At 39.0% G+C, this 72,089-nt stretch overlaps 2 protein-coding genes and 2 pseudogenes across 2 annotated transcripts; 2 read left to right on the forward strand and 2 right to left on the reverse strand.

The window, feature by feature from the left end:
- The window catches only part of LOC127670643 (phospholipid phosphatase 2-like), a 9,222-nt pseudogene extending 7,441 nt beyond the window's left edge, over positions 1-1,781 (reverse strand).
- Positions 1,782-7,631: 5,850 nt separating this feature from the next.
- On the forward strand, positions 7,632-9,211 carry LOC127670767 (splicing factor 1-like; annotated as a pseudogene).
- A 283-nt stretch (positions 9,212-9,494) lies between these two features.
- Positions 9,495-26,857, forward strand: LOC127670644 (vomeronasal type-2 receptor 116-like). Its single transcript, XM_052165102.1, has 4 exons — positions 9,495-9,533; positions 10,505-10,732; positions 17,859-17,982; positions 25,926-26,857. Exons 1-4 carry the CDS (start codon positions 9,495-9,497, stop codon positions 26,855-26,857), a joined length of 1,323 nt encoding a protein of 440 aa, XP_052021062.1.
- A 25,171-nt stretch (positions 26,858-52,028) lies between these two features.
- Positions 52,029-53,759, reverse strand: LOC127670646 (zinc finger protein 883-like). Its single transcript, XM_052165103.1, is given in 1 exon segment — positions 52,029-53,759. A coding segment is annotated over 1 exon segment (1,731 nt).
- Between the last annotated feature and the right edge of the window lie 18,330 nt (positions 53,760-72,089).

Raw genomic sequence — 72,089 nt, forward strand, 5'->3', positions numbered from 1 at the left:
CTTCAAACTCAGAAATTCACCTGCCTCAGTCCGCCTTTAATCTGGGATTAAAGGCGTGCACCACCACTGCCAAGCTCAGACACACACACACACACACACACACACACACACACACACACACAAACTTAAAAGTAATAAAAATATATTGTCTTTAGGACTTATTTTTATTGCATGTGTATGGGTGTTTTGACACATATCTGTGTACCACGTGCATGCAATGCCTGCAGGAGTCAGAAGGAGGCATCAGATCCCCTAGAACTGAAGTTGCAAACTCTTGTGTGTGGACTACCTTGTGGGTTTTCAGAATCTAATACAGATCCCCTGGAGTAAAAATAAAAATTTAACCCGAGGAGAACTGGAGAGATGGTGTAACTGTTAAGAGCACTGGCTGCTCTTCCAAAGGACCTCAGTTCAATTTCCAGCAACCACACGGTGGCTCACAACCATCTGTAACTCCAGTTCTCAATACTGGCCTTGACGATTACAGGCCATGCATGTGGTAAACGGAAATATGCAGGCGAACCACCCGTACACATCAAATAAAACTAAAATTGAGAAACAACTTTTAACCTGAGGGAAGGCTTGCACACGGGACACTCCCTCAGGAGGCCCTGGAGCAACCGTCTCCCTCCTGACCCTCAGTTCACCAACTCCAACCCCTGCCTGCACCTCATGGTACCTTTTCCAAAATTGACCATGTAATTGGTCACAAAACAGACCTTAACAGATATAAGATGATCGAACTAATTCCATGCCTCCTATCAGTTCACTATGGAATATGGGTGGTCTTCAATAGCAACAAAAACAACAAAAAGTCCAAATACACACGGAAGCCAAAAAATTATCTACTCAATGATACCTTGGTCAAGGAAGAAATAATGAAAATCAAAGACTTTTTAGAATTTAATGAAAATGAAGGCACAACACACCCGAATTTATGGGACACAACGAAAGCAGTGCTAAGAGGAAAATTCATAGCTCTCAGTGCCTCCAAAAAGAAGCTGGGAGAGCATAAACTAGAAGTTTAACAACACACCTGAAAGTTCTTGAACAGAAAGAAGCTAATACTCCAAAAGTAGTAGAAGGCAGGAAATCATCAAACTAAGGGCTAAAATTAACCAAGTTGAAACAAAAAGAGCTATACAAAGAATCAACAAAAGTAGGAGCTGGTTCTTTGAGAAAATCAACACGATAGATAAACCTTTAGCCAGATTAACCAGACGGCACAGAGACAGTACCCAAATTAACAAAATCAGAAATGAAAAGGGTGAAATAACAACAGAAACTGAGGAAATCTAAAAAATTATCATATCCTACTACAAAAGGCTATAGTCAACACAACTGGAAAATCTGGATGAAATGGACAATTTCCTAGACAGATAACAACTACAAAAATTAATCAGGATCAGATACACCATCTAAATGGTCCCAAAACCCATGAAGAAATAGAAGTGGTCATTGAGAGTCTCCCAGGAATGTCAAAAAAAAAAAAAAAAAAAAAAGAAAAGCACAGGACCAGATGACTTTAGTGCAGAATTCTATTAGACATTCAATGGAGACCTAGTGCCAATACTCTTCAAACTATTCCACAAAATAGAAACAGAAAGAACATTACCCATCTCGTTCTATGGAGCCACAATTTCTCTGATACCAAAACCACAGAAAGATCCAGCAAAAAAGAAAACCTTAGGCCAATTTCCCATATGAATATCGATGCAAAAATACTCAATAAAATACTTGCCAACTGAATCCAAGAACGTGTCAAAATAATCCTTCACCATGATCAAGTAGGCTTCATCCCAGGGATGCAGGGATGATTTAATATATGGAAATCCATCAATGTAATCCACTACATAAACAAACTCAAAGAACAAAACCACATGGTCATTTCATTAGATGCTGAAAAAGCATTTAATAAAATTCTTCATCCTTTCATGTTAAAGGTCTTGGAAAGAACAGGAATTCAAGGCCCATACCTAAACATAATAAAAGCAATATACAGCAAACCAGTAGCCAACATCAAATTAAATGGAGAGAAACTTGAAGCAATCCCACTAAAATCAGGGACTAGAAAAGGCTGCCCTCTCTCTCCATATTTATTCAATATAGTACTTGAAGTTCTAGCTAGAGCAATTAGAAAACAAAAAGAGTTCAAAGGGATACAAATTAGAAAGGAAGAAGTCAAACTATCACTATTTGCAGGTGATATGATAGTATACTTAAGTGACCCAAAAAACTCCATCAGAGAACTACTACAGCTGATAAACAACTTCAGCAAAGTGGCTGTATATAAAATTAACTCAAGCAAATCAGTAGTCTTCCTATACTCAAAGGATAAACAGGATGAGAAAGAAATTAGGGAAATGACACCCTTCAAAATAGCCACAAACAATATAAAGTATCTTGATGTGACTCTAACCAAACAAGTGAAAGATCTGTGTGACAGGAACTTCAAGTCTTTGAAGAAAGAAATCGAAGAAGACCTCAGAAGATGGAAAAATCTTCCATGTTCATAGATTGGCAGGATTAATATAGTAAAAATGGCCATCTTGCCAAAAGCAATATACAGATTCATTGCAATTCCTATCAAAATCCCAACTCAATTCTTCATAGACTTAGAAAGAGCAATTCTCAAATTCATCTGGAATAACAAAAAACCCAGGATAGCTAAAACTATTCTCAACAGTAAAAGAACTTCTGGGGGAATCAATATCCCTGACCTCAAGCAGTATTACAGAGCAATTGTGTTAAAAACTGCATGGTATTTGTACAGTAACAAGGAAGTAGATCAATGGAATAGAATTGACGACACGGAAATGAACTCACAGAATTATGGTTACTTGATCTTTGATAAAGGAGCTACAATCATCCACTGGAAAAAAGATACCCTTTTCAACAAATGGTGCTGATTCCACTGGAGGTCAGTATGCAAAATAATGCAAATTGATTCATTCTTACGTCCTAGTACTAAGGTCAAGTCCAAGTAGATCAAGAACCTCCACATAAAGCCAGACACACTGAAACTAATAGAAAAGAAACTGGGGAAGACCCTTGAGGACATGGGCACAGTGGAAAATTTCCTCAACAGAATACCAATAGCTTATCCTCTAAGATCAAGAATTGACAAATGGGACCTCATAAAACTACAAATTTCTATAAGGAAAAGGGCATTGTCAAAAGGACAAAACGGTAACCAACAAATTGTGAAAATGTCTTTACCAATACTACATCTGACAAAGGGTTTCTATCCAAGATATACAAGGAACTCAAGAAGGTAAACTCCAGAGAGCCAAATTTCCCCCTTAAAAATTGGGTACAGAGCTAAACAAATAATTTTTACCTGAGTAATATCGAATGGCTGAGAAGCACCTAAAAAATGTTCAACATCCTTAGTCATGAGGAAAATGCAAATCAAAACAACCCTGAGATTTCATCTCACACCAGTCAAAATTGCTAAGATCAAAAACACAGGAGAAAAGAGGTGCTGGCCAGTATGTGGAGAAAGAGGAACACTCCTCCACTGCTGGTGGGGTTGCAAGCTGATACTTCCACTCTGGAAATCAGTCTGGTGGTTCCTCAGAAAACTGGGAATGATACTTCTGGAGGACCCCACTATACCACTCCTGGGCATATTCCTAGAGGATTCCCCAGCATGGAACCAGGATGCATGCTCCACTATGTTCACAGAAGCCCTATTTATAATTGCCAGAAGCTGGAAAGAAAACAGATGTCAGTCAATGGAGGAATCGATACAGAAAATGTGGTATATATACACAATGGAATAATATTCAGCCATTAGAAACAATAAATTCATGAAATTCTTAGACATATGGATGGAACTGGAGAACATCATCCTAAGTGAGGTAACCCAGTCTCAAAAGAACACTCATGGTATTCACTCACTGATAAAAGAATATTAGCCTAGAAGCTTTGAATACCCAAGACACAATTCACATATCAAATGATGCCCAAGAAAAAGGAAGGAGTGGCCCCTGGTCCTGGAAAGGCTCAGTGCAGCAGTGTAGGGGAATATCAGGATAGGGAAGCTGGAAGAAGTGGTTTGGAGAACAGGATGAGGGAAGAGGGCTTATGGGACTTTTGGGGAGGGTGGATTCAGAAAAGGGAAAAAATCACTTAAAATGTAAATAAAGAATATATCGAATAAAAAAAAGAAAAAAATGTATCTTAATGTGAATTGAATTATGTTCCCTGTTCATAACCAACTCTTGAGAGACATAAAAAAAGGTTATTCTACACATGATGAAAATAATGTGGCATTTAATGAAACAAATAAAGTGTCCTTGGATTAACAAGCTTTTTAGTTCCCCCCAGAAAGATTTTAAAAATTAACAATAATGAAGGCTTTCTTTTTGAACATTACATCATGAAAGTGTAATTGTTTGCCTCCATTTATGTGTAATTTTTGATTTCCAAAGTATAAGTTATTTTCTTCTCTAGAAGTCCTAGTTTTAAAAAGGAAGAGATACCAAAACATATAAAGTAATCACAGAATAAATGAGGAACTTAGGTTCAGATTCACGGAGCCCACATCACACTGGTAATGTCAGTGCCCAGTTATAGTAGAAGTACAAGAATTAGGGAAGATAATACTGAAAAATTCCTAGAAGCTTTCCTGGCATGAGTAGGAGTGACAACTAGACACATAATTTGAAGAAGGCTAAAAACAAGCCAGTCTGAGAATTTATCTTTCTCACTTTATATATAAGCATTGACATGTGTACTCCAAAATTATGTATATATTAACACAGCACAGACAAAAATCCTAACACATAGGATACACAAATGTAGTGTGTGATACTTATGCAAGTGTATGAAAGGCAACTGATTCAACAGATTGTCTGAATTCAATAAGTGAGATCTTTGATAGTAATGTATCTTAGGACATGTGTCACTTAATGGAGAAAGAATTGTTTTTCATGGTTTTTGTTCTGAGATGTCCTGAACAGAGGTCTTTTTGTTTGAGAAATTCCCACCTCATTCGTGGTTAGAATTATGTTATGTTTACACACCTGAAGTTCAGACAACTCAAGCTCCTTATGGTCTATAGTTGGTAAATATCCCACTTCCATATCTCACAAACAACAAATGTCATAGCACACCATTTTAATTGAATCCATCCATTTGTGGAAATAAAGGTGTGCAGTATGAAAGCACAAGCTTTCAAACTGTGTAGAGACCTTTGCACTAAAGTTTTAGATATGATAGTTATTAGTTCCCCCATCTGAAGCCTTTAATACTTCTTTGCAGGACGCATAAATATAACTACCAGCTTGGATTGGCCCTGTTATTTGCCATTGAGTTGATAAACAAAAACTCCCATATTTTACCAAACAATTCTCTGGGACTTGAAGTATATAATCTTGCACATTTTGAAAGGAATGTGATGAGGAGTGTATTCTACTGGCTCACAGGTTTGAACATCTTCCTCCCTAATTACAGCTGTTGAGAAGAGAGCACATCAGCTGCTGCACTCACTGGAATATTATGGAAAACATGTAAACTTATTGGGTCAGTGCTGCATCTTTACAAATTCCCTCAGGTGAGTGATGTGTAACCCTGTAGCTTTTCTCACATTTAGCTGTGTACAAAATAGAAGGGGAGATTTTAATTACTACAAAAGAGCAGCTACAGAGACAAAGACATGTTCATATATTGTATAGAATAACTTGAAACCTTGAGACATTTCAGCAATTTTGGGGAAATTCTCAGGAATTGAGATGTGAATTTAATAAGTGATGAATACTTTTTTATCTCTACTATTTCAATCTGTTGTTTAGGACTGTTTATTATTACAATTCTTCTCCGGTTTAAAATACTTGCACCTTTTGACCAGGTTCTGACTGAACTAAGCCAGTTCCCATCTCTATACCAGGTGGCTCCCAAAGATACATCTCTGAAGCATGACATTGTCTCTTTGATGCTTCATTTCCACTGGACCTGGGTGGGACTCTTCATCACAGATGACCACAGAGGTGCTCAGTTTCTGTCAGACATGAGAAAGGAGATGAACAGAAATATAATCTGCATAGCTTTTGTAGAAACAGTGTCTGTCATGGGAGAATCATTATATACTTTATCATTCACTAGTCAGCTGATAATTCTTGAATCATCAGCAAATGTAGTTGTGATTTACAGAGACATTGCTAGAATAGTAAAAGGCTGGAACAAGTATATAACAAGGAAAGTTTGGGTTATGTACTCAAAATGGAATGGCCGAGATTTTGATGAATATAACATGTTCCATGTTTCCCATGGCATTCTGACTTTTTCACCTCACCATGAGGATATTTTTGGTTTCACAAATTTTGTTCAGGAAGCCACCCATACCAAGTATCCAGAAGACTTTTACCTTCATCACTTGTGGAATTGGTTTTTCAATTGTTCAATTTTGGATTATGGTTGCAAAATCTATGAAAACTGCCTGCAAAATGCCTCTTTGGAATTGTTGCCAGGGAATATTTTTGATATGGTCATGAGTGAAGAGAGTTATAATGTATACAATGCTGTGCATGCAGTCGCCCAAAGTCTCCAGGAGATGACTCTCAGTGAAGTTCAAGTTGAAGCACGGGCAAATAAAATAGGGCTATGTTATTTCCCTGGCAGGTAAGATTTCTTTAACTGTATTATAACACCAGACGTGTGACACCAGATACTATAAATGCTCTCAAACTAGTTATTTTAGATTCTAGTTTTTATTTCAAGAAAGCATATGAGGTACTATATGTTTAAGAGCTTATATAGATCAATGCACCCTCAAGTCTAGGCAAATTATGAGTAGGCTATTGGAAGTTTTCATTTAAAATAATAATTCTGACTTTGGTTGTAGGAGCAGCAATATTTCTTTTGGTAATATCTCAGTATGAAAATCTAGATTTGTCTGCCTAGTAACAAGAAGTGTGCACTCTGACACCTCCTAGATGCCATTTAGTCGTCTGATCATTAGGTTTGATCAATCCCAATGTGTATCGAAAAGAAGTAGTCACAGCTGGGCGGTGGTGGCAGACACACGTAATCCCAGCACTTGGGAGGCAGAGGCAGGCAGATTTCTGAGTTTGAGGCCAGGCTGGTCTACAGAGTGAGTTCCAGGACAGCCAGGACTACACAGAGAAAGCCTGTCTCAAAATACACACACAAACACACACACACACACACACACACACACACACACACACACACACACACACACAAATAAAGAAACAAAAGGAAAGCGAAGGGAAGGGGAAATGGAAAAGGGGAAGAGGGGAAGGGGGAAGTGGGGAAGGGGAGAAAGGGGAGAAGGGGGAAAGGGGGAAAGGAAAGGAAAGGAAAGGAAAGGAAAGGAAAGGAAAGGAAAGGAAAGGAAAGGAAAGGAAAGGAAAGGAAAGGAAAGGAAAGGAAAGGAAAGGAAAGGGAAAAAATACTGGTGCTCTACCAATCCTAGACTTCACCTAGCCCACCCCCACAGCATCCTCTCTCTTCCATCTTTGTGTGTCTGGCTCTGCTGTCCACCACGTGAGGACAGGCTCCCCCGCTCTTACTCAGCTTAGTTGGGTCCCCTCCTTCTCAGACTCCTGGAAGTTTCCTGAACAGAAGCCACTCCAAGAACCACTAGTGCTAGTCCCCTGGGAGCCATGACGACTGGAGTGAAGGCCAAGCCTCTGGACTTCCCAAGTAAGAGGAAGAAGAGGATCTCACAGAACCAAGACAAAATGGAACAAAAGACTGATGCCAGGCATGCCTACAATTATCCCACCCTGTGGACTGACTCAGGATAAGAAAGTGTTTATATAGTGGGAACAACAGATAGAAGACCTGATTTGTAAACTGTGCCCAGGAGACCTGGGCATTCCCCCACTAACCCTGAGGACAGGTTCCCTTCCCCTGAACCAATCTACAACAGTGAAGGGAAGCAGCTTAGATTTCTGTACCTTCAATAAGCTTGAAGAGGAGCCGCACACCCTCAGTATGGAGATGGTTGCTCTCAACCCTACTTTAAACCACCTGCAGATTGCAAGCCTCCAGCAACATGTGTAAGCGATAAAGTAATGATCCAGCAAGACAAGTATCCAGAAATCAATTCTGTGGGGCTCCTAACTGGACCCAGAGAGATCACCCTGAAGAACATTGAGAAGGAATGCAAAACCAAGATCATGATACCCGGAAAAGGTTCAGTGAAAGAAGGGTAAGTTGGGCATAAAAATGTTCAGATGTTGCCAGGGGAAGATGAACCTCTTTGTGCTCCCTACAATCGCTGCCAATAAGATGGAGAATGTGAAAAAGGCAGTAGAGCACATCAGAAACATTCTGAAACAGGGTATTGAGACCCCAGAGGACCAGAATGACCATGGAAAATGCAGCTTCGAGAGCTCACTTGCTTGAATGGCACTCTACAGGAAGATGATAATAGGATCTTAAGACCCAGGCAAACATCAGAAACACACAGCATTACCCATACCACCGTGTGTACCAAGTGTGGATGGACTGGTCACATTGCTTCTGATTGCAAATTTCAGAGGCCTGGTGACCTTCAATCAGCTCAGGACAAAGCATGGATGGATAAAGAATATTTGTCCTCTCTGACTGAGCTAGGGAAAGCTCCTGTCCCTGCATCTGTGGGCACCACCTCTGGGTACCATACCCCTGGCCAGTGCACCAAGACCTGCTACCTCTGCCAGCAACCCACCCCCTCCATCTCTCATGTCTACAACTTAGATCATCCCACCCTGGATGAATTCTGGTCCTTTAGAGAATCAGCTCTATCAGGGCATGCGTGGTGGTGGTCCTGGTGGGCCCCACAGCTCCCCACACCCATTATCCAGCCTGACAGGTGGGCTTTCTGGACATCCTATGAAGCACAACCCAAATGGACCACTACCACCTTGGATGTAGCCACCACCACCACAACCATCACCACCACCACCAATGAACCAGAGCCCCACTCACCTGGGTACCATGGTCCTCCTCCAAAGGATCAGTACCTTGGATGTATGCCTGTTGGCTCTGGGGTCTATCTCCTGCATCAAGTAAAACGTGTGATGCATCTGTCTCCACCACCTCCCAGTGCAGACCCCGCCTTCTCCCTCTGGTCCCTTTCTCCATGGCAGCAGTAGCAGCAGCAGCCTCTGCTACCTCCTCTGCTCAGCAGCAGTATGGCTTCCAGTATCCCCTTGCCATGTTAGCAATGATCCCTCCCCATGGCAGTGATGGCTGAGCCTTGAGAGTGAGGCAGCACCCCTGGTAGACAGGATGGTTCAGCAAAGCAGGCTGAGTTATTTTGTGGACAGAACTGGGAACATGCTGCCTCCCTAATGTGAAATTTTTATTAATTTTAATCTTTTTCATTTGTTATTTCCTTATCTTTTCCTTTCTTCAGACTCCATCCAAGGAGATGCTCTCCCGCTCTTCTGCTGCAGATAGGATCCTTCCTCTTGTCTCCATTCCTCTCCTCCCAAGGGGAGAGGGGCAAATGGTTTAGGCACAGGCTTTGGCTATTAATGGCAGGCTTGGTGGTGGTGGTGGTGGTGGTGGTGGTGGTAGGTCCAAGGGTTCTAATTGTTGAAGGGCCCGGCCACAGTCAAAGAAAATATAGGTGGTTTATCTTTGACATATTTTAAAGTGTTTTGATAATTCTGACATTGTTCGATAGGGTTAATCTGGGAGTGCGAATTCACATCTTTCTGCACTCTTGCCAGCAGTACGAGGCAAAGCCCAAGCCACCATAGGCCATCCTGGAGCCTGTTCCATGCTCGGATCACCCAAGCTGCCTCAGAATCCACTTGCTTCTCCCCTTCCTGGAAAGCTTCCCTTTATGTTTCATTTTGACCCCAGCCGATCAGATGTTTTGCAGTGTCTGGGGCTTGTGCCCCCCATTCTTTGTTCTGCTTCTTTGCCCCTTCCCTGGTCATGGACTGATTACGTTGACAGTAAGGTGTGATGTGCGTTCTTTTCATTGGTTCATCTACAGAAATTTCTCTGGGCCTTTTTTCTGTGTTCGATTCACCACTCACTAAGAGAGGAGGGATGTTCCATTGAATAAAAGAGCAGTGTGGTTAAAAAAAAAGAAAATCCAGCTTTAACTGCTCATTTCTCACAAATAAAAGAGCAAAACTACATGCATAATTTCCATATACACTACTAGAATTGTTGTGGTCCCTAAACAACTCCTGACTATTTACAAAACTCAAGCAATCTTATGTTCCACACTAAGGCTCTGAAAAATTCATAAAATAGAATGAGACAGCTACCTTTGATAAGTTGAGATTTGTGTGCTGCATATCACTTGATCATTTGGTAATGCTTGGGTTAGTAAAGTCTCTAGAAACAGGCAATATAGAAACCAAATACTAGTTATTTCCTCCTGAGCTTTCTTTTGTTCAATACCATAGATACTTAATTTAAAACAGCATTAACATTCTAAATTCCATTCAGGAAATAACTTATTTGCAGTTCTGTTATTATACCTCTACGACTCCAACTTTATCACAGGATTTTACTTATCTTTTAGCTTAACCCTTTTCTGAAGAACTTTCAAGTGAAAAATTATGTTGGTGACCATGTGTTTCTGGATTGGGCAAAGAAGACAGATCCAGAATATGATATTAACAACTTTTGGAATTTCCCAAAATACCTTTCCCTATTTGTGAAAGTGGGAACTTTTTCTACAATTACTCCCAAGAGGCAACAATTGTTGATATCAGAAGATGTAATTCAATGGCCCATAGGATTTACAGAGGTGAGTGTGGTTCTATTTTAAAGATTCTAATGCATGTAAATAAGAAAGCTATGCTTCTGGATCTAATATCCATTGGCTGTTTATTTATTAGTCCCAATCAATGTACCCATAGCTATCAATATAAGGAATTTTACTGATTGTTTATTCTGGTGGATGTGTCTCTGAATATTCTCCAATTATCTATTTATTGCATTTAAAGGCAGAATATGAATTAATAGTTTGTCATAATATTGTCACAAACCATCTGACGGGATGTTTCTTTTGGCGTCCAGTGTTTTGGTTAAGTTTTCACTACTTGATATAAAGTAGAGTTACTGGGCAAGAAGAATCTCTATAAAAATATTTACAAATTATTTGAATAAAGGCAAACCTGTCAGGTAGAGTTCTAATAAAGGATTTACATGAAGGGATCCATAAAAATGATCCAAAAAAAGTGGTGAGAGGTGGTTCTTAGTTTTTCCGAAACAAAATGAGAAAGCAATAAACAATAAAAGTATGTAAGCCAAACAGCAGAAAAACCACATGTTCTCAATTTCAATTAATTTCTCAAGTTTTCCACTCTTAATTCCTCTCCTTACTTCCACTGATGATAAATGGAAATATATAAGATAAAATAGACCTTTCTGTGGATACATTGCTATTGGCATGATGTTTTATCACATAAAGGAAATTGTAAGACAGCACACTTAGTGACAATCTTCATGTGGCCTTTTGCTTTTAAGCTTACGCCAAACAAGACAGCAAAGTGTAAGACAGCACACTTAGTGACAATCTTCATGTGGCCTTTTGCTTTTAAGCTTACGCCAAACAAGACAGCAAAGTGGAATAGTGTCCATTTTTCACCTACCTTGTTGGTGGCTTGTTGCAATAATGTAGTTGACAAAATTAATGGAAACCAAGAAAGATTTCTGTCTTAACATCATAGTTAAATGCCCATAATATTATGGGAACATGACAGTATCAATTTTAGGAAACTAGGAACATTTCATCCATAATCAGGAAATCAAAAAAAGGCATGGTGGCTGCTACTGATCCAATTACCACTTCATTCAATTGCCAAAAATAATAGCAGTGATTTTGAGGTCATTAAAGCTTATCAAATGAAATGCAAAAAGCACATCTCAAAATGCCCAAATATTTGTTTTATGGAGACTGTGATGGTTTGAATATGCTTGGCTTGGAGAATTCACTATTAGTTAAGCGTGGAATTGTTGTAATTTGTAACCTTGCTGGAGGAAGTTTGTCATTGTGGGCATGGGCTTTAAGACCCTTCCTTGTTCTAGCTACCTGAAAGTCAGTCTTCTCCTAGTGGAATTCTGATGAAGATGAAGAACTGTCAGTTCCTCCTTCACTGTGCCTGCCTGGACACTGCCATGCCCCTACCTTGATGGTAATAGACTGAACTACTGAACCTATAGGCCAGTCCTAATTAAATGCTGTCCTTATAAGAGTTGTTTTGGTCATGGTGTCTGTTAACAGCAATAAATCCCTATCTTAGTGAATGGCATTAATTCATACCAGGCTTATAGTACAGATCACGGACATGATGACTTATAATACTCTTTTCTGTAGCCTTGAATCTCAAAGACAGGATGTGTCTATAGTCCCAACATGTACTCCTTAACCATTTGCCCAGTGACCTAACTTACCCCTTATTCATCCCACCTTTAAAATTTTCTATAAATCTAAAAGATTTTATAGTCTTAGGACCTAACTTAAGAAAGAATGAACTTTGTAGGTGCCACATGAAAATTTGGAGTAACAGAAAATACCTAGATTTCTGGTTTGCACTTTTCTTTCAGCTATAACATGTTGTACAATGTAATGTCAAAAATTTCTGTAAAAATATATGAAAGTAATGACATTCAATGTTCCTGAACTAAAAGAAAGCAATTATTAATCAGAAATTATTGAATGCATTTTGTAGGTGATGTTTCTTGTAAGAAATGTTTTTTTGTGTGTGTGTTCCTGTACAGAGCCATATTGGGGCAGTCTTGCACTTGGTCAGAGTTTGACTTTGGTCAAGGTTAACTTCTCCCAGAAAGCCAGGATCCTTCTCCACCTAGGGTGGAGCGCTCGAAGTAAAGGTTAAGTTCATTGTTCCTCCAGGTCTAGGAATTCCTGAATTAAGCAGGTGACCCACCCAGCTGCCGGAGCAGTCAAGACGAGGACCTCCAAGAGAAGCTAGACAACTTCCACCGGAACTCAGCCTAGAGTCTGGGGGGAAGGGTTTGCCCAAACTGTTAAAAGGTCTGGCACCATTAAAGTTTCCGGCTTTGATCAGTGAACATTGTCTTAGCCGCACTTCTTTTCGTCCCTCTTCCCTATAACCCCAAAATTCTCTCAACAGGTAACCCGGTTTACATGTGGCTGCTGGCAGCTACATAATTGGCGCCCAACGTGGGGCGACCTGGTACGGGAGAATTTCCTGAGGTAACCCTATCCAGCGAAGCTTCGCAAGAAAGGTGATAAATGGTATCCGCACGGTAAGCAACATAGAGGTCAAAACTAGCGCTAGTGAATTCGTGTCTATTGTTGTGAGTGCAGGAAGGATACGGTTTATCAAGCAAACTGTGCGGGCCCGGCACAGTGGCTGCTTGGGTTAAAAAGATAGGGAAATATGGGGAAGGAATTTGGTAGGCATTTGCCCAAAGCTCGTAAGAGCTGATTTCGGCGAAAAGAAAGGGGTTTTTAAAAAATAGGCATATGTCCACAGCCTCTAAGAGCTGTTTGAAGAGAAAAATGGATGTAATTGCTTAACAAGTGCGCTTAACTTTCTGTGTATCTTTCCGTGTTTGTCCCGGTGCACCGACTGTCTATGTGTATGTTTATGTCCTCTCTGTGTCTTTGTGTGAATGACTGTTTCATGTTAAAAAGGAAAATTGGTAAAGATTTCATCTGCTGGTAACCTCTTGAGCCAGCCACAGTTTGTGTGGGGATTGATTCAAAGCCACGCCGCGACAGCGCAGCTCACTCAAGAGGCAAGCATGGCTGGGGAAAAAACTGCTTTTAAAAGCCCAGAAACCTCAAGATTTGGGAAGACTTTCGTTTGGCTTGTGAAATTCATGTAGTCGCTTTATACTTGTTTCTAATTGGTTTTAATGATATAAGGCTTTACAATTCTTGACTAAAGAGTTATAAATTAATTGGTTATTATGTTAAAGATATAGTGTTCGTAAAAAAAGGTTAATTTAAAGCTGGTAGTTTAGGGTAGTTGCCATTTTTAAACAACACGTGGCATGGTTAAAGCTGGTAGTTTAGGGTAGTCGCCATTTTTAAACAACACGTGGCATGGTTAAAGCTGGTAGTTTAGGGTAGTCGCCATTTTTAAACAACACGTGGCATGGTTAAAGCTGGTAGTTTAGGGTAGTCGCCATTTTTAAACAACACATGGCATGGTTAAAGCTGGTAGTTTAGGGTAGTCGCCATTTTTAAACAACACGTGGCATGACGCAATCCAGGAAATACAGGCCTTTAAGACGCTCCTAAATTGGCATGGTGTTTCATGTGAATCTTGGCCTGGAGATTGGACTTAATGAAGATTAAGATTTAAAATATTGTCTCTTTAATAAGTTACACTGTTATACACTTGAACATAAGAACTGGCAGACAAACCTTATGCTGTAAATATGTGTTTGCCATTGATTTTAAACAAAATAGATTGTTTTAAAATTGGGATTTGCTTCCAAAATTACAATTGTGCTCTAATATTACAAGAAAACATTGAGTTACAATAAAAATCAGTGTGTCATTGGCTACAGATTTCAGTTTACAGGCTCATAATTCTTAACATTTTGTAATTATGATAATTTTGAGAGTGATACAGCTATGGGTTTTAGAGGCCCATTGCCACTTTTCCACAAGTTTATAGGCTACAATGGTAGGAGCAAAATTTAACCCTCAAAGATTAAAAAGGAGATCTCTGTGGAAATGTATTTGATATCAAGTAGGTTCCTTTGACCATAGAATTACAGGTTTCTTTTGTTTAATCCTCAAAACACAGGTTTGGGTCTGGTCTTAGATAAAAGGCTCAGATCTAGTCCTTGCCAAGGACTAAAGGTGGATCCTAGGGCAGATAAAAAAAATGTTTTGTCTCTGTTTCAATACTAGAAGTTAAGATCTTAAAATTTTCAGTGTATAATGTTCATAGAATGTTTGTTACAGGCCCTTGCTCCTAACTATGGACTTTTAGAATTTTTAGGTAAATGGCTTTCAAAGGTTGTTAAGATATATTAATTGGCTTTATCTTATTTACCTCATTTTAAGCTTGCCACAGAAGGTCTTAAACCTCTGTTTTCAAGGTAGGAAACGTTTGTTCCTTGCTTCAAGCAGCAATCAAATTTATTACTAATGGTTGATCTATTACATGACAAACATTTTTAGGCAAAATTAATAATTGTTATCCAAAAGATAATTTGTACTATCAGATCACATGTTTATTCCTTTAAGTTTCTCCCTGCTTCAACACAGATACCTGAATTGGGTGCTATAGCAGCTATTTTTAAGATGTTAAAAGTCAAGCTTTTAATAATAGTAGATATATATAGCTCATGGTTTATAATTGCTTAAAATTGGTCCATTTTTAATACTGCTAATTCTTAATATTTACAGTTTATACAAATGTGATTCAAATTTCTAAGAACAAAGGATATGTTCTCTAAATGACTGTCCTTTAGGTATTTGAAATAATTTTATATTTTGTGCACATCAAATTATAAAGATTTGTTCTTGATGTCCTCAATTTCTACCTCTACCACATAATGGTGTTAATCCTAGAGGACTTAGTTATTACAGATAAATGATATTCATATTTCTAATTTAGAAGATTAAAAAATATGTACATGTGACTAATGATTCATTTTTAGGCTGTCTAGTTGCAACTGCTCTAACAGAAAAAGCAACTATATTTTATATAATTACATAGTTATTGCCTATGTTATGGTTTATACTTTGTGTTCCAACTTAAATTAATAAAACAATATCTTCTTGGAAGAGAGAAGAGAGGGGAAATCGTGTCCCTGTGCATATCGTTTATATTATGCTTGCATGTTTTTAAAAAAAAATTTAAAATTTGGATGCCAAGAAACTCCTTGCTAAATGTATATGACATATTGTAATTAGGCATATTGATGTCTAGGTGAAATGAAGGAATTCACTTATTGACATATGCCATGATCCTGACTTAATATTGGGGAAGGCATGTCCCCTATGTTTTTTCCACAGAATGCTACAGAAGATATGCTGACTGTGTGCTTGCTGAATGTCCAGTCCGTGGTAACATAAGAGCTATATTGGGTATATGTTCTTGACTTACCTCAATTGTTAAATGTCCTAGGTTAGATAAATTGCCTAGCTTCAAGCTTTTAGACTTTGTGGGACAGAACATAGAGACTGTTAAGCTAGCTTAGGAAAAATTAATCTAAAGAAGAGTTAAAACGACTCTTCTCCTTATTGTGTTCAGCTGACTCAACCATAGACTGGTCTAGAAATAATTCCAATATTGAAGATTCCAATTTTGAAGATGGCTAACAATCTTCAGCCAGCTGTGTTAATTTAACATATAGTCTCCACTTTTCCTGAGAAGTAACAGCTTATTTCTTGATACACAAGGCTACCTCTCCCACCTCAGAGGCCAAGCTTTGGGTCCTTAAAGTTGTTAATTTACAACTGAATTAGATACTTCTGGGACAAGTTAATCCTATTCCACCTTTAACTCTTGACCTTGTCTGTTAAGCAGACTGGCTGTCTCCACCCAGGCTCACCTGGATGGAGAGATTGCATGTCTGTTAAAGACACTTGCAGACCCCCCTGGCTTCAAAACTTACACAAGTGGATCTCCAAAGAGGGAGCCACATAGAACTCAGATCTATGTGTGTTTGTTTATGAACAAACATGGGTACCAGTGAGACGTGCGAGGCAAAGCACTGCATGGGGAGGTGAATTTCTGCTTCTGAGTCCCCAGGAAGTACACCTAATTGCATAGGGGTTAACGTCGAGAGGCTGTCCTTAAAATAATAAGGGAGCCTATTACCCCTCCTCTGAAAAAGACGTTATACAATATTTAAGAGGAATTACGGTCAATTCTTCCCCTCCTGGTTAAGGCCCGCCTTCTTATGACGGATATTTATCCACTTGTTTTCTACCTCCTCGTGTTCAAATTAATAAAAAAAGGGAGGACATGTACAGAGCCATATTGGGGCAGTCTTGCACTTGGTCAGAGTTTGACTTTGGTCAAGGTTAACTTCTCCCAGAAAGCCAGGATCCTTCTCCACCTAGGGTGGAGCGCTCGAAGTAAAGGTTAAGTTCATTGTTCCTCCAGGTCTAGGAATTCCTGAATTAAGCAGGTGACCCACCCAGCTGCCGGAGCAGTCAAGACGAGGACCTCCAAGAGAAGCTAGACAACTTCCACCGGAACTCAGCCTAGAGTCTGGGGGGAAGGGTTTGCCCAAACTGCTAAAAGGTCTGGCACCATTAAAGTTTCCGGCTTTGATCAGTGAACATTGTCTTAGCCGCACTTCTTTTCGCCCCTCTTCCCTATAACCACAAAATTCTCCCAACAGGTAACCCAGTTTACATGTGGCTGCTGGCAGCTACATGTATAAATACTCGTTTATCACCTAAGGTATGTAAATCTAAATGTACATGGGAACAGTAAGAGAAACACTTTTCTGATTTTTAGCGCAGAGAGTAACACACAGGCATGCACAATGAAAAAATACCTAGATTTGAATCAGGATGACATTAGCCGATCAAGACCAAAAAGCTTTACTAATATTTAGTCAATATATAGCCTTTAGAATAAAACCCTGCCCCCAGACTTCAAGGAAAGATCCTAGAACTCATTGGCTCCTCTTCTCAGCTGGTCACCTGCTAGGATTAAAGGACTTCATGCCCCCAGGTCTGGGGATGTTTCCAGGTGAGACTGCCCTGAGGCTGCCTTGATTTCCAGGTGAAAGCAGCTGTCTTGTTCTCAGAAGAACAAAGGCCAGGGATAACACAAGGGAAGGGGCGGGGGCTGGCGGCCAGGAAAGTCACAGGTCGGGGCTGAAAAGCCCAGCTCAATGCTGTAGGGGGAAGGGACAGATAACAAGCTGACATTTTGTATTCTGTATTAATTTTTTTTCAGACTCCCAAGTCCATATGCAATAAGGACTGCAGTCCTGGATCCATGAAAGTCAGCCTGGAGGGCAAGGCTGCCTGTTGCTTTGACTGCATACCTTGCCCAGAGAATGAGATCTCCGGTAAGACAGGTAAATGAAAAGTTGTTTAAGAAACCCGAAAGAGCTCATCTAAAGGGAGAAAAGTATGCATGTGAACCACATGGCCATTTCTTTACTTCAATTTAGTGATTTAAATATTACACCTATACTTTCTCTTAAAACAACGAATACAATTGATTCAAATTTTTGATCCATTGTGGGCTTTGTAGCCTTTCCAACCCACTTTCACAGAGGAGAGATGAAAGTTTCATTTACACATAGAATTTAATTGACAAAATTCTGAGTATTGTGTCTTTATCATTTTGAAAAAAAAATATTTCAATCACAGCTATCACTCATGCAAATAGTGGGTGTTTTTGGCCACACTATCATAATTAATTCCCTCACAGCCTTGAATCACTCTGGTGACCAGGAAAGATATTTCTTCCAGTGGGATTGTTTTTATTTGGTTTTTTTGTTGTATGGAATAAGTAAACTTCTAAATTAACTTTCAAGATTTTACTGCCAGGTCATTTCTAACACAATGTACACATGAAACAATAGGCTGCACAACGAAATTTGGGTATTGTGAACAATATGTAATACAGAGGCAGCAATAAACTTATGGGATATAATTGGAACCAGAATCCTAATTTTGAATAGTATTTCCTGAACTTACTCACATTCTTCCATCAACCAGTACTGATTTAGAAATTTAACATTTATATATCTACTAATGAAATTGAAAGTATAATTATGTAATTTCTGAAATTTTATAACTGCAACAAAATTGGTGGTGTCTTCAGTGTTTAAAATATGTGATATTATTTCTTGAATCATCAATGCCCAGATTCCAATAGAGTATTAATGATCTCATTAGAACTATTAGAAACAAAATTATGGTGTAGATCAAAATCATTTTACTGCTTTTGAAATAACAAAACCTGGCACATGACCATCCACTTAAAGTTGCAGAAGTAAATATGCCAAAGTCTGATGCACACACTTGTGATCACATGCTAGGATATTGACATCAATGATAATTAGTTCCAAGGAAACTTGGGCAAAATTGACACATCGTGTCAAACAAGAAAGTAACAAAGTAATAATCAGGGGTTGTACAGTAAGCACTGTGTCATTCCATGTTGAATACAAAAGGTAACTAGCATCTACTATTTTGAATAATATAATTTTCATTTCCTGGTATGCTTTGAATTAAAAATACCTCATTTCTGAAAGAGATATGATTCCTTAATTTTCTTTTTTTTTTTTTTACTTAATATCTCCTTTTTTATTCATTATATATATATATATATATATATTTTTTTTCATTTCAAATGATTTCCCCTTTTCTGGCTTCCCACTCCCCAAAGGTCCCATAAGCCCTCTTCCATACCCCTATTCCCCCATCCACCCCTTCCCACTTCCCTGTTCTGGTATTGCCCTATACTGCTACATTGAGTCTTTCCATAACCAGAGGCCACTCTTCTGTTCTTCTTGGTCATTATTTGATGTGTGGATTATGTTTTGGGTATTCCAATTTTCTAATATCCACTTATTAGTGAGTGCAAACCATGATTGATCTTTTGTGACTGGGTTACCTCACTTCGTATGATGTTCTCCAGTTCCATCCATTTATCTAAGAATTTCATGAATTCATTGTTTCTAATGGCTGAATCGTACTCCATTGTGTATATATACCACATTTTTTGTATCCATTCCTCCATTGAGGGATACCTGGGTTCTTTCCAAATTCTGGCTATTATAAATAGGGCTGCTATGAACATGGTGGAGCACGTATCCTTATTACATGCTGGAGAATCCTCTGGGTATATGCCCAGGAGTGGTATAGCAGGATCCTCCAGAAGTAATGTGCCCAGTTTTCTGAGGAACTGCCAAACTGATTTCCAGAGTGGTTGTACCGATTTGCAACCCTACCAGCAGTGGAGGAGTGTTCCTCTTTCTCCACATCCTCGCCAACACCTGCTGTCTCCTGAGTTTTTAATCTTAGCCATTCTGACTGGTGTAAGGTGAAATCTCAGGGTTATTTTGCTTTGCATTTCCCTAATGACTAATGATGTCAACATTAAAATGCTCAAGCATTTTTTAAGATGCTTCTCAGCCATCCAAAGTTCTTTGGGTGAAAATTCTTTGTTTAGCTCTGTACCCCATTTTTTAATAGGGCTATTTGGTTTTCTGGGGTCTAACTTCTTAAGTTATCTATTGATTTATATTATTTATCATGGAACAAAGGAGATTTAGTTTCTTTCTGTGGAACATACTGATACTCAACATTGAGCATATGTGAACTTCTTTATCATTATAATAACAAGACTAAAGACATCGTAAATTCACATATGTGTTTGATGTGGTTATAGTATGAAATATAGTTCATACTATATTTCTGTAGTATGAGCACAGATCAGTTCAAAGAACTTCCATGGTTACAGAGTGAAGTTTAACTCTTCATGGATGTGTATATTTGGAGGGATGGAAGGAAATAAATAACTTACTTTCTTATCTAAAAATTTAAACTTTTCGGTTTAAAAAGAGAAGTGCTTTATTCCCTGGAAGCTCTGGGGTTCTGTTTGGTTGATATTGTTGTTCTCCCTATAGTGTTGAAAACCCTTTCAGCTCCTTCAGACCTTTCTTTAACTCACCCATTGGGGACCCGGTGCTCAGTCCTATGTTTAGCTGTGAGCATCTGCCTCTGTATTTGCCAGGCTCTGGCAGAGCCTCTCAGGAGACAGCTATCTCAGGCTCCTGTCAGCAACACTTCTTGGCATCTGCAATAGTGTCTGGATTTGGTGACTGTATTTGGGATGGATCCCCAGGTAGGGAAGTCTCTGGGTTTCCTTTCTTTCAGTCTCTGCTCCACACTGTCTCCATAATAGGTCCTGTGAGTATTTTGTTCCCACTTCTAAGAACTGAAGCATCCACACTTTGGTCTTCCTTCTTCTTGAGCTTCATGTGGTCTGTGAAGAGTACACATGGAACTACTCATAGCTCCAGCATGTAGCAGAGGATGGTCTTATGAGGCATCAATGGGAGGAGAGGCCCTTGGTTCAGTGAAGGGTCAATGCCCCATTGTAGGCGAGTGCCAGAGCAGGGAGGTGGGAGTGGGTGAGTGGATGGAGGAGCTCCCTCAAAGAAGAGGGTGAGGTGATGTGATATATGGTTTCTGGAGGAGAAACCGGGAAAGGGGAGAACATTTGAAATGTAAATAAAGAAAATATTCAATAAAACAAAACAAACAAAAAGACAGGTGGTTCTTAATAAAATAAATCTTCTTTCATACTTTTCATGTTTTCAAGGGACATATCATATATGATCAAATAATAGACTCCTTGTCAAGTGGAAATTACTAATTCAATTTCCATTGCAAGTCATGGCTATACCTTACCCACATATTTTATTAGAGTTGGGTGTGACATATCAAAAGACCCTAATCAACATTTATAAAAATAAATCCTTTTTCTTTTTATAAAGTAAAAACCAAAAACATCTATGAGGAATATAGGTGCTGTTCAAAGCTACCTGCGTTCTGCTATCTAGGCAGTCCTATATTTTTAAAAGTTAATTTCAAATGTATATTTAATAATACTCCAAATAATCATCATTTCTTTTACTTATATGTCATTTTAAAAATATTTAAATTTTCTTCATTCAAACTGTCCCACTTACGTCCCATAACAAAGCTAATGATAAAACTATCTAGAAACAAGCAATATAAAAGTTATAATATCTAGCATCCAACGAAAGATACATATAAAACATTTTTAAAAATATACAAGTTATAAGAAGAAATTACATACGGTAGATCTGATCCACACCAAAAAATGACAGAGGTAGAGGTATTTTAATATCGTTTGCTGAATTAGTATACATGTTAATTATCTCTATAGTCTTTTGCATCAGGCCACTTAAAATGAAACTTAGTGTATATAAAAAGAAAGACAGAAATTCAATCTTTTTCTCTTGTAGATTCTGACTTGTCCAAGTACAAAAATTTGAAATCTAAAAAATACTGTGTAGCAAAATAATAGCTCAATATTGAGAACCCAATTTTTGTCAAATATGGCCTCTATAATCACATGTATATTTCTAATTTTGTTATTTTTTTCTTCTTATATGAACTCAGTGTATATTGGTTTGAGCTTAGAGACCATGACAGTGTGATGCAACAAAAGAATAGGTACCTAGATTCTGTTTCCTTCATTTTTTGGAGACTTTATTAAGATCACCTCCATATATTTTAGGAAATTTCCATCACACCAAATTTTCATATGACCCTTCAAATGCCACTCAACTCCTCCTGTCACTCTTCACATTTTTTTCCTCAATTGTATCTGCCCTTCTTTTCTCCTACCTCATACTCATGTTCCCATCCCCTTTAACCTTAGACTACCAATGATGTTCATTCTATTTTCCCCTATCCGGGAGATTTATGTGTTCCCCCATTGCTTCCTCTATACCTAAAGCCTCTGAGTCTACGGATTGAAGCTTAGCTATCAGATGCTTAATGGATGATAGCCACATACAATACATACCATTATTTGTCTTTCAGAGTTTGGGTTACATCACTCATGAATTATTTGTTCCACCCATTTCCCTTCAAGTTTCATGTTATTTTTAAGCAGATGACTAACACTCATTTATGTAAATGTAGCACATTTTTGCTTTCCACCCTTCTGTTTGAGGGTTCATCTTAGTTGTTTTCACTTTCTGGCTATTGTGAATAGAGCAGTGATGAACATAGTTGAGCAAATGTCCTTGAGGTAAGACATAACATCTCTTGTGTCTATGTCTAAGAGTGGTGTATCTGAATCTTGAAGCAGGTCTACCTTCATCTTTGTGGGGAACCACCATACTTTTTCCCAGAGTGGCTCTACATGTTTTTGCTCCCACTAGTAATAGATAAGTGGTCTCTTATTCCATATCCTTGAAAGCAGGAGGTGTTATATTTCTATAAATGTTTCTCAGCCATTTGAGTTTAGTCTATTGAGAATTCTATTGAGATCTTCACCTCATTTAGTGTGCGAGTAAGTGAGTCTCTTACTTTTTCATGCATCCTCTTGGAGGCTCTTTTTCTTTCATTGGTTTGCCATGTTCAAACTCAATGTGAAGTTTTTGTTTTATCTTATTGTATTTTATTTTGTTGTTTTGTTGTTATCTCTTAGAAGGATGTTCATTTCTAACGAGAGAGAGAAAAGGAATGGGTTCAGATTGTAGGAGAATGGAAAGGAAGTTGGAGGAGTAGAGGGAAGAAAAACTGTAATCAGGATATTTTGCATGGGAAAAACTATTTTCAATGAAAGGGTATAAATAAGCACACGAATCTTCTAGGTAGTAATTTGTCTTACGTTATATTTTCTTTTATTACTGCTGTAAACCCAAACTCTTTAGGTATAGCATAAAAAGCTTAAACTTTTTTTTATTCGATATAATTTTTTATTTACATTTCAAATGATTTCCCCTTTTCTAGCCCCCCACTTCCCGAAAGTCCCGTAAGCCCCCTTCTCTTACCCTGTCCTCCCACCCACCCCTCCCTACTTCCTCGTTCTGGTTTTGTCGAATACTGCTTCACTGAGTCTTTCCAGAACAAGGGGCCACTCCTCCTTTCTTCTTGTGCCTCATTTGATGTGTGGATTATGTTTTGGGTATTCCAGGTTTCTAGGTTAATATCCACTTATTAGTGAGTGCATACCATGATTCACCTTTTGAGTCTGGGTTACCTCACTTAGTATGATGTTCTCTAGCTCCATCCATTTGCCTAAGAATTTCATGAATTCATTGTTTCTAATGGCTGAATAGTACTCCATTGTGTAGATATACCACATTTTTTGCATCCACTCTTCTGTTGAGGGATACCTGGGTTCTTACCAGGATCTGTCAATTATAAATAGGGCTGCTATGAACATAGTAGAGCATGTATCCTTATTACATGGCGGGGAATCCTCTGGGTATATGACCAGGAGTGGTATAGCAGGATCTACTGGAAGTGAGGTGCCCAGTTTTCGGAGGAACCGCTATTTTACAGGAGAGTGTAAGAAAGAATAAGAAACACTCAAATAGAGATGACTGCAAAAGAAGTAAATGTTTCTATATGTTTCATGACAATATAAAAGTAAAGTTTTTTTTAAAGAAACATTCACAAAACATTGAAAATTTCATCCTGAGTGAAATGTGAATAAGAAATGAATAAATAGATATTAATAACATAAGGAGAATATATGTTTTTTTTTAATCTGGATGTTCAATTCACAAGAATTAATATTTAAATCTGTTCTAGAAAGAACAAAGGCAATCTAATCTGGGTTTTTACATAGATGCTTTTCTGAAGAATATTTCACTATGGGATTTTCCAAAATTTAGTAATTTAATAGTCATGGATTTGTCCATGTATATGCAAAACTGAATTCCCAGTAAGTGACATGAATTTGATACTAGAACACAGAAACAGACAAAGAGATTATATCCTGTTAATTTTCTCTAGCATCATCACATGGGCACTAGCATATGTAAAACCTCCTTGCCAGCAAATATGAAATGAGGTGGGGAAAGATAAGAAAAGCTTTAGACAAGTATTTAGTGGTAGCAAATGAAGTTCTACATGAGAATGCTCAAATGGGAATTTATGAATAAAATATGGAAGTGTTTCATACACTCGAGACAACGATCATTAGGTGTAAAATTCAAAGGGTAATATTTTTCTTAAAATCAAATTCACATGATCTATTGAAAAATAGGAATTGGGAGGAGCCTGATACAGTTGTCTCCTGAGAATCCCTGTCAGTGTCTGACAAATACAGAGGGGGATACTCTCAGCCAACCATTGAAGTGAGCACAGCGTCCCCAGTAGAGACGCTAGAAAAAAGGACCCAAGGAGCTGAAGGTCTTTGCAGCCCCATAGCAGTAACAACAATATGAGCCAACAAGTGCTCCCAGGGACAAAACCAACAACCAAAGAGTACACATGGAGGGACCCACGGCTCCAGCCATATGAGTAGCAGAGGATGGCATGGTGGGACATCAATTAGAGAAGAGACCCTTGAACCTATGAAGGCTCATTGCTCCAATATTGGGGAATGCCAGGTCAGGGAGTAGGAGTAGGTGTAGAGTAGTGGAGTTTGTGAGAGTAGGAGGGTTTGGGAACATGGGGATGAGGAATGGGATAGGGGGGATTTGGAGGGGAAACTTGGAAAGGGGATAACATTTGAAATGTAAATAAATAACACATCTAATAACAAAGGACAGAATCAAAAGTAGAATCAAGAGATTTTTTTTGCGTAAAAAATGCAGTGTAATTTGGTATTCTTATTATTAAAATATATGTTTCAATAATATTACAAAATATAAACAGAACGTTTTGGTAAAAATAGAGAAAATTATTAGAATATTCATTATGCAACTAAATTAAATGGGCTAATGATTGTGGTGTCTTGAGTATTTTCTATATCTATTTGATAGAAGCCAGACTTATGTGAAAAGAAGAAATCACAATTAAAATATCCCTTCAAGGACTGGCCTTCTGGTACACCTGTCTTCATATTATTGATTAAGGAATCTTGTGCTTTGGCTTACTCCACTGTGGTGGTTCCAAATTTAAGAAGGTGACCCTGAGCTATATAACAAAGAATCTTGAAAAAGACAGCAGAGACGGGTTAGGAAAAAGCACACCACCATTGGACTCTGCCTTAGTTCTTACCTCCATATCATACCTTGAGATGCTGCCTGTTTTCCCTTAGTGATATATTTATAAACTGTAAGGTGAAAAAGAACCTTTCCTACAAAATCTGCTTTTGCTCGTGTGACGTTATGAAAAAAACAAAACTTTAACTTGGGAGATTATTCACTTTAGAATAGTCATTTATTTATGTCTATGTGACAAGGTAAAACAGTTTTAATAATAATCTAATGAGTTGTTAATGTAAAATATATTAGGCTAAAGGGAAAAGTAGAAATGAATTCATGACCAACTGCATTTCTACCAGGTATGGATCAGTGTGAAAAATGTCCAGAAACTCACTATGCAAATGCAGAGAAGAGACACTGCCTGGAGAAAACTGTGACCTTTCTGGCCTATGATGATCCCTTGGGTAAAGGAATCGCACTCATATCTGTGGGATTCTCTGCACTCACAGCTCTTGTTATTTGGGTCTTTGTAAACCACAGAGACACTCCGATTGTGAAGGCCAATAACAGATCTCTCAGTTACATCCTGCTCATCACTCTGACCCTCTGTTTCCTCTGCCCCTTGCTCTACATTGGCCTTCCAAACCCTGCTACATGCATTCTGCAGCAAAATTTATTTGGAATTTTGTTTACTGTGGCTCTATCCACAGTGTTGGCCAAAACCACCACTGTAGTTATGGCTTTCAAGATTACCGCTCCGGGGAGAAAAACAAGACGCCTGCTGATATCAAAAGCCCCTACTTTCATCATTCCAGTTTGCACATTGATGCAAATAATTCTCTCTAGCATATGGCTGGCAACATCTCCTCCATTTATTGACATGGATGCTCATTCTGAACATGGATGCATAATTATTCTATGCAGCAAGGGCTCAGCTATTGCCTTCTATTGCGCCCTTGCCTACCTGGGAGCCATGGCCTTTGGTAGTTACCTCGTGGCTTTCTTGTCAAGGAATCTACCTGACACATTTAATGAAGCCAAATACCTGTCTTTCAGAATGCTGGTGTTCTGCACAGTCTGGGTCACATTCCTCCCTGTCTACCACAGCACCACAGGGAAGGTCATGGTGGCTATGGAAGTATTCTCTATATTGGCTTCCAGTGCAGGCATTCTAAGTCTAATCTTTGCCCCTAAGTGCTACATTATTTTGTTGAAGTCACATAGGAACACTGTTCATCACATCAAGGATAAAAGTTATGAAAGGAGCAAAATTTATTTAAAATATAATTGACATGATTCTACAAACTGAACTGAAATGTGCAAATTCTCTACCATTCTAACATTTACGTATAAGGTTACAATATGGTTTTCCTTAAATGTCTCTTTGTATACAGGTCTTTCCCGCCAGTAATCTTATGCTGACCTTGATTCTCTGAAATGACATGGTGTAGCAACAATCACATTTTCTGAGTTTGAACTATGCTGTAGAAATTTTTTGTCCAATTTTATCAGTATAGAGAGGGTCTATGATTGGATGGGATATTGGGGGAGGATCTAAGAGGGGTAGAGGAGGAGGATGGGTGCTCAGTAAAGCAGAAGTTTTAGGCAAATGCTTGGAACTGGAAAATATCATCCTAAGTGATGTAACTCATTCACAAAAGAACACACATGGAATGAAGTCACTGATAAGTGGATATTATCCCAGAAGCTCTGAATACCCAAGACACAGCTCATATATCAAATCATTCCCAAGAAGAAGGAAGGAGAGGGCCCTGGTCCTGGAAAGGCTTGATACAGCATTGTAGGGGATTGCCAGGACAGAGAAGTGGGAGGGAGTTGATTGGGGAATGGGTGGAGGGAAGAGGGCTTATGGGACTTATGGGGAGGGGGAACTGGAAAAGGGAAATTCATTTGGAATGTAAACGAAAAATATAGAAAATAATAAAAGAAACCTATTCCACAATACAGAAACAGAAGGAACCCTAACCAATTCATTCTATGAAGCCATAGTTACACTGGGCATTCTTCCTTGGAGACTGAACGGTTTCCGTTTAATCAGGAACTATTCACATTTTCCTTTCATAGAGGACTTCTTAAACGTTTTTCCTACTTCTATCACGTTTAATGTTCCAAATAGATTTTAAAAACTGGTTGAGTGAATACATCTTAGCTTGAGAAGATATCATGTATATTTAAGAGGCATTTAACTATTCTAAATTATTTTGATGACTTAAAATAAAGAAAGAAGGAAAAAAAGAGTTTTGATTTACTTGATTACTGGAATGTGGGTCTGCAGATGGTGGAGAGGTGTAGGATTTGCGTAAAAGGAAATAAACTGGCAAGAACCATGCTGCTATCCTGAGATCATTGTTGAATAGTTAAATGGGGGCTTAAAAGTGACTAGGCCAGCTGGGGACCTGGGGTCACATGGAGGTGGACTCTATTGAGACAATAGTGTTGTAAAAGCTAGTGTGGATACCAAAGCTGGACCACACCCTAATGGGAGAGGAGACTTGGAGAGAGTGACAGACACTGCTCCAAAGAGTCCGTTACAGTCCAGAGCCACAGTGGAGAGTTGGCAGGGGTTTCATTTTAATATTTCCCACAACAGTTGGCGCCCAATTTTTTGGGCAGAGGATTTAAACTGTGCATTTAACATTAGGATTATTTGCTTAAGATAGATTTATATGCAGGTTTTGTCGAATCATGTGGGGCAATTTCACCTGAGGTTGGGAACAAGGATAGGAAAAATTAGTCACTGACTCCAATTAGAGAGAACATTGATAATCACCTACTATAAACAGGTTTTAATTACTAGAAGTCTGTGGCTCAGGTAGAGAGCTCAACAGATAGATGATATAACAAGATGGCTGCTCTGGGAAGCGTCAAACAGAAAGATGATATTGCTTATTTACTTAGCCATAGGAAGCTCATATTCTTTCTAATGTGGGCTCTCAGAGAAATTTTGGGTGACATTCTTCTACTTGGCAAAGCCCTAAGTAGGCTCATAAAGTATTCCTTTAGTTTACTTCATTGGTTTTAGATTGTTTTAATTAAACTAGGATACACAAGTAGTCACTGAGTCTAGAGTAGAGAGTGAAGTAATAAAACTTGCTTACTTGATTCAGGTATTAATTAATAGAAGACTGTGGCTCAAGTAGAGAGCTCAACAGATAAATAATATAACAAGGTGGCTACTCTAGGTAGAGAGCCAAACAAAAAGATACTATGAAGATATATTACTCTAATACATCTTAACAGGATGCTCAAATTCTAATGTGGGTGCCATGGGGATTCTGATTTTAAATCCTGCTTTGACTAGCTGCTTGCTTATAAACAGGTACAGATATAAGGGTCATGCAATTATATTAAGATGCTATAAAAATTTACTTTACCTATCCAGAGGAAACTCATATTCTGTTAACATTGTCTACACATAAATTTTAAGTGTCTATTCTTGCTTGTTGAAATAATAAATGCCTAAGTAGAGGCTCATACAATATGTCATTTGTTTTAGATTGTTTTGATTTTGAAAATGGTTGTGATGTTGAGTTTTGTGGTTATATCATTACTCTTGGAGAGAGGTCAAAATGAAGGTTTTTCTAGTTACTGGCTTAAGGATATGCTTATTTGGGGAAAAGGTGTTGTTTTTGTGTTTTTGGAAAACGTGATTTAGGTATATATACCTTCCAAAATTATATGGATTAGATTTGAAAGAGGGAGACCCCCAGAAAATTAGTTCACAAAAAATCAAACAAAAAGATTATGTTGATGATACTAAAATTTTGTTTTGAGATTTGTATATTATAGAAAATACACTCGTGTTGAGTCTCCTCGTCAAGCATGCTGAACTGACCTGCTCAGGGCTCCTCATGTCTTAGACTTCAGCTGGATCCAGTCAGGACACAGATATCAGAGACTGTTTTCCTGCCCTTCCCCATCCCCCTTCATAATATCTCATCACCCATATCCAACTTGAAGAAGTTATGAGGAGCCATCAATCCAGTTCCCTGGTATTTGGGGATAGAGAGGGTCAATATTTAAGGTTCTTAAAACAGAAATAAAAATACCATCCCAACTACAAAATCATTGATCTATAATGCTGTCCAAATTTCAAAATATTCTAGGAAAACAATGGCACAAAACTGTAGGAGTAACCAACTACTGTCCATTTTCACTTAAAGCCTTACTCCATGAAATGAAAACCAAAGCCTGAAACTGCTAGCTTGGGCTGCCAAGAACTAGACAAAGTTGCCCAGAGACATAGGATAAAAAGTAGTGATAAAATGACTCCAAATGATATTCTGATGTCTTCATAGATCATTGCCTTATTCAGCCACCCCTGGATCATCTCCTTCCTACACCAAATGGGGTCAAGTACAAAGATTCATAGCCAGATATTATCACAGAAAGAGACCATGGAACACTCAGCTCTAAATGGCTTGTCTCCAACAAATTCTCCATCATAAGTCAAGTAATCCAACAGAAGTAAATGGGGAAAGAATGTAAGAGACATTGAGACTGGAGGACACAAAGAAAACAAGGCCCTCTAAAATGAACAAAGGCCATATGAGCCTACAGAGTCTATAGCAAGCACATGACTTATTAGGTCTACATCAGGTTCTCTGGGTATATATTACAGCTCTCAATTTAGTATTTTTATGGGAGTCCTGACTGTGTGAAGTAGTGAGTCTCAATTCTTTGGGTTTCTCTTGAAGCTCTTTTTCTTTTTTATTTGTTAGTATTTTGTTTCTGTAGTATGCCTTGTCCAACTTCAATGTGATAGGCTTTGTTTTATCATATATCTTTCATGTTCTTATATTTGGTTACCACCTCTTAGAAGCTTTTTCTTTTCTAATGAAACACTGAAAGGGTATGGATTCATATGGAAGACAAGTACAGAGGAACTGTGAGGAGTAAAAGAAGCATGTCTTAGATTCTGTTGCTCTTATGAAACATCACAATCAAAAAGCAAGCGGAGGAATAAAGTGTTCACTTGGTTTACAATGCAGGCCTAGAACCTTGAGACAGCTGCTGAAGCAGAGGCATGGAGGGATGCTGCTTACTGGTTTGCTAAGCCTACTTTATTATAGAATTCAGGAACAGCTGAGTGATAGTAACACCCACAATGGGCTGTATCTTCCCCCATCAATTGGTACTTAAGAAAACACCATGCAGACTTGCCCAAGGTCAATCTTAGGGATGTATTCCCTTAACTAAGGTTCCTTCCTCTCAAATTTCTTTGGCTTTTGTCAACTTGACTGGAAATAATACAAAATTAAGGAAGAATGTGATTAGGATTTAATATCTGAGAAAATCTATCTTTAATACTAGGTGCAGAAGAATAGCAATTTTTGATAAATTTTTCCTTTATGCATATGTAGTATCCTTCCGTATATCATCTAGTTATCTTTGGTTTGAAGTATATTTTGTTTGATATTAAAATGCTACAACACCTTACTTCTTTGCTTCATTTGCTTGATATAGTTTTTCCAACACCTTTTCCTTGTGTGATGTTAAGGTGTGTTACTCGTATATAGCAGATGGTTGGATCCTTTTATCATATATGTTTTGTTAGTCTTAAAGCACAGTTGGAAGCTCCAGGGAGAAGGAAAAAGGAAGAAAAAAACAGACCTAAGATGAATAGATGGCAAAAATAATCAAACTCAGTGCTGAAATCAATAAAATAGGAAAAAGAGAAATGCGAATTATGAATGAAACAAAGATTAGGCTATTTGAAAAAATAAAGAACACTGACAAACTGTTACTTTACCTTACTAAAGGTCAGACAAAAAATATCCAAATTAACAAAAACAGAAATAAAAAGGGTACATTCCAATAGACACCACGAAAATCCAAAGAATCCTTGGAAAAATCTAAATGAGATGGATACTTTTTTTTTTAAATTTACAATATGCTTTCTTTATTTTTTTCGATATATTTTTTATTTACATTTCAAATGTTTTCCCCTTTTCTAGCCCCCCCACTCACCGAAAGTCCCGTAAGCCCCCTTCTCTCTCCCTGTCCTCCCACCCACCCCTTCCCACTTCCCCGTTCTGGTTTTGCTGAATACTGCTTCACTGAGTCTTTCCAGAACAAGGGGCCACTCTTCCTTTCTTCTTGTACCTCATTTGATGAAGAAGTAGTTTAGAAAGCTCACTGGGAAGCCCAGGCCCTCTGTATAGTTTTCTCTGTGGCTCCCAGAGCAGTATTGACTGGCTGTGACCCAACTGGATTTCTGTTCACTATATCTGGAGCATCATTTTTTTTATTGCCTGTGTGCCTTAAGGTAGGAAAATCCCCTCCTACAGAATAGTAGGGTTAGGTGTTCTGTATTGTGAGATTTCGTTTTTTCTTGATTATTTTGTTCGGATATTAAGATTATGTAAGATCAAGAGGATGCAGTCCTGCTCTCCTTGTAAAATAACTTAGATGCTATGATCTTTTTCTCAGATATGTTGGAAGTGATGAGAAAGTCTGTTGCACTGTTTTGAAATCAGGGTACTGCAGTTTTGCCAGGGACCAGAGCTGGCTGATTTCAGGGCTTGGCACAGGTGGATGCCAGGTCAGCTGGTGAAGAATCAGATGCAGGGCACCATTCAGCCTCATAAGAACAGAGCAGAGAGGAAGCACACGTTGCTGTGGCTCATTCCACTTTGACAATCTCTGTCTCTCACAGGGCTTTATTTATAAACAAAATCATTTCCTCAGAAACTTTTAATCATTGATTACACAGACTTTGAGAATACATTTTTCTAAAGTATTCCTTGATTACTTAAATATATTATAAAGAAATATTTTTGAGCAATTTTTAGGAAAAAATTATAAGAACTAGAAAATTACCATTAAAATCAATATTTTTAATTCAATAACTTCTTAAACCCATGCACTTACAGAAATGCTAGATAGCATTACTATTTGAATTCAATTCTATTTCAGTTTAGCACCGAATTAATAGATCAAAGGTTATTTCATACTACCTTTTATATTAAAAGTTAGCTATGTGCAAATTTCAATCACGCTGACATTTTTTAAATTCTTCTTTTCCTTCTTCTACATTTTCTTTATATTGAACATAAGACCCCTTTCCTTTTTCTTTTATTCTTAAAATAGAATGCATCCCCTTACTTCAGCAGACAGTCTGTTCTCTGTTTTTCTATAATATTTGAAAAGTCCTGGTATGATAAGTTTGTTCAGGAAGATAGGCAGTTCACTGAGCTGAAATGTTTTCTTCAGTCTCTCTGTCATGAACCCTTGCTTCGGTATGATTGCTATCTTTATCATAATTCTTTAAACAATAGAAAAACATTGTAATTACTAAAACTGCTTACTTTCACTTCAAGAAGCTATCAAAGTTTATCAATAACTGTGTGGTCAAAATCTGTTTCTATTCGTACTAGTTCCTTTTTTTCTGAAGTTGAACATAAAAACCTAGTGAATAAATTATAGTTTGTTAGCTTCTAGAATTTCATTAAATTGTACTCTTTTAATAATTTTTGGATGCTGAATAGCATTCATTAGTCATCTAAATATGTATCTAAGTAGTAAGTTTTAATAAACATTCAATTTTCTGCATTACCATTTTCTCTAAAACTTCTATTAATTTCAGTCTTGCTTGCAACAGATTTGTTATCCCATCTCTAGCTTCTAGACAGAGGCCTTTAACAGTGACAAACACAAGTACAAGCAAAGGGTATGTTGCACTGAAGTGTCATGCCAGGTTGTATAAGCACTGGAACTCTGTCAAATAGCTCTTTCAGGATGCTAGGCACTGCCGCCCTTTGTGCCCCTTTCATCCAGATATAAAACAAATCCAATTCGCTGTTCCAGTTTAATCAAATGAGAGCAAAGTTTGTCATTTGAAAGCATGAAAATTACTCAAGGAACACAAGGGCTTCAAGAAGACTCTATCTCTTCTGCCACTGTACCATTTTCACTAATCGCAGGGGAAGCTACATTAGGGATTGAAAACTCTGCTTCTCTAACCCAAGCTGGTTTCTGGCAATCTTTGGGTGATATCCAAAGACCTGGTGCTAGCCAGCTAAGTCAAGTTTTCAGACTGGGGAAGTCATGAGTGTCTGAATTTCTTCTTCAAACCAGTCCTACTACTCTCACTTCCATGATATAGCTAGAGAGCCAACTTAATGAAAAGGTGACTGTGGCATTCCCCTTCCCACTAAGCTGATTCTTGAGCTACTGTATGGAAGTGACAATAGCACATCTGGTTTGTTGAGGCAAAATGATATATACACTGCTCCTCCCCCTATCTCCAAAATGTTGACAGAGCTACCTATATGTCCCTATCTTTTCATGTTCATCCAATTCTCAAGAGTGTTAACAGTGGGGGAAGAGAACCATGGTTTACATTCTGTATTGTAGCTTCCCCGGGGACTAGTGAAAAGGGTGACATGCCAGAAGGGATTGAGTCTTGCGCAGCCTCCTTGATGCTTAGCGTTCCTTGAAGAAATTATGTACTTGGGAATGTTGCCTTTTTATTTTTTTGATGTGATGAAATATGTCAGTGAACTGACTCCATGTCTGACTGGATGAAGCAGGACGCAAAGATCAGGACTTTAAGTTCAAAATGGAGTATGAGTGCTTTTGTCACCCCTAACACCAAAGCGGTAAACCTAACACTATCATGAGTATTAATAACAAGGAGACCAGGATTTGTATAAAACTGTATCTTCTTTATTTTGCAAAATTTTAACTTCAGAATAAAATAATAAAAGATAAATAAAATCACACAATATATAATACCCGACTCAGCTATTCTGTGGGAAGTTACTTCCCTGCTTTCAGGTATCAAGTACAGGTTACAAGAAATCTTTTAGATATGAGCACCAAGGCAGGGGGTCAGTCAAGGCTGCTTGGGGAAAAAACACAGAAATACTATGCACAGGGTTTTTTTTTTTCTTTTCTTTCTTTTTTTTTTTTGTTTGTTTTTTTTTGAGACAGGCTTTCTCTGTATAGCCCTGGCTATCCTGGAACTCACTCTGTAGACCAGGCTAGCCTTGAACTGAAAAATCTGCCTGCCTCTGCCTCTCAAGTGCTGGGATTAAAGGCGTGCGCCACTACTACCCGGATGTACAAGGCTTTTCAATGGGGTCTCTAATTTACTTTCTTCCATATGAGAGGTACCTTAAAACCCTCAACTCAGAGGTCTGAGCTGGGAGCAATAGGACTGGGAACCTTTCTTCCTTAATGCCTAAAAGAAGAGATTAGAGCCAAATAGTATTACGTCTATCCAAGGGCCTAACCAGTTTTACAACTTGCTACCTGAAACTCATGCCTCCTAATTTACCAGACCTTGTAGATCATGCAGTACATTTGGTTGGTGTGGACCCTGGGTTCCTCATGCTTTAAATAACAGCAGCATCAGGTCCTTGCCCGCTTGGCCATTTTTGTCCAACTAAATCTCTGCTGCAGTCTCCACAGTGGGGTGGGCATAATTGACCTTAGGTGTTTTATGTTTTTATTATTTTTGTTTTGTTTTCCTGTTTTGGTTTTGCTTTGTTTTGTTTTGTTTTGACCATCAATTATCACTCTGTAGAGTTGTGTTGAAATGCCTCTTCTTTCATGATCTGCTTCAGATTGGCTTTCCAGTCACAAGTGCTGGTTATAATGCAGCAGAGTGAAGACATCTGGGTTTACAATAGTAACCCAATAATAATAGTAATTGTAATAGTAATAGGTTACAAAAGTAAACCTATTGGGGATTGTCATTAAACACAATTAAAGACAATTAAAACATTTTTCTCTTTTGATAAAGCGTCTCACCTGATGTAAATATAGTCCTGGATATACATAAATTGTGGTGTAAATGTGCCCAGAAATTCCTTAGGGTTTTGTTTTATTTGTTTTTGTTTGTTTGTTTGTTTTTATTTTGAAGAGTGGAAGATGACTATCCCCAGCTACTCCAGACACTGATATTCCAGGTTTGTAATTTGAGTCCATGAATTTAAGAATAACTGGATAAGACACAAAGGTCATCCACTTGAATGTTTATCAGCTAGTATAATCACCGTTATGATATATATGCACAGAAAAAGTGAAAATTACACATTGTCACGGGATTTGAGTAAATTTTTCTTAAGTTTCACAGAAAGAATAATCTATTATTACTTCTGAGGGTATGGTTCTAGGTTGCCCACTAGCTTTGTAAATATTTGGACATCTCTAACTATATAGCAATGTAAGTTTTCCAGGGGAGAATCTCCAACCACTCTGGCCATCTCTACCTTTCCTAAGATGTGCTTCAACAGATTGCAGAGAGTGTGAAACTTTGTCTTGTTTTGATCCATTTTCTTCTCTTTTTCATCCTTTGGATTGTCCAGGACATCTATGGTTACTGCATCCAGGCTTTTCCCCTCAATGTACTTGAGCTGTGAAGGCAGCATTCATCAATAAACTCAGTCATATACAGCAACTCAGAACTTGACTTCTATACACACTCCAACAAAAGCAGACTTGGCTACCCACTCTGTGCTCTTCCCTAAAGGACTTGTTATAAATTATGATTCAAGGACTAAAAATAGACCCTCACACTGTCACTTTCATGTAGCTTTTAGTGTGCCTCTTCCTTCTCCATTTTCATGACCACAAGGCAGCTTTGATGAGATCCAAGATAGAACAAAGCAGTGATGCAGTAGATGAACTTCTGTGTTCCTTTCATGCAAGACACATAATGACAGGGAAGTCCTCTCATCGCTAGACCGACAAGTGAGTTAGGAGAGAATCTCAGACAGGTGCTGCCAGTTAGTGGAATGTTCATGGGTTCCAAACTTTAAAAATTCTTACTATGAGTAGGAAAAGAACAATGAAATCAGAAAGCAGTTAGAAGAAAAAGCACTTGTGTGTCTTACTTTGAAATTAATGGAGAACACCTTTCAAAGTTTCTTTCAGTTCTCATTTTCTTCTGATAACTCAGTAGAGCTGAAAGCTCTTCTTCATTTGATGACTTTCAGGATCTTGTTCTGCTGCCTTACTTCAACTATTCCACAGATAAAGTTCACAATCTACCAGAGCAGATAACTAAGGATGCAGTTGGACAGCCATGGTGTGCTCACCAGGCTTAAACTACCCATCCAAGTGAAGGTTTGGGAGCCAAGGACTATTGACTGGATTAATGATTATCTCAATTATAAGTTGAAGATCTATTATGTCAGAGTTTGCCTGTTCTACAAACATTACACCCAGCAGAAACTGAGGTACTCTGTTATCAGCTTGCCACAGCTCTCCATGATGAACACGTGACACACACAGAGTTTGATGTTGTTCTTATTTTTATTTTTAAGTTGTTCAAAAGATAATTGCCAAGACATGAACAGAAATGCCATTAATTTCACCCCAGTGAATACTGAAAGAAAACTCAGTAAAGATTTCAGTAGAAGACTGATGCAAGTCTCAGTACTAAACATCTACCACATCCAGCCCATTCTTTACATCTCTACATTTCCCTCCACCTTATACAACATGCACTTTGGCTACCAAGAGATCTGATCAACAATTGGTGAGGCCATTATCGCATTCACCATATTTTTCCTGAGTGATATCAGCAAGATTTCTGGTGCAAATGTCTTAGTCTTATTCAAGTCTTCATGATCAACCCATTTCTCCTTTATCTTATTGGATTTTATTTGTCATAACTTTGCCACTGTCATCTTCCTCATCTGTTCCCAAATCATCAGTATTAAGCTTCTCCTCAACATCCACATCTTCTATTTCTCACATTTTTCTTCTTCTGCATCACCTTCATAGATCTCCTTCCATTCCCAAATAAATCACTAAGCACAATAATCAGTTGTGGAGATTGCAACACTAGCTAAGCAAAGCTAGCTTCCCACCTCCCTTTCTTCCCACAATCTTCTTTCAGCTACCCTTGCTTGAACCCATCACATGTCTCCTCAACAAACAAATTCATACCCTCCTTTGATTAGTATTGTTACATGCTTAGATTGTGTGACTGCTGAGTCAAATTTTGTTGTTTGTGTATATATGGTTTCAAGTCTGACTACTATTCTGCATTGGACAGATATTAAGAGGACTCATTAAGTGAGATGCTAATTACCCTTCTTGCTGTCAATAGCTATTTTAGTTCTTTGTATTGGTTGTGAGACCACACAATTTTCCGCTCTTACACATTAATGTCTATTTATGTATCCATTTTCCAAAGATGCTGTTTCATGGCATATTTCCTCATATGTTGCCTTGTACATTATCTGTAGCCCAATTCTGTGATATCCCCTAACCTATAGATGCAGGATCTGTGATGTAGATGTGTCTTTTGAGGTTGATCTTTCCCCTGAAATCCAGATATCATCTGCATTATGATGAGTTGTGGTTTTCTGTGAGGGTCAACATTTCTGTAAAAATAGGCTTCTTCAATGTGGTGTGATACACACACTTCTCTGTATGTATAGTAAGATGCAAAATATAGTAAAAATATGCCTTTCTAGAAAATTGGAAGTAGTATTTTGTAGAGAGCTTTATTGAGGTGCCATGCCACCTGTCAGGAACTTGATATTGACCAATGTGAATTTCCTCTCCCAGCCTTTGAGTGGGAACTCCTGTGTCAGCCATAATCCCCTCCAACTAGGGTGGAGTGCTCAGACAAAGGTGAAGCCTATTGTTCTTCAAGGACCTGCAGTTTCCTGAGAAACACTAGCCACCTGTGGAGCAACAGAACTGATTCTGCTGAGAAGCTTCCAGACTGCCTATATATATATATATATATATATATTGGGAGTTCTTCATTAAACTTTGAGACCTTGAATAGAAGGTGTTATCTTGGTTTCTGTCTCTTTTTTGCTGCTTTCCCATACATCCCCAGCTTCCCTTCCAGGTAACCCATTCAATGTAACTGTGGGCAGTTACAGTATTTTTTATCCTAATGTTCACAACTTCCATATCCCTGAGAAACTGGCTAGGATTCCAATAACAGGCATGATTTCCTACTTCTTGCGTGTGCTTTAAGTCCTATTAAACAGATATTGGTTGCCTCTGAAGTGTGATTACCACTAACTGGGCCTTAATCCTCATCATAAAATGTTGGTACTTGCTCTTATTCTTAGGTATTGCAACTGGGAATGACTATTTAGAGCTTCCTTCCTTAGCAGCAAATTATTTTCTAGAAACATGGTACCTATAATTCAGGAAAGTGGCTCAAGCTCAAAATATCTTAGTCTTTAGTCCTAGGTAGTTTGGTGTGGCTTCTTCAGCAATAGGCTCTCATCCTCAAACCCCAAGTGTCAAGTAAGGCTTCACTTCTAATTTGTATGGTTTTGGAGTTCAGAATGACTTAGACCACCCTTACCAACCATTTGAAAGGAAGAATCTCATGTCCAGTACTGGGTTATTAGTTAGTCCATAGTTCTTATGGTAAACATTGTCTACTCTAGTGTCATAAATAAATTAAATATTTATGTTTATGTGCACTTTTGTGTTTTCATGTGTGTGCATGTGTGGATGTGCATATTCTAAAATTTAATATACAAATTTAGGTAAATGTAAAATATTATGACTGTTTGTTACTTTATAAAACATATTACTTATGAAGCTTACTTGTTTCTTGGGCTTTGAGGCAGCAACCTTAGTGCTGAAGTCACCATGCACTTATTTTCTAGAATTCATGTCTCAGATCCTTCTATCTTGTCTAGACCTCAAAGATACCTTTCAGAATTCTAGCTTCCATGCTTCAAGATATTTGTCTCTTCTCTCTTCTTCTGTTTCTTAATTGACGGAGCTTCTTCCTTACTAGCTGAAGACCATGGCATGCTCTTCTTTAACAGCTCCTGCTACCTTTATTCTGTTGCTCACCACTCATTTCTAGGGTCTTTTTAACATTTTCGGTTTTGTAGTTATTCCATGTTGTGTACTCATATATGTGGATTATTTGCTATATACACATTTTAGAGAAATAATCTTCAAATAAACTACTGTGTTCACTCTAAATGGATACTCAACTTTACTTTGTGCTGCATGCATTTAAGGAAAACTGTTGCAGAACATTAGAAAAATAAATGTAAGCCATCTAATAGGGTATTTAATATTATGACCCACTTAGAAACATATTCAAATTATATTACATGTGCTGATAGTATAACTTTGTGCACTTTATCAATAGCACATGTCCTTAATCTTTCCACATTTTATTTTATTATGGAAAATCTTCTGTCTGTAAATTTAGATATGGAGTTGAGAATAAATTTTATGCAAATCCACACAGGCTGCCTTGCATATAGTCTTGAAATTTTTATTATTTCCATGTGAAATACTTGGTAATATTTGTACATGTTTTCACAGTTTGAAGTGTATACACACACACACACACACACACACACACACACACACACATTACTTGGGAACAGAAGAATGGAATTATAAAAGGACATGTAGACCATGCAACACAAGGAACATATGCACAATAAACAAATCATGTGAGAAACCCTTGATGTAGACAAGTAGAAGAATGAAATAAGAACAGCATTTATCAAGCTCCACATAAATTATACTGAAATGGACAGAAATATCAAATATTTGAAACATCAAATATTAAAACTTTTAAAAACTGCCTATATTTTACTGGCCAAACCATATAAAATATAGCCTTAGAAATTGACATTCTATACTGGATTCCAATTTTCTGAAAATTAATGACAATAATTGACAATTGTGATATCATAAAGGTAAACATCTTATATATAGGAAAGAAAACAATTAATCCCATTTTAAAGAAGTCCATAGAAGAAGAAAATCTTTGAGGGTGATGAATTTGACTGAGGATTAATACCCAGAATATATAAAGAAGTAAAAACCCAAAGATGCATGGAAACAAATGACTTACTTATCAAACTGGACTATGGCCCTAAACGATGAGTTCTCAATGGAAGAAATAAAAATTTACAAGGTAGCAAATAACTGCTCAGAATTCATAGGAACTTTAGAAATGAGAATTCCTGTAACTGTGAAGTTTAATCTCATGTGAATTAAAATAACAAACATCATAAAAAGATTATGAATGTGGGAGGAGAGTCAGGGCCTTTATGTGCCCAGAGAACTCAGCAGGAAGTGAAGATATGTTGGAGAAAGAAGATTTCCTGTATGGTTCATGATCAGCAGGACTGATGAAGGTCAGAGGAGAGGCAGGAAGTGAGTGGTGATCTCTCTGGCAGAGCAGACTGCTATCCAGAAACAAGACCCAGAAATAAACCCACACACCTACTGAAACTTGATTTTTGATAAAGAAACCAAAACCATACAATGGAAAAAAGAAAGAAACTTCAACAAATGGTACTAGTCTAAGTGGATGTCTATGTGTAGAAGAATGAAAATAGATCTGTATTTATCACCCTGAATAAAACTCAAATCCATGTTGATCAAGAACCTCAACATAAAACCTGATACACTAGATATCACAGAAGAAAAAGTGGAAAATACTCTTTAATGTGTTGGTACAGGAGAACATTTCAGGAACAGAACACCAATGGCTCGGGCAATAAAATCAACAACTGATGAATGGACCTCATCAAACTTAAAATCTTCTGTAAGGCAAAGGACACTGTATAAAAAGATAAAACAGCAGCCTGCAGATTGGAAAACGGTCTTCACCAACTGTACCTCTGATAGAGGACTAATATCAAAAACTTATGAAGACCTCAAGAAATTAGACACCAAATATCTAAATAACTGAATTTAAAAAAATATGCACAGGGCTAAACAGAGTTCTCAATAGAGGAATCTTGAATGGCTGAGAAGCACTTAAATAAATGTTCAAAGTCCTTAGTCATCAGGGAAATGCAAATGTAAACAACTCTGAGATTTTTATCTGTATTTTATACCAGTGCAAATAACTGAAATAAAACAAAGCAAAACAAAAACCAAAAAAGCCTCAAGCGATAGCAAGTGTTGGCAAGGATGTGGAGTAAGGGGAACAATTCTTTATAGCTTATGTGAACGTAAACGTATACAACCACTTTGGAAATCAATGATGTGTTTTTACAGAAAAGTGGGAACAGTTCTACCTCAAGATCCAGCTATAACACTCCTGGGCATATACCAAAAAGATACCCCACCATCCTAGACAGACACTTGCTCACCTATGTTCAGAACAGCTTTATCCATAATAGCCAGAAACTGGAAAAACCATAGATGCCCCTCAACTGAAAAATGGATAAAGAAATTGTGGTTCTTCTATACAATCAAATACTCTTAAAATCGGATATTAAAAACAAAGACATCACAATTTTTGCAAGCAAATGGATGGGTCTTGAGAATATCATCCAGAGTGAGGTTACCCAGGCCTGAAAGGACATGCACAGTAGGAATTCACTTAGAAGAGGATATTAGTCATAAATTACAGAATGCCACACAATACACTCCGCAGATCCTTGGAGTCTAGACAGGAAGGAGCTCTCAAGGACAGAGGCTTGCATTTCACTTGGAAGGAAGATTGGAATGGTACTGGAAGGAGCCATTCCAATGGATGGATGGAGGTAATTGCATGGAGGGGTGATCTGGAGGTGTGTGGAGGTTTTGGAGTTGGGAATTGAGAGGAATAAGAGGGATGACTAGATGGCCATGAGAATGAATGATAATTTCTAACTGATGGTGGGGGAAGCAGGGAGCATCTGCAGGATGAGAAAGAGACCTGGGACAGGGGAGGTGTCCAAGAAACAATGAGGGTGTCCTTAGATGTGACTTGCAGCATTGGGGATATGGAGCCTGAGATGGGTGTCTCCTGTGCCAGGTAGGAACCCTGGTGTGTTGAAAGGGACACCAATCCACCTACAAAGCTTTCAACCCAAAACTTATTCTTTCTACAAGTAACGCATGGAATGCAGATAGGACAGAGATTGTGGGATTAGCCAACCAATAACTGGCCAAACTTGTTTACTATCCCATGTGAAAGCACCAATCCCTGACACTATTAATGATACTCTCATATGCTTGCAGACAGGAGCCTAGCATTGCTGTCCTCTCATGGGCTCCACCCACCAGCTGTCTCAGACAGATGCAGACTCCCACAGCCAAACAACAGATGGACCTTGAGGACTCCTATAGAAGAACAGAGGAAGGATTGTAGCCTCTAAGTGGATAGGAAGTCCACAAGAGGATCAAAAGAATCAACTAACCTGGACACTTGGGACTCTTGAAGAGAATAAACCACCCACCAAAGAACATCCACGGGCTAGAGCTAGGCTTCCTGGAACATATGGAGCACATGTGCTGCTTGGTCTTTATGTGGATCCCAAACAACTGGAGTGGGGCTATCCCAAAGCTATTGCCTGTACATGGAATATTTTCTTCTAGGTGGGCTGCCTTGTCTGGCCTCAGCGGGAGAAGATGTGCTTATCCTCTCAGAAACATGAAGTGTCACTGTAGGGAGATACGAGGGGGCCCTCACCTGCTCAGAGGCGAAGGGAACAGGGGATTTGTGAAGTATTGTAGGAGGGGATGACCAGGAGTGGACAATAAAAGTGATGGAAAGTGAATAATTAAATCAAACAAAGAAAAGATCATAAAACAAATGATGATGAAGTTCCGAAAAAAAAAAGGGAATCCTCATATTGTCAAGTTTGCAACTTGCTGAAGCAAAGTTGGACATAGCACTGAAAATCTTTAACAAATCAAAAATAAATCTGTCAATATGACCAAGCTATAAGCCAAGTACTTGACATGATGCTCCAAAGATACTTGATCAGCTATGTTCATATTGTCTGAATCACAAGACCCAGGAAATGAACACAACCTAAATGTACTTTAGCAGTTCAATGGAACTCATCTTGGATATCCTGCTGTTTTCCAGAGCGAGGGTGATCTTGTACCTAGGCATAGCATCTGCTAGCAGTGTTTTTGAAAGCTCCTGGCCACTGTAAACCTCCCTCGCCTTGGTGTCAACTGCCAGGCTGGCTCACCAATAAAACCATCATACTTGTTGCCCAGAGGCAGCACTGCAGTGTGAACAGTTTGAGATGCAGCTTTGATAGCTTCATTCTCTGTACCAGGTCCACTTGCACAAGCCTCCTGGTGGGGCAATCACCAGTGCTAATAAGTAGCAACCTATTCCTCTGTATGCTGTGTTTGGACTCAAAACTATTACACTACTTACTACAGAGTATGTAAATTCCCTTCTCTCCACTCAGTGCATGGCCCCACTCTTCCATCATTTTTCCAATGTCATGAAACCATGTTCTATAAGACCTGCCATTTTAAGATGTTTCAGAGACACTGTAGTCTCTGAAGATTTAATTCCATCCCCACATCTCTTCTTGGGCCCTGCAAGACTCTCCCAGGCTACTTGGAGCTTTATCATGGTTCCAAGGGTGCATGTGGACAATATCATCTGAAATTGACATCTATATATTCCTTTTATATTTTGTTGTTGTTTAAATTGCATCACTTTACCATATAATATATTCTTTACATAGCACCCTGCATTTGTGGTCTTATTCTCAAGTGGACAGAGAGCTGTAGCCAATCTCTCATGGTGAATAACCTATGGGAGGCTCATACCTACATCACAACACTCAATGCGAATTGACTTTATGAGGCCCAAAACAGTAACTGAAACTCATACTGCTTTTACGAAGGAGTCATATGCCTATGACCCAGAATTTATGAAGCATCATTTTGTTGTGTTTATGACTGTAAACTTGCAATCATGGTGCATTACTGTGTGATGATCATGGTTATATGACCACAACATGATGCATGTACTGTGATAGGCTCATGGTTGTAAGCCAACACTAATTATCCTGAACTGTGTAAGGTAGACATGTATTTTTCAGCACTCACAGTTCATGTACTAAGAGGCACATGTCTTTAACCAAGTACTAATTGTGAATATACTGTAGGAGAGACCCAAGGCAGAGGCACAGTATGTTGCAAATACTATCGCAGGTTTGTGCTTAAAACACGGCACTATTTGTGAATGTACTTTGCAGGATTCAACCCAGTAACCCAACATTCATGGTGAGAGTACTGTCCTGGTACATGGGTGTAATGTAGCACTCACGGAAGATGTGCTGTGTGACTGTGGCATATGTATCGTACTAGATCCAACTTGGTACATGTAGCAGGTTCACTATAACCCAGCACTCATTTATGCACACCTGGAGTTTCATGTGGTAACTCAGCGTCAATGGTGCATGAACTATTGTGGGCTGAGGGTTATAATGCAGCATTCCTGGTGCATGCACTGTAGGAGCCTGGCATGTTTATCCCACCCCTCATTGTGAATTTATTCTTGTGGGCCCATAAATATAACTTAGCATTCCTGATACAGGTAGTGTTGTGTATCCCTGAGTACAACCCATCATTCATTTTGCATGTACTATAGTATTACTATAGCACTCACAGTACAAGCACTCTGAGAAGCTCATGTGTATAACTCAACACTTGTTCCAAATGTGCTGTGTTTCATGGAGCATGTACTGTAAGAGAACCATGCCTCTAATGCAGCATTCATAGTGCAAGAACTGTGGAGTGATGGTTTGTGTACTTTGGGAGGTGGACATGAGTATTCCCACATTTATGATGCATGCACTGTGGATATACATAATGTTATTGTGCACTGGGTAAAAAGTCTGGTTTACAACGATAAGTCCAACAGAGGGCATGTGCCATGATGCTTTATCCATGTATTGTTTCCACACTATATTCTTCATGAGCTCTGGGATACAGATGTTTACTTGCACTGTATATGCACCAGGAATGCAGAGTTACAAACATTGTCCCACTGTATAGTATGCAGCATTATTTCTGTGTTACTGGTTTAAGTCTCATCCAGTATATACAACATGAATTTTAGGTTAAAGGCATAAGCTCCCATAGTACCTGCAACATAAGCATTGGGTGGTTTGAATCACCCCCTGTACATAAACAAAGATGGCCTGCATCTTTAAAAACTCATGCTAGGCTATAAAAATGAGAATATGACAGTACATGTACTATGAATACTTGGTGTGCTGGCTTGAAAGAAAATGTCACCAATAGACTCATAAGGAATAGTACTATTAGGAGGTGTGGCCTTTTGGAGTAGGAGAGACCTTTCTTGATGAAGTGTTTTATTGGGTGTGAGCTTTAAAGTTTCCAATGATGAAGCCAGGCCCATTGTCATTTTCTCTACTCTTTCTGTCTGATGGACTGGATGTAGAACTCTCAGCCACCTCTCTAGCACCATATCTGCCTATGTGACAACATGCTTCCCCCACAATAATGATAACGGACTTAACCTCTGAACTACAAGTCTGGCCCAAGAACTTCGATGGTCATGGTGTCTCTTCACAGCAACTGAAACCCTAACTAATATGCTAAATTACAAGCATGAGCCACACACAGTACTTTCACCATGAATTCTGGTTTCTGAACTGAATCTCACAATGTATATATACAAGGGGTTCTGGAATACAGGTATTACCTTCCTACAACACAAGTACCATGTTTGTAAGGATAGTCATGTCAGCCCCACACATTACGTGCATCATGTGAACTGACAAACTGGTGTTAATTTCACGTAGTACACATACCACGAATGCTACAAATAAGATGGATTCTCCCATAGCATATGAACCATAGGTGTTGGGTTACAGTCTTGGCACCACATCTGTTTATATCCCATGAATGCTGGTTACAGGTGTGAGCCTCACACAATTCATGCATCATGAGTATTAGGTTACTGATCTGTGCCTTCCATATTTCGTAAACCATGAGTGCTTGAGTATCTTACAGTATATTAACAATGAGTGTTGTATTAAAACATGAAGCATTGCATTTTCATATCAGAGATTTATTGCTATAGTTTGACCTACTATAGTTGCATTGGTATACATGAAAACGATTATCAGTCATATCCCTTATCTAGTCATCTGTATGTGATGCTCACACATTTAATGGTCAAATAATCTTTTTTTTTTTTACATTATACAATTGCCATACTGTTACAAGGAAAAAAATTGTCATATTATGACAACCTCCTTATGTACTTTTGCCTGTCTATATCAATGGGACATGGTCTTCTAATCCTTGCATAGAGGCCATTCACCATGCCTCTGTACTTTGTAGAGGTAGTTGCTTTGTGGCTGCCTTAATTTTAAGTATCACTGCTCTGATTGGTGTAAGTTCTTCTTTTGCCTTGTCTACCACTTCTTTGGTCAAGGAAGTCCACACTTTTCATAATGTGGATCAGCTATCTAAGAATGTTAGTATAGCTCTATTGGTTCAAGAAAAGATAGATAGAGGGTGTAAGGACAGTAAGTTGCCCTAGAAGAGGCAGTTATTTATATGGGACAAGAAATTCAGAATATCAAAATCAGATTATCAGTGTCATTCTTTGTTTAGATGGGTCTGTTTTACCCCCTGCCTTATAATGAGTCCACTCACGACTGGGGAAGTATTGAGAAGCATATTAGAGGCTTATGGAGTCCTTCATCCACAGCTATGCATATTGATGCGTTACAGCATGAAATTTCAGATATTAGTAATTCCCACGTTGACTCTGCCTTTGCCTCCTCTGTGAATTCCTTTGTACAAGATGTAAACTGGAGATCATTTTACAGAATACCGCTATTCCTGTTGGACTTTTCTTACTTTGTCTTATTATTTTTCCAGTTGTCATCTCCTTAATTCAATGCTCACTCTTGGCCTTAACTGTGGATGTCTGCACCATACAACTTCTTAAAGAAAAAGGGGGAGATGCTGGGGACAGCAATGACAGGGACTTCCTGCAGTAGGCCGGGATGGTGACATCTCAGAAGCCCATTCAGCTCCTTGTAGAAAAGGATGGTGTCTGGGACCCCGAGAAGCAGGAGACACATCCCTCCAGAGGACCCACCATGCCAACTGAAATAGGGGACAGCCTGCAGTAGGCCTGGATGAAGACATTTCAGTAGCCCACGGCAGTTCTTTGTAACAACAGTTGCTCCCATTTCTCCTAACCTTAGCTGTGGACAACAGCTGTATAGATTTTACTTGTGCATGACTGTTTTTCAGTTGGTCTTGGTGTGCATAATTATTCTATTATATCTGACTTTCTTACTTCTTTCTCCTTTTGCTCTGGTGAATTCTGTGAAACTAGATGTTCCCTGATGTAATCATTCTTAAACAACTGAAAATTGAGGCATGGGGCACAGCACAGAACACTCCTAACAGTCCAGTGCATGATGTGTGTTCTCATTTTAGAAACAATGCAATAACTGCACAATGGTAGTTCCAGATTAATTCTTGGCTTGCAAAGAAAGTTTGATGAAATTATTAGGAAATGAATTAGAGCCAACATTGGGAACACAAAGAAAGGAAAAATTATTAAAGTTATGAAATAAATTTTGCACATCATTTGAGAGTGGTTTTGGGATAGGCAAGTATAGAATATGTAAAATGTAGTATTAGCAAAACTAAGTCAAAACACTGGGACTCTTAGGAGAGTCATCGTGTGCAATGTGTAGAAGTGGAAAGCTAGGGGAACTACCAAGTTAAGGGTTAACTTGATTCTTTCTGGCCACTGCCTGGCAGCTTTGCCCGTGCCATTTATCATTAGAGCTTCACAAGAAAAAGCAAGTAGCTGGCCTCAGAGCTCTGAAGTATAATAATTAAAGTTAAAATAATGACAAGTTTGTAATTATTATTATTTTGGCTATAGGCCTAGGAATAGGGAAGCTTGAAGCTTTGGGGAACAATTGTAATTCTTGATTCTTTGTGGGACATGGCTATTCTTTTAAATTTGATTTAGCAACGATTATACAATGTCTTTCTTTTTCATCTGCTTTTGGAGTATTAATAAAAGACTGGGGCAAGTAGAAGGCAAGAGAGACTGTAGAGAGCATGTAGAGCATGCAGGGAACATGTAGAGAGTATGTAGAGCATGTAGAGAGTATGTAGAGCATGCAGAGAACATGTAGAGAGTATGTAGAGCATACAGAGAACATGCAGAAAGTATGTAGAGAACATGCAGAGAACATGTACAGAGTATGTAGAGCATGCAGAGAATATGTAGAGAGTATGTAGATAACATGCAGAGAACATGTAGAGAGTATATAGAGCATGCAGAGAATATGTAGAGAGTATGTAGATAACATGCAGAGAACATGTAGAGAGTATGTGGAGCATACAGAGAACATGTAGAAAGTATGTAAAGAACATGCAGAGAACATGTAGAGAGTATGTAGAGCATGCAGAGAATATGTAGACAGTATGTAGAGCATACAGAGAACATGTAGAGAGTATGTAGAGCATGCAGAGAATATGTAGACAGTATGTAGAGCATACAGAGAACATGTAGAGAGTATGTAGAGCATACAGAGAATATGTAGAGAGTATGTAGAGCATACAGAGAACATGTAGAAAGTATGTAGAGAGCATGCAGAGAACATGTAGAGAGTATGTAGAGAGCATGCAGAGAACATGTAGAGAGTAACTCATGAGCATGTGAGGAGCAAGTGAGAGTGAACGCAGAGAGCATGGGAAGAGCTTGTGAAGAGAGAAGGTGAGGTGTGTGTGGAGAGTGTGTGTGTGAGTATAAGTGGTGTGTGTGTGTGAGATATGTGTGAAGAGTATGTGTGTGAGCAAAAGGAAAGTGCATGTGGTATCTGTGTGAGAGGTGTGTGAAGAGTGTGTGTGTGTGAGTGAAAAAGGAACACACAAAAGTGTGTGTGAGCATGAGTGTGCAGAAAGAAAAGCGCACAGGAGAAGAGCAGAGTGCACAGGAGGATGTGGGGTGTGCAGGAGGATGCAGAGTGCGCAGGAGGATGCGGGGTGTGAAGGAGGATGTGGGGTGTGCAGGAGGGATGTGGGGTGTGCAGGAGGGTGCGGAGTGTGCAGGAGGATGCAGGGTGTGAAGGAGGATGCGGAGTGCACAGGATGAAGAGTGCGCAGGAGGATGCGGAGTGCACAGATGAAGAGTGTGCAGGAGGATGCGGAGTGCACAGGATGAAGAGTGTGCAGGAGGATGCGGAGTGCACAGGATGAAGAGTGTGCAGGAGGATGCGGAGTGCACAGGATGAAGAGTGCGCAGGAGGATGCGGAGTATGCAGGATGCGGAGTGCGCAGGAGGATGCGGAGTGCGCAGGAGGATGTGGAGTGCGCAAGATGAAGAGTGTGCAGGAGGATGCGGAGTGCACAGGATGAAGAGTGTGCAGGAGGATGCGGAGTGCGCAGGATGAAGAGTGTACAGGAGGATGCGGAGTGCTCAGGAGGATGCGGAGTGCACAGGATGAAGAGTGTGCAGGAGGATGTGGAGTAAACAGGATGCGGAGTGCGCAGGATGAATAGTGCGCAGGAGGATGCAGAGTGCAAAGGAGGATGTGAAGTGTGCAGGAGGATGCGGAGTGCACAGGATGAAGAGTGGGCAAGAGGATGCGGAGTGCACATGATGCGGTGTGTGCAGGGGGATGCGGAGTACGCAGGATGAAGAGTGTGCAGGAGGATGCAGAGTGCACAGAATGCGGAGTGCGCAGGAGGATGCGGAGTGTGCAGGATGAAGAGTGCGCAGGAGGATGCAGAGTGTGCAGGAGGATTTGGAGTGTGCAGGAGGATGCAGAGCGTGCAGGAGAATGTGGAGTGCGCAGGATGAAGAGTGTGCAGGAGGATGCAGAGTGCGCAGAATGAAGAGTGTGCAAGAGGATGCAGAGCGTGCAGGAAGATGCGGAGTGTTCAGGAGGATGCGGAGTGTGCAGGAGGATGTAGTGTGCGCAGGATGAAGAGTGTGCAGGAGGATGCAGAGCGTGCAGGAGGATGTGGAGTGTGCAGGAGGATGCGGAGCGTGCAGGAGGATGCAGAGCATGCAGGAGGATGCGGAGTGTGCAGGAGGATGTGGAGTGTGCAGGAGGATGCAGCGTGTGCAGGATGCAGCGTGCGCAGGAGGATGCGGTGTGTGCAGGAGGATGCAGAGTGTATGCAGTCTCAAGTTGCGAGTGAATGGGTGAGAAAAAGAGCATAGAATGGGAAGAGAAACTTGAGAAACTGCTTGTCAACTTGTACCCAAAAAGTGGTCTGTGTATATTCATTATGTGCCTTCCAGATATCCCAGCTTCCAATCGAGAACTATGATCCTGTGTCGAGGCTGGACCCCAGCATTAGTATTCATATTTTCTAATGCCAAGGCCTCTCTCACCACCGGCCTTCCATTAGGCTCTGAAATCATTTTGTCCATGGATAACACTAATGTGTAAGCAATCAGTGGTATCTATATTAGGCTGTCAAATGTAATTCAATCACCTAGAGCTCCCTTATCCATCTCTCCTTCATCAGGGCAAATACCCTATTCCTCTTTAAAATTGAAAATAGAATTACTATAACAAGTGGAGAGAAACATGAAAACATTACCCATAATCATCCTGCAAATGCCCTGAAACAAATTTGGGTCATCCCAACTACATATCAGCTAGTGAATAATACACCGACTTGGAGTTGGTTGTGTGCTAGGTGGGAAGACCTAGATCCCAGATCAAACTCATGACCACCATTTGTAGCCTCAGACATTGAACAATTAGAACCTCTCACTTCATTTCTTGAGGCTTTAGAGAATGGATTTTATAAGTTACGTTAATTAATGCCTCATAATGAGGTAATGATTTAATACAAGTGTGAACAAAGTACTCTAATATAAATTTTTTGGGGGTCAAAAATTTGAAGGAATAATTAGTGGGCTCAGTGCACACTGCATTCTACAATGTTCCAGGAGAGATGTAACACACATATGTGTGCACTAACAACAACAACCACAGCAACAATAAAGGAACTGATAAAAGAATAAAGCACGGAAGTGACTGAAGTCCATCGTTTTGAATGGAAGCCTTTTATTCCAATTACTTCAGGAATATTGGGAAGAACTTGGTAACAGTAGTAAAAGGGACTCAGACAGTTGCTATCATGGACTTCCCACATAGCGTACAATACATATTATGAACACTGGAATCCTCAAGCAAAGTGCGTACCACAATTCTACCTAAAGTTAGGAGGGCTCAATTCATCAGAACCTCTTCTAAGCATTGTAACTGGTTTATATATTTTTAAGGCAGTTAAGAATCAGAAATACTTCTTTCAGGGACTTCCACAAGATATATAGAGGCATTTGCTTCCTGTGTAATCATCTTCCCTCAGAATGAAATATTACAGTTTCTAAAACCAAGCTAAGCAACTGCTTTTCTACAGCTTGATCCATTTTGAATTTATTATTCAGTATCTGAGGTGTAAAAAAATAAAATGTTTTAACGAAATTTTTCTACATTGTCCACATTCAGACTTTTTCTTCACTGGAAGTTATTGGTATTTCTAAGATTTGAAAATTATATAAATGCTTTCTCAGGTTTCTCATGTTCATAATGATTCTGTTTTTCAGAGGTAGTTAGATCAGGGCTTGGATAAAACATATGCAATATCATTTACAATGGAATGGTTTCTCCCGTTTGAATTCTGATGGATTCTTCAGTGTGGCAGCTGGGTAAAGATTAGTGACATTCGTTAATATTTCATACTCTATAGATTCTCCAATAATTTTTAAGATATGAGCTCCATATAACAAAGCTCTCACATTCACTCCATTTCTAAGATTTTTTTCTTGTATGATTTCGCTGATGTTTCTTAAAATGTGAGCTATTCCTAAAGGATCTCTCACATTCACTACATTTGTAAGGTTTCTCTCCTGTGTGAATTCGCTGATGTATTCTAAGATCTGAAATACGTGCAAAGGATTTCCCACATTCCATACATTTATGAGGTTTTTGTCCTGTATGAATTCTCTGATGATATCTAAGGGTTGAACTATACTTAAATGATTTTTCACATTCACGACATCTGTAAGGTTTCTGTCCTGTATAAGTTCTCTGATGTGCTCCTAGATTTGAGGTACTTGTAAAGGACTTTCCACATTCATCACATTTGTAAGGTTTCTCTCCTGTATGAATTGTCTGGTGTCTTTTAAGATTTGAACGATCTCTACAGGATTTCTCACATTTATCACATTTGTAAGGCTTCTCTCCTGTATGAATTCTCTGATGTGTCTGTAAAACTGAAGCATATGCAAAGGATTTCTCACAGTCCCTGCATTTGTAAGCTTTCTCTCCTGTATGAACTCTCTGATGAATTCTAAGATTTGAGCTATACTCAAAATTTTTCTCACATTTATCACATTTGTAAGGCTTCTCTTCTGTATGGCTTCTCTGATGTTTCTGTAAAGTTGAGGTGCATGCAAATGATTTCTCACAGTCCCTGCATTTGTAAGGTCTCTCTTCTGTGTGAGCTCTCTGATGAATTCTAAGATTTGAGATATACTTAAAATTTTTCTCACATTTCTCACATTTGTAAGGTCTCTCTCCTGTGTGAGCTTTCTGATGAATTCTAAGACGGAAGGCATATGGAAAAGATTTTGTGCATTCATTACATTTATGAGGTTTCTCTGTTGTACGAATTCTCTGATTTCTTTTGAGATTTGATCCACATGTAAAGGATTTCTCACATTCCCTACGTTTGTAAGAGTTCTCTCCTATATGCATTTTCTGATTGCTTTTTAGGTTTGTGGGATAGCTAAAGCATTCACCAAATTTGCTGCATTTGTAAGGTTTCTTTCCTATATGAATTCTCTGATGACGTCTAAGACATGAGCCTCTGGTAAAAGATTTCTTATAATCACTAAATTTGTAAAGTCTCTTTCCACTGAGGGTTATGTTATGGTCTTTAACTTTATCCAACTGATCAAAACACTTACTAGCTGCTGTATATTTGTGTGGATTCTCTCCATAATGAATTATCTGGTGAATCCTGAATGTCAAGTAGGTCTGGAAGCATTTCCCACATTTCCGGCACTGGTATGTCATTTTTCCACTATGGATTTGTTTCAGCATGAATTTATTTTTAATATCAGATACTTTTTCACGTCCTGTATTTTTATTTTCCTTTCTTCTAGTCTGTATTATTTCATTTTGACTAATAATGGAATACAAATTTAAACATTTCTGACAGCCTTTATGTTTGTAAAGTTCTTCAGCATTCCCATTTTTATGAGGGTATAGAGTTGACAATTGAATAGAGGAACAATCCTTATAATTTCCAAGTCCATAATTGATGTTTTTTTCTGTTCTGTCATTTTTGATATTTGTACATTGGGAGGATTTATAAAGCATTTTGCCAAGCACAGCGTAAGTATCAGATGCCTTTCGCCTGTTCAGATGCTGATAGACAAGATATTTTGAGCCTGGATCCATGGTGTTCTCTTATTTACCATGTATGAGATATTTCTCTGAAAAAAATGAGCACAAACAGGGATAATAGGATCTGTAAATGAATAGGAGAATCCACGCCTGATGATGATTTAAGTTTTTTTCAGACAAGTTAACTAGAATTTCTTAAAGCCCTCAGCAGAGTCTGTTTGTGTTTCACAATAATTAAATTAATGGTAATAGGAATAATCCTAGTCTCAGTTAAAACACAAGGACTGAAAAAAAGGCCTACATTCTTACCTAAATGCTTACTTTTGGAAAGTGGAAAAAATGGGGACTGAGAAAGGAGCTACTTGATGGCTCATTTGTTGATTATTTCTCCAAAGAGTCGTGCTATATAGCCTTGACCAACTAGGAATGCACTGTATAATGCAGGCTGGACTACAGCTCACAGACACTCTGGCTTCAGCCTAGGGTTAGAATCATGTTCAGCAGGACTAAATATGCATACTGCATCTCAAAAATCAGTCAATAAACATAAGCAACATGCTTGCCATAAAAATGAACATTTTTTTCATAAAATAAAAAAAGCAGGGTTTTTTTTAATTTTACAACCTTTTCTATTTTTAAAAATTAGGACAGGTGAGTAGTTTAATTCGATTCTAAAACTAAAGTGTTTCAAGAACAAAGACTACTTTAATGTCTTTCTTTGCTACGAATATCCAATATTCTTTGAACCTTAAGGTTTTCATTTAAAAGTAATGGAGAGTTCAGATAGAATATAGCATTTTTGTTGCTCTTGCAGAGAACACAGAAAAAATGTAAAAGAAACTTCAGGAAAATTATGTTTATTACTAGAATTTTCCTAAGTCCTGATAGCTATTAGACTCTTCAGGGAGTTTGGTTAAAATTAATATATAGATGATATGTAAATACAAAAGATGAGTCAGGAATTCTGTAAGAAGAGAATTCTTACCTACAAGGACTAGATTTGTGTAATTCTCCAACATCACATCAATGTACAAAAATCTGCATGCGGGATTCAGACAGTCCCACTCCTCCTGGGAAAAGTCTACATCCAGATCCCTGAATGTCCACAGATCCTGTAATTGTAAAATACTCATTTACCATGTGATTTTGGACAAACGCATTCCTAAGAAAGAGAAAGACAATATATATATACATGTTTTGTGATACAGATAATGCATGGCAATTATTTAAAGACAAACATTTTCTAGATGTTCTTTAGACATGGGTCAGCAGTTTCAAAATCTTAGCTGCTCTTCCAGAGGATATATGTTCAATTCCCACTACGCAACTGATTCTCACTCATTTCATGGGAACTGATGTTCTCTTCTGAGCTCTACAGATAGAAGAAACATAGGATTTAAAATAAAAATGACAGTCAATTTTAAATAAAGACACTTCCTTCAATATTCATATTTTTTCATCTCTGTGAAAAGAGAATGACATAATCATCTTTCAAACGTTAAACTTCGAGGGAATATGAGATTACTATTTGATGTTTAGTTGCAGGGATGTATTTTTATGAATGACATGTTGATATCAAACAATATCAGTGTCACATCTAATATGGAAACGTTGTAATGAAACAATCTGTGTGTCTGAAGGCTTCACCTGGACCTGCTCTAATATGGGCAGTGGCTCAGCCTCATCTACATCTGGACTTCACACGAGTCTATCCTGAAAGGTTCAGTTGGTATGCTGAAGACCAGATGTTGGTGTCTCAGGGCATGTAGGTGCCAGGGCCTGAAGCATGTGGATGCCATAGCAGCAAGGGTAGAATGAGACATGGGACACTATTTAGTTTTGTTTTGTGAGAGACTATTCAGATGGGAAGCACATCTCAGCATGGCTAGACCTACTGTGACAACCTGTGTGTCTCACATGCTTTATTCCTTCACCAAAAATCAATTTCTCAAAAAACTTTAATCATTGATTATATAATTTCTTAGAATACAATTTTCCTTGATTCCATCAGCAAATTTAAAAAAACAACAACAATGGAACAAGTAGCAAATTTTACAAAAACTAAAAACTAACTTTAGGATAAAACCAGTTTTTATTTAACTCAATTTAACTTTTTCCTTAAGATTCGTATCATAAAGCCTTGAAGTTATAAAAATGCTAGACAGATTTTTTAATTTAAGTTTGGTTAAGAAATTGGTAATTATTTCCTCCTGTCTGCTATATCAAGGTTATCCTGTATTATATTATTAATCTTAAATTTAATCTTTCTAGAGAAATTCAACTTCTTAGTCCTTTCTTTAATTCCCCCTTTTCTCCATTAATTTTCTTTATATTTGCTATAATACCACCATTCTTTTCTTTGACTTGGAAAGCATTGTGTAGCTCTTTTTGTAGCATAAAAGACTTCCTTAAACAAGGGCAATCTTCATTATTTTTCTATAATATCAGAAAAAGTCGTGAAATATCAGAAAAAGGCCACCCTGATATGGAATACAGGCAGTTTACTGAGCCAAAGGAACTGTTTCTTTGTTATAAACCCTTTTTAAATATGATTCCTAACTTTATTCCAATCCTGCAAAACTTGGAAGAACATCAGGATTTCTAGGCTTGCTGCCTTTGCCTTCAGAGGTATACCAAGACTTGTCATTAACTGTACAATCAAAATGTTTTCCTATCTGTACTCTTCCGTGTTTCTGAGACTGGACATAGAACGAGGGACATGAAAACCAAATGATTCAGCACAGTTCTTCAGCTCCTGGTATTTCCCTTTGTTTTCCTTAAGTTTTTTTTCTCAACCTGTGTCTCATGCTTATCAATAATACTTAAATAATAGGTTCTGTGGAAGACTCATTTCCTTGTATAGCAGATTTTCCTAGGAAACCACCACTAACTTTATTCTTAACAACACCAGTTTTTCTAATAATTGTTACATTATCTCAGCCCTACCCTTCAGTGAGGGGCCCTTACCAGCAAGGATTTCAAATATTAACGTGTCGGAAACACAAACAAAAAGTGTATAATAAATCTCCAAAAGTCATTCCTGGTCTTCCAAGCACTGGAACTTTGTCAAACAGTGCCTACAAGATGCCTGGCATCTCCATCCAGATTAGAAGGTACCTTTTGTAGAACAAAAGGTAGAATGTGGAAGGCAGAATTGAGGGATGACTTCAAAGTCAACAGATTTTGCTTTTTATGATAAGGAGGATAACAAGTATGCATATATCACACATTCTGAAATACACACAAAATCAAATCATCTGTGAGTTTGTTATATGAAAATATTTTGACTAATGTGAAATTACTAGAAAAATCAGTATAATGTAATGTTTGTTCACAATCCAAATTTCACATGAATAATAATTATAGAAATTACATATATGATTCACTATAGAAGAGTTAAAAATTATTTTTAATAATTATTTATATATGACAATGCATTCAAATTAGAAAGATCGTCTGTGATCAGGAAATATGTATAAAGCTAGCCATAAATGTATTAAATGTTCACAAACACTGAACATATGATTGCTTATGAAATTGGCTCAATTGAAATTATGAATCATGTAATTTTTCTTCAAATTTGGCCTCAACCATTTAAAAACAATTAACTCAAAACTTATTAAATCATAAACAAGTATCATTTATGATTCATCTTTTATATTCGAGAAAGTAAATGAGAAAGGTTATATACTCACTTGTTCAAAAACTCCCATCAGAGATAGCTCAGTAATAAAAAACACTTATTTTTCTTGCAGGGAAACTCAGCTTTATGTTATTTATCGACATTTCTGTTCACTGCAGGTGCCTAATTCCAGTAGCAAGTGTTTTGTGCTGACCTCATGGACACAAACTTAACATGCTGTATACAGAAAAACATGTAGATGACAATTTATATATTTAAATATATTCTATCTATTTAAAAGAAAGAAATGGAAACTTTTTCGTTGCGACTTCACCTCAGAATCTCTTCATATGTAACACAGGCACTTCACAGAATGAAAACCACAGAATTTGAAAGCCTTTGTCCTCCCCACAAAGGAAGAGAGCAGAAACATTAGGAGGGGTATCTATTGATGCTGGAAAATTGATGGTTTATGCATAGCTCCAGGACAACACTTTCTAGAAAATTCTTATTATATATTTTATGTGACATGACACAGATATGGAGTCTGCTGAGTTTGCACATGGTATTAGAGTGCTGGGCTTGAAAAAAATTAAAGGGAGAGGGGAATTGTGGATCTATTGAGATCTTACCACTAAACTTTGAAATCAAGAGAATGAATGATATGAGCAGGAAATCTCCTGAGATGAATATATTTCAGGTATTAAAAAAAAAATGTTTCTCAGCCCCTGACTTGGACCAGAGGCCCACTGAATGAGGAGACAATTTGGGCACCAGAACTCTAGATATGGCACATACCCATAGATCTTCCTCAGTCTCTCAATGCCAGCCTCCCCTATCCTCCATACATGCTTCTAACTTAAGCAGAGACATCTGTTACACCAGAGACAGACAGCACTGAGCACCAGAAGAACAGGTAAGCTGAACACTATCAGACCGCCTTATGCACTCAGTTAACCACACGTTTGCAATTCCCCTCACCCTGCCGCATCACCAGGTCCTAAACACCAACACAGGCAAAAATAAACCTAATTGAGCAGACACCACTCTGGCCAAAAGTAGTCTAGCTCCCCAAACCAGATGGAGACTCCTTCCAAATGACAGGCCATATCAGTAACACCAGAGATGAAAAAGAAACCAAGGAACAAAACAACTCATCCAACAAAGATAATTTCAAAAATTGTCACCTAAACATTTAAGTTTCATAATCCCAGGTGACTTTGTAAGACCCCCCCAAAACCGAGGGTACCCCAGCACCCCACGCCCTGGGAGGCGATACCCAAATCACTCGTGAGAAACTATCTCGATGCAATAACATGCGGATTTCTTTATTCCAGAATTCTGGGTTCCACAGTTGTACACCACACAGGGCTAGAGGACTGTGGACCACGAGTGCTGAATTGCGACAGCTTTTATAAGTTTACGACAAAGCCCGCAAACCACAAACCTATCATTTCTTAGCATGATGAGCCCGTGAAATGTGAGTCAATCGATTTGTACGACTCCATAGTTTTTAGGCCAATCAGTTTAAATTATTGGAGCCCACACTCAGTGGACCAATTAGTTTCCTATTTTCTTGAATGTCTATAGCTGCGTGAACTCCTCCATAGGGGTAATGGCGTAAGTTTACAGAAGCAAGATAAGCTTAGCCCATTTCCAGTTACCTTATGGGGCCAGGATCACCTATTCAAGGCCTTTCTGCTAGGTCTAAACAAAGGGCGGGCTCTGAAATGTGACCTTTTACCTAGTTTCTAACAAAGCGAGATAGCATTTTAAACTTCTGACTTCTTGGGATCATTAGAGTTAGGCTGTATTATTTTCTATCCTTTCAACTTAATGTCAACATAAGAACAAAATCAACTGTAGTCAAGGTATTATGTCACTATCATAGTCCAACTACTCTACTACAGAAAGCCCTGAATATTCCAAACCAAATGAAGCACAAAAAAGACATTAAAACCAACTTTATGAATAGAGGTCCTTAAAACATAAATAAGTCCCTTAAAGGAAATGAGAAAAAGGCAAACAAAACGTACAGAGCCATATTGGGGTGTCATGCCACATGGTAGGAACTTGACATTGGCCAAGGACAAGGGCTTCAGGCAGGAATCTGACATTAGGGCATAATAGGTTGGTTACAGCAGGAATTTTTATCCTAGGGTGGAGTGCTGAGAGTGAGTGAAGGTGAAGTTCATTGTTCCTCCAGATTTAAGAATTCCTGAATTAAGCAGGTGTAGGTCAATTTAGTTAAGGTCTCTCCAAGGGTTTTGTTTATTTTCTCTACCTGCCTTGAGCCCTGGGGACAGTATGTCCAATAATGTTTCCAATTAGTCCCCAATATCTGTCAATTTCTGACTTACCTTAGAAACAAAAACAGAACCATTGTCTGATCCAATTACCTTGGGCACTCTGAAACTCGGGAAAATTTCTTCTAACCTTGGCAGCTGTTTCCTGCTTACTGGAGAAAGTCTCAACCCATCTAGAGAAAGTATCTATAAATGCTAGAAGGTATTTTATAACCTTGAAGAAAATGAATAAAACTATTCAAAAATGAAAATGGAAAATCTAGGAAAGTTAACAGGGACTACAGGTACAAGCATCAATGATAGAATACAGTAGACAAAAAAGAGAGACTCTCAGGGGTTGATGATATGATAAAAGAAACAGATAACACAGGTCAAAGAAAATGTTAAATCTATAGAATTCCTAACAAAAAGCATCCAGGAAATCTCTGACACTTTGAAAAGTCAAAATCTAAAAATAACTGGAATGGAAGAAGTATAATAATCACAGCTCAAAGATCCAGAATATATTTTAGTACAAAATAATAACATATAAATGGAAACCTGTTAGAATTCCACCCAACGTCTCAATGGAGGCAGTACACCCAAAAGGGCCTGCACACATAATGTACATGCAGACTCTAAATACAACAGATGTGAGCTAAAACAATTCTGAGTAAAAGAGTTTTGATGCATCACTGTAACTAATCTCAAACCTTTCTACAAAACTATCATAACAGAAATCATAGGGTATTGGCGTAAAAACAGACAGTTCAATCAATGGAATTGAATTGAAGACCTAGATATAAATTCATAGACCTATGAACTCGTAATTTTGTATAAAGAAGCCACAAAGACACAATTGAAAAAAAAAAAAGAAAAAAGAAAGTATCTCTGACAAATAATACTGGTCTGACTGGATGTCTGTAGAAGAATGAAAATAGATCTTTACTTATCAAATAGCACAAAATGCAACTCCAAGTAGATCAACTATCTCTACATACAATCAGATATACTGAACCTGATAGATCAGAAAATGGAGAATAATCCTGAATCTGTTAGCACAGAAAACAACTTCTTGAAGAGATCATTGATAGCACAGGAAGTAGCATTGACAAATAATAAATGAAACCTCATGGAACTGAAAAGCTTCGGTTAGGCAAAGACATTGTCAATAGGACAAAAAGGCTGACTAGTAAATTGGAAAATTCTGATAGTGGACTAAAATCCAAACCATACAATTAACTCAAGAAACTAGACATCCCATGCACTCAGGAAGCAGAGGTATGTGGGTCTTGGTGAAATTCAGGACAGCCTAGTCTACAAAGTGAGTCCAAGTTAGGCAGGACTCTGTTACTCAGAGAAATCTGGTCTCAAGAAAGAGAGAGGAGTTGGGGGAGAGGAAACTTTTAAAAAGGAAAATCTTTAAAAAGGAAACTTTAAAAGAATTTTGCAGTTTGATAAGTATGCAAATGGATGAGAAAAATGTAAGGAAATGTTCAACATCATTAGCCATCAGTGAAATGCAAATCCAAACACTACTTTGAGATTCCATTTTAAACCTGTCTAGATGGCTCAGATCAAATGTGACACAAATGACAGCTCATGCTGGCTAGAATGTGGAACAAAGGCAACACTCCATTGCTAAGGGGAGGGCAAGCTTGTCTAGCTACTATACAAATCAATATGGTGATTCTTCAGAACACTGTGAATCAAAATACTTCAATTAAAGACTGGATAAAGAAAAGGGGCTACATTTACACAATGAAGTATAACTCAACTGGTAAAAATAAAAATGATATCATTCTGAGTGAGGTAACCCAGACCCAGAGAGTTCACTCACTGTGAAGTGGATATTAGTTGTTAAGTAAATGATAATTATGCTACAACCCAAGGACCCCAAAAGGCTACATAACAAAGAAAATTCTCAACAGGATGCACAGATTGCCCTGCAAAGGGGAAGTCAAATAGATTTTCTGGTGAACGCTGGCAGGTAGTAGTGGGTAGAGATGGAATCAGATTTGAGGGAAAGATGCAGAAGATGGAGGAGGAGAGTATTGAAAGAGACAAATGGAATTGGTGGTTGGTTATTCGGGGATGGGAGCAGACAAGGTGGAAATCTAGTGCAGTAGAAACTCACAGGACTATCGGAGGTTGACACGCCCGAGGACTCCTAGCAATAGAAGCGACAGAGCATAACTGGGCATCTTTTGTAACCAGGTAATTTCAGGGCTAGGAATGGGACAAAAACCCAGCCACAAAATCTTCAAAACACAATCTACCTTGTCTACGAAATGTCTGGAGGCATTGATGATGCAAAACTTGTGATTGTAGCCAAGAAAAACTGGTCTTATTTAATCCAAAACCATGAAAGCCCATGTCTGATAGATACTGACTCTATGACCTGGAAACTGAGGCTGGATAGCCCAGAGTCCTTAGACAGGAAAAAATAACGTTCATAATGTCATAATGATATTTTGCTAATATACACAGATTGGCACCTAGCTTATTTGTCATCAGAAATACTACCTCAGCAGCTTATAAGAGATTATGCAGACACCCACAGCCAAATATTAGGCAGACTTCCCAACTTGGAGATCTCTATCAGTCCCTGATCTTGGAACTCAGGCCATCCTATGGAAGAGTGGGAGGAAAAATTGTTTCTGTGAGAGGAGTTAAGGACATCAAGAGAACATGGTCCAAAGACTCAAGTAAGCTGAAATCACAGAAGGTCAGAGACTAAAGCAACAATCGAACCTGAATTGATATGTCCTAAGTCCTTTGCAAATATGACAGTGTCATTAGATGGTGTTTCTGTGGGACTCCTAACAATGGGAGTGGTGGTGTCTCTGGTACTTTTGCCTGGTCTTGTGTCCATGTTCCTCCTACCCCAGCCCTGATATGAGGGCATGTGCCTTGTCTTATTGTAACTATTTGTGCTGTTTGTTTGATATCCTTTGGAGGTCTGCACTCTTCTGAATGGAAACAGAGCAGGTGGATTGGGGGTGGTGTGGGGATAAAGTAAGGAGCTAGAGAAAGTACTTAGAGGGGAAACTGAGGTTAGGATGAGAGAAGAATAAAGATAAAATTTAAAAAACTGGGGGAAGCCTGCAGGAATATCACCAGTTTGTGAAATCAAATGCAAAGAAGTGAAACCAGTATACTGTGATCTGAATCTCCTCACACAAAAGTCAGGCAGGCAGGAGCAGGCCACATCTCCATTCTATCACTTGTCCATGCTATACACAGCTGGGATATTTATTATTAGGACTCACAATGAGTCTCTACTAACTCAACTTCTCAATAAATTGCTTAGTGATACCATAAAAAAAGTCCATGTATTTTCATAGCTACCGTCATAAACCTGGTTCTGGAAACCTGAGACCCTCTGAAATGTAATCTATGTGGAACATGACCTCTTTCTTCATCACTAATGCATAAGGACACAAGTCCATCCTCTGCAGGAACTGAGCATTAATATATTTCATTGAATGTCAACCACAGAGGAATCTCATTCAAATATTATGTTATAAGTCCATGAAAAATATATGCGCTCACAGTAATAATGGAAAAAATAGGAAACAACTGTGCTATGTAGGAGTCATGATTTAAAGACCAACTTGATAACCAAGAAAGAAATAGAAAGAACTCATAAAAAATAAACACTTCAGCTGGGCTACGGTGGTACATGCCTTTAATCCCAGCACTTGGGAGGCAGAAGCAGGCAGATTTCTGAGTTCAAGACCAGTCTGGTCTACAGAGTGAGTTCCAGGTCAGCCAGGGCTACACAGATAAACCCTGTCTCAACAAAAACCAAAATAAATAAATAAATAAACACTTCAACTGGATAGATGTCTTAGTGGTTAAGAGCATAGACTGCTCTTACAGAAATCCTGCGTTCAATTCCTAGCAACGAAATGGTGGCTCACCACCATCTGTAATGGGATCTGATGCCCTCTTCTGGTGTGTCTGAAGAAAGTGACAGTGTACTCACATACATATAATAAACAAACAAACAAACAAACAAATCTTTAAAAAAACTAAATAAACACTTCAGATGATATTGTCCTGGGAAGAGAACTAAGGGCTTGCATGATTTCAATATATCATTAAATTTTAATTAAATATGGACATGTCACCAACCTGGTAATCATTTATAGTTGACACAGCCATTCTCCTTGTTGCTCTATTCTGGATTTCTGTCTCAGGAACAAATACTGGAGCTCCTGTTGACATTTCACATCCAGGTGGAAAAACAATAAATCTACAGTTAAAACAATTCTATTATGGACAGTGTCATGTCACAAGAAAAGACCCAAATACCCAAATGATACTAAGTCTTGTCAGCAGGAGAGGAGAGCATTCAAAGTTATACCCAAGAGCCAGTTAAGAAAACAACTGTCAACCACACCATCGGAACAAGAAACAGCGGCTCTTACACTGTTCTCCAAAAGGAGACATGTAGATATCCCAGAATACTGTTGGGAAATGTGCATTACAACCTGTTAGTCCTTTGTTGTTTGACGAACCAGGTTCTGCCCATATCTTCTAGAATTTATGCTTTACTTATTCTAGACTGCTCTCCCCTAGACCTGAGCATTGCCTCTAGGCCACAAAACCCATCCTTATGATTGACATTACTTGTACACTACAAAAGCTTAAGTGATTTCTATGTTAGCTTAGGCCCAGGCTAATCCTGATATCTACTGGCAATATGCTTACTCAATCTCTTTAAACCCATAGTCTTGGACACCATTTATAAGCCAATTACATATTTCTTGGAACTTCTCAGAATGAAAAGAAAAAAGAAGACAAAGAAATAATTCTAAGTTAGATAGTAGGCTTGAGGCTAACCTAGAATAGATGAGAATTCATCTAAAAAAAATGACAGTATCTCAAAGGCACCACCACCGTGCCCCTAGCAACTACTACCCCTAATGGTCACCAGGCCTAGAGGTTTTATCTAAAAACCCAGGAGCCCTGAATAGAATGAGGACAGAGCTGGGTTGAGACACTGTCTAACACCTATATCCTAATAAGGGTAGTATGGCTGCTATGTTTGGTAGCGCCCAGACTCCTATTTGTTCTCCTGTTGTTGCACTGCGATGCGGGAGTGTGTTACTACATGTCTTATGACTTACAATATGGGTCAGGGTCCATCACTTTTATGGTCACCATTGCCTTCAGCAATGGCTATCTTGACAGTCTAAGCATGAGGTGGCCCCAAGTGATGTAGCAATGAGGAAATTTGGTGCCAGTATTCAGGATTTAAATGAGAATTCTTCTATTTTCCTAATAGAGGGAGAGATAGTAAAAGAAAGTCCGTAACTTTGAACCTTCAAGGAGATACAGGAAGTACTAAGCATACATAGCATTTGAGTATCTGTGTGTGTCTCTGTCTCTCTGTCTCTCTGTCTCTCTGTCTCTCTCTCTCTCTCTCTGTGTGTGTGTGTGTGTGTGTGTGTGTGTGTGTGTGTGTGTGAGGGGCAGTGGGGTAAAATACTTCCCAGTGTGTATGTGCTGAATTTTTAGAAGGAACTGAGCAGGGTAGAGGATGGCCCTACATGACATTCTCCTAAGAAGTGGGCTGAGGTTGGTATTTAGCCATGACACCGTAGGTCATGGCTTTCCTGGTGTCACTTTCTTTTTCTTCCTCTAGGAAATTAAAACAAAACAAAAGAAAAAACAAACAAAACTAAAGGTGACGTGGTACGAGTCGTCACGGCCTTCTTTCTGTTTCTAGGCCTGAACCCAGGAGGTTTATCTCCTTCCTATGTATTAGGGGCAGTTTGACTATGAGGACTGCACTGCATGCCTGCTTCCCGCTCATGACTTTCTATGCGTCAGTGAGCAGGGTTCCAGAAATTAGTTCTTCTAGACAACTTCTTTCTGAGGCCTATACTGAGCTCAGATGTCCAGATCCCAAGGAGCAAGTTTCTGCAGTTGTACTCTGCATTGGGGGTCAGTATAGCAAGGGAGCCCAGTAAGTACAGAAAGGTCTGACTGATCCCTGCTCAAGCCAAGCACAAGCGGCTCCAAGGCTGAAGGAGAGCCTGTCTGCCACCACAAGGATGGAGTGTTGGTGGCAGGACTGACTGACTTGTATCACGTGATCTGATGATACTCTCTCTCCATTCAGTATTCTCTGTTTATTCCCTGTGTCCCCATTTCTTGATATTTTACTGGATTTTTATATTGAGAGAAACCAGGTGCCTTCAGAAACTTTCTTTAATAATTAATCTTTTTTTTTTCCATCCAAATCTCCTTCCGTCCTCCCAAAGCTTAAATATCCAATGATATCATTGGATCAGATAAGTGGTTGACAGCCTAGGATTAGAGGTTGAGCAAGACCCACGTTTTGGCCTGGATACAAAGGGAACAAGTATCCTTTATCCTCAGAAGGGCTGCAGGACTCCTTGCTAATGCTGCAGAACAGACATGTTGGGGCCAAGACACCTAGTTTGTGGTCCAGATTTAGAAGTACTAATTTTTTTCTTTTTAGCTCACTTATATATTTTATTAATCATTCCATTCGTTTACATCTCAAATGATATCCCCCTTCCTGGGTATCCCTCACAACCCCCCATATCCCATACCCACCCTCTCCTCCTTCCCTTTGTCTCTTTGGGAGTGACCCCCACTCCCCCACCCACTCCTGACCCACTGCTCCAGCATCCCCCTACACTGGGGAATCAAACCTCCACAGGACCAACGGGCTCCCCTCCCATTAATGTCAGATAAGGCCATCCTCTGCTACATATGTGACTGAAGCCATAGATCCCTCTCCGTACACTCCTTGGTTGGTGGTCTAGTCCATGGGAACACTGGGTGGTCTGGGCAACAGACATTGTTCTCCTAGGGGGTTGCAATGCCCCTTCATCCCTCCATTCCTTCTGCCAGCTCCCCCACCAGGGTCCCAAGCCAGTCTGAGAGTTGGCTTTGAACATCCACATCCGCATTGTTTAGGTGCTGGCAAATCTCCCAGGACAAGCCACACACCTCTATCAGGAAGTGCCTCTGCAATAGCATCAGTTTCAAGTCTGCAGACAGGATGGATCACCAGGTGGGGTGGTCCCCAATGGTCCTTCCTTCAGTCTCTGCTCCATTTTCTGTCCCTGTCTTTCCTTTGGACAGGAACATTTCTGCCTTAAAAATTTTGAACTGGGTGAATGGCCCTATCTCTTGACTCTGGACTGGTCTCTACAGTTTCTATGTCCCCTTAGCTATGTGCATTTCGGCAACCCACAGGATGGAAAAAGATCTTTACCAATCTTACATCCGGTAGAGGGCAATATCCAAAATATACAAAGAACTCAAGAAGTTAAGACTCCAGAGAGAACCAGATAACCCTATTAAAAAGGGGGTACAGAGCTAAACAGAATTCTCAATAGGAATCTCGAATGCCTGAGAAGCACTTAAAGAGATGTTCTTTAGTCATCAGAAAAATGCAAATCAAAACAACCCAGAGATTCCACCTCATAACAATCAGAATGGCTAAGATCAAAAATGCAGGTGAGAACAGATGCTGGTGTGGATACCGAGAAAGAGAAACACTCCTCCACTGTTCGTGGGACTACAAGCTGGTACAACCACGCTGTTAATCAGTCTGGCGGTTCCCAGGAAAATTGGAAATAGTTCTACCTGAAGACCCAGGTATATCACTCTTGTACGTATACCGAAAAGATGCCCCACCATGCCACAGGGCCACGTGTTCCACTGTGTTCATAGCAGCCTTAATTGTGATAGCCAGAGGCTGGAAACAACCCAGATGTCTGAAAACAGAAGAAGAGATACAGAAAATGTGGTGGTGCATTTACAGAACGGAGTACTAATCAGCTATAAAAAACAATGACATCGTGAAATTTGCAGGCAAATGGATGGAACTAGAAAATATCATCCCGAATGAGGTAACCCAGACATAAAAGAACACACGTGGTATGTCGTCACCAATAAGTGGATATTAGCCCAAAAGTTCACAATGGCTAAGATACAACTCACCGACCACATAAAGCTTAGCAGGAAGGAAAACCAGGGTGTGGATGCTTCTTTAGTCCACCCTTGAAGGGTTAACAAGGTGATCAAGGGAGGTGGAGGGAGGGAGTACCTGGGAGTGAAAGAGAAGGGAGAGGAAATAAGGGGGGGTGGTATCAGGCATTTGGAGGGGACAGAGAGAAGTACAGAGGGTTAGGAAATTGAATAAAAATAAAAATTATGTAGCCGTGGGGAATGAGGAACCGGGGGTAGCCACTGGAGAATTCTAGAAGAAAAGGATGCTAGAGGCTCCCAGAACTCACTGGGAATGACTTTAGCCAAAATCTGCTTCTGCTTGCTTCTTTGAGTCAATAAACATGTAGCCCAAGCTGATCTCACATTTCCTATGTCCATGAAGATAACCGCAAACTGCTTCTTACTCCTTCAACTATTAAGAGCTGGTTCTCCAGGAATGTACTACTATGCCTTGGATGTAGGGATCAAATCCAGGGCTTTGTGCATGCTAGGCAAGAACTCTGTGCTATAAGCCATCCCATCCCCGTTTGTAATTTCAAAGGACTGCTTGTGGACTGCCTTTGTGACTTCCCTTCATTGCTATATTCCCCTCCCCCACAAACTCTCTCCTGGGCTACCAGAATGAACTGTGACAAACTACCCAACAGCACCCCTAGCTCCTAGTCATACTTCCACACCCATGTGCAGAGAAAGGCAGAGGCCCAGGTTGTCCCTTACCTTGGCGCCAGGTCCTGACCAGAAACTGAAGAAAACACAGTACTGCAATTCCTGTTCCTTCTGAGAATAATTGCCAAGTGTCCCCGCCAATCCAAGCCTCACTTTATCTATCCTGCCTCCTTTCCTATGTGCAACTGTGACATCAGGACGTCAAGGGGGTGGGCAGTTGCAGCTAGCCAACCTGGCTACTTTAAAAAGGATGGGTCTGACAGAGTTGTTAAATCTGTGTTTTGCATTAGAAAGGGAATGCTCCACCTAACAGTGGGTGTGTAGGTGTGTTGGGAACCGCGACTCTATCCTATCTTTTCACTTTCCCTTTAAGGTAAATGCAGGCTTCCCATCACCCACAACTCGGGAGCCTTCCTTAGTTCATGTGGCTCTAAAGGTTCCTGCTGGGCCTTTCAGCATGTGGGGTGACTTGCTCAAATAGCATGTAGTGAACCCTACCCCTAAGCTCTCCTTGGTGGGCGACTCGACAGCACTCCACGCTGGTGGCGGCTGCCTCTAAGGGATCTCCAAAACCTGACAGTTTACCTTCCTCTTCTTTGCCTGGCTACAAGGTACTGAGCATGGGGGGGGAGGGGGTAATGCTGCTCTGTGCAACACTTGGCGGGACCCTGAGATTTCTGGCCCTGTCACCTGTCCTGGATGCCTTTCCCAACTTGCTTGTTTTTCGGGGAGGGGTCCAGGGGTAGGCAGGAACTCTTGATCTTGCTGAATTTCGCTCTTAGAGATCTTTGCTGTGCTCCCTGTGTTTGAGGGAGAAAAACGAGAGGAATGCAGGAAGATTCATGGGTTCCGCCCCTACTTCCGTCTACCTGAGCACTCAGATTATTTAGAACCGATTCTTGGTTGTGAGAGGAAGTAAGTAGGGTTGAGTGCTCTCTCCATGTGACTGCTGCCTTTGAATACTCTGCAGTGACTAGGGTGGCATGGATGACCATAAAATTGTGTTCATGCCTTGCAGGTATGCAAAGCGAGCAGTGATTTATTTTTTACCTCTAAGACTGGGGTCTGATTTAACTGCCCCCTTGAGCACTGCCACTGCTTTGTCATTGGGTTTCATTGTCCTGCGGGATGAAACTTAACATGTCTGTCTTCTGTGCTCATGGTGAGCAGTGCGGAGAAATGGCTGCTAATTCAGTTAGAGATTATTCTTTAAAATGAATAATTTCTAATTCATGAATTTCCCATTTTTCTGTGTCCTGGAGTTCTTAGTCTATTTAGTTCTTTGTTCATCCATTATTTTTCTAAGGAATAGGGTTAGGTTCTTACTGAGTTCTTACCTACAATTAAGACAGTCTCCTTTATGTTTGATTGTAGGACTGTGCTTTGGGATTTTTCTGTTCATGGTTCTCCTTCTCAGCGTTGCTTCAGGTTCGTTAATTCAAAATGGTAGATCTCATGACGTTCAACTTTAAATCGGTGTGAAACATATCTTTGACTGAGGACTTAGTTGAAAGAGAAGTGTATTTTAAGATGTGATGCCATTGTGTCTGTGGTAATACAGGATGTTTGTTCTTGGATGCCAGACGAGGAGATGGAGCCCTTTCAGTCAGAAATTTACCAGTTCCTGCTCTTCACCATGTAAAACAGAAAATAGGAACATTTTTCTTTTGAGAGTTGACTTCTTATGATTTAGGTTTGGGTATTGTGTTGTGTCAAAGTAACTTGTAGGGCTGGAGAGATTACTCAGAGTTTAAGAGCACTGACTGCTCTTCCAAAGGTCCTGAGTTCTAGTCCCAGAAACCACATGGTGGCTCACAGCCATCCATAACAAGATCTGACACCCAGCCATGGGTGACTTGATCCAATTTCCAATAAGGATCAAAGTATCACACTTTGGTCTTCCTTCATCTTGAGCGTCATGTAGTCTGTGAGTTGTATCTTGGGTATTCTGAGCTTTTGGGCTAATATCCACTTATCAGTGATAACATACTGTGTGTGTTCTTTTGTGACTGGGTTACCTCACTCAGGATGGTAGTTTCAAGCTCCATCCATTTGCCTAGGAATTTCATGAATTCACTGTTTTTAATAGCTGAGTAGTATTCCACTGTATAAATGTACCACATTTTCTGTATCCATTCCTCTGTTGAGGGATATCTGGGTTCTTTCCAGCTTCTGGATATTATAAATAAGGCTGCTATGAACATAGTGGAGCATGTGTCCTTATTACATGTTGGAGCATCGTCTGTGTATATGCCCAGGAGTGGTATAACTGGATCCTCAGGTAGTGCTATGTCCAGTTTTCTGAGGAACCTCCAAACTGATTTCCAGAGTGGTTTTACTAGCTTGCAATCCTACCAGCAATGGAGTAGTGCTCCTCTTTCTCCACCTCATCTCCAGCACTTGCTGTCCTTTGAGTATTTGATCTTGGCTGTTCTGACTGGTGTGAGGTGGAATATAAGGGTTGCTTTGATTTGCTTTTCTCTGATGATTAAGGATGTCGAACATTTCTTTAGGTGTTTCTCAATCATCCAGTATTCCTCCATTGAAAATTCTCTGTTTAGCTCTGTACCCATTTTTAATAGGGTTATTTGATTCTCTGGAGTCTAACTTTTAGAGTTCTCTGTATATATTGGATATTACCTCTCTATTGGATGTAGGATAGGTAAATATCTTTTCCCAATCTGTTGGTTGCCTTTTTGTCCAATTATTGACAGTGTCTTTTGCCTTACAGAAGTTTTGCAATTTTGTGAGGTCCCATTTGTCAATTCTTGATTTTAGAGCATAAACTATTGGTATTCTATTCAGGAAATCTTCCCCTGTGCCCAGTGTGCTCCAGGTTCTTTCCCAATTTCTCTTCTATGAGATTCACTGCATCTGGTTTTATGTGCAGGTCCTTGATCCACTTGGATTGGAGCTTTGTACAGGGAGATTAGAATGGATTAATTCCCATCCTTCTACATGTTTACTACCAGTTGACCCAGCACCATTTGTTGAAAATGCCTTTTTCCACCGAATGTTTTTAGCTCCTTTGTCAAAGATCAAGTGACCATAGGTGTGAGGGATCATTTCTGGGTCTTTAATTATATTCCATTGATCTACCTGCCTGTACTTGTACCAATACCATGCAATTTTTATCACTATTACTGTGTAGTATAGCTTGAGGTCAGGGATGGTGATTCCGCCAGAAGTTCTTTTATTGTTGAGAATAGTTTTCGCTATCCTGGGTTTTTGTTATTCCAGATAAATTTGTAAATTGCTCTTTCTAACTCTATGAAGAACTGAATTCGAATTTTGATGGGGATTGCATTGAATGTGTAAACAACTTTTGCAAAGTGTCTGGATAAAAAATTAACTCAAATCAGTTAAATCAGTAGCCTTCCTATACTCAAAGGATAAAGAGACTGAGAAAGAAATTAGGGAAATGATACCCTTCACAATAGCCACAAATAATATAAAATACCTTGGTGTGACTCTAAACAAGCAAGTGAAAGATCTGTATGACAAGAACTTCAAGTCTCTGAATAAAGAAATTGAAGAAGACTTCAGAAGATGGAAAGATCTCCCATGCTCATGGATTGACAGGGCTAATATAGTAAAAATGGCCATCTTGCCTAAAGCCATCTGACTGTTCTTCGCAGGTACCTAGAATGGCACAAAAGCAGACTGGACAAAAATAAACCTCCTTCAGCTAAGGCTAGGGTCTTGTTATCATGACTAATTGTCTTTTCTTCTTTTTATTCCTCCCTCCCGCTCCTCCCTCCTTTGAGATCCTGTTTACATTCTGAGCTGGCTTGGTCATGTAAATTC

Source organism: Apodemus sylvaticus, chromosome 20 (genome assembly GCF_947179515.1).
Source record: "Apodemus sylvaticus chromosome 20, mApoSyl1.1, whole genome shotgun sequence".
NCBI classification, from domain to species: domain Eukaryota; kingdom Metazoa; phylum Chordata; class Mammalia; order Rodentia; family Muridae; genus Apodemus; species Apodemus sylvaticus.

What these genes read in the sequence shown, in the direction of transcription:
- LOC127670644 (XM_052165102.1), top strand. Translation starts at nt 9,495, where the DNA reads ATGGCAGGCTTGGTGGTGGTGGTGGTGGTGGTGGTGGTG. An exon ending in TGGTGGTGGTGGTGGTGGTG is followed by an intron (nt 9,534 to 10,504) that starts GTAGGTCCAAGG and finishes CTTATCTTTTAG; the next exon opens with CTTAACCCTTTTCTGAAGAA. An exon ending in TGAGATCTCCGGTAAGACAG is followed by an intron (nt 17,983 to 25,925) that starts GTAAATGAAAAG and finishes CATTTCTACCAG; the next exon opens with GTATGGATCAGTGTGAAAAA.